The sequence below is a fragment of the Chlamydotis macqueenii genome, chromosome W (assembly GCF_036417535.1).
Source record: "Chlamydotis macqueenii isolate bChlMac1 chromosome W, bChlMac1.mat, whole genome shotgun sequence".
NCBI lineage: Eukaryota > Metazoa > Chordata > Aves > Otidiformes > Otididae > Chlamydotis > Chlamydotis macqueenii.
In genome coordinates this window covers 13,558,756-13,630,681 of record NC_141592.1, presented here as the reverse complement: position 1 = coordinate 13,630,681, position 71,926 = coordinate 13,558,756, and the positions used below count along the sequence as shown (strand labels likewise).

The 71,926-nt window shown below is 43.5% G+C and overlaps 1 protein-coding gene across 1 annotated transcript; it reads left to right on the top strand.

Moving 5' to 3' along the window:
* Nucleotides 1-25,653: 25,653 nt before the first annotated feature.
* On the top strand, nt 25,654-69,970 carry LOC147596577 (SMAD family member 2-like). The gene is made up of 10 exons (XM_086769657.1): nt 25,654-25,929; nt 52,732-52,821; nt 53,951-54,144; nt 54,650-54,784; nt 57,768-57,842; nt 59,118-59,171; nt 60,227-60,439; nt 62,892-63,029; nt 63,188-63,332; nt 68,042-69,970. The coding sequence occupies exons 1-10, from the start codon at nt 25,694-25,696 to the stop codon at nt 68,163-68,165; spliced, it is 1,404 nt and encodes a 467-aa protein (XP_086625783.1). The 5' UTR covers nt 25,654-25,693; the 3' UTR covers nt 68,166-69,970.
* Nucleotides 69,971-71,926: the final 1,956 nt, after the last annotated feature.

Genomic DNA, 71,926 nt, shown 5'->3' with positions numbered 1-71,926 from the left:
CTGGGAGAGGACAAATAACAGCTCTTAAACCAAGCGTCAGAGGCAGAGATGACTCCTTGAGTTCTCCCCAGCATTCTCTGTAAATACAATGACTTTCACAGTGTCACGCTGTCCAGAGCAAAGAGCTCCTTCTTCTGTCACCCTAGTCGAAGAAATCAGCCTGCCTCCCTGGTAATGCGGACTGCCAGGGTTGGACACTCTAACACAGACTTCCCTGTGGATTACAAAGAAAAAGCTGTTGGCTTCAAGCGTTGTTAGAAGGATAGAAATTTTTTTGCATCAATTATTCATCATGATAAACGCTAAGAGCTGAAATAAACAAGATGACAGTTTTGTAATTATAAAGTCCCAGTATATTTTTAAGGCCTAATTTTTTTTTATTATGGCAACATTTTTATTTGGTGATAGCTTCACCTGCATAACAGCAATATATATTTTATATCTCTAAATAAAACTAAGCATGAAAGGATTTTTCAGGTTCTTTGAATTCTGGCTTAATCTATCCTGTTGACCTAACCATTCTATGATTCTATGATTCTATGATATTGTCATAAATCATTAGTTTTTGAAATCACAAAGAGAATATTTAAAATCTGTAACTAAAGCTTTGCAAGACCAATAATAACATAAAGAAAACTTGTACCTCAAAGGATTCGAAACATTTCATCAACTAATACAGACAATATATACAGAGATCATAGAATCATAGAATCATAGAATGGTTAGGGTTGGAAGGGACCTTCAAAGGTCATCTAGTCCAACCCCCCTGCAAGGAGCAGGGACATCCCCAACTAGATCAGGTTGCTCAGAACCTCATCCAGCCTGGCCTTGAACGTTTCCAGGGATGGGGCATCCACCACCTCTCTGGGCAACCTGTGCCAGTGTTCTATAACTCGCATTGTAAAATTTTTTTTCCTAATTTCCAATCTAAATCCACCCCCCTCTATTTTAAAACCATTACCTCTCGTCCTATTGCAACAGGCCCTACTGAACAGCCTCTCCCCATCTTTCTTGTAGGCCCCCTTGAGGTACTGGAAGACCGCTATCAGGTCTCCCTGGAGCCTCCTCTTCTCCAGGCTGAACAGCCCCAACTCTCTCAGCCTGTCCTCATAAGAGAGGTGCTCCAGCCCTTTTATCAACTTTGTGGCCCTCCTCTGGACCTTCTCCAACTGGTCCATGTCCTTCTGATGTTGGGGGCTCCAGAACTGGACACAGTACTCCAGGTGGGGTCTCACCAGGGCAGAGTGTAGAGAGGTAGAATCACCTCCCTCGACCTGCTGGCCATGCTCCTCTTGATGCAGCCCAGGATGCGGTTGGCCTTCTGGGCCGCAAGGGCGCATTGCCTGCTCATGTTAAGCTTCTTGTCCACCAGCACTCCCAAGTCCTTCTCCTCAGGGCTGCTCTCAATCCATTCTCCACCCAGCCTGTATTTGTGCCTGGGATTGCCATGACCCAGGTGCAGGACCTTGCACTTGGCCTGGTTGAACTTCATGAGTTTGGCACGGGCCCACCTCTCCAGCCTGTCAAGGTCCCTCTGGATGGCATCCCTCCCTTCCAGCGTGTCGACGGCACCACACAACTTGGTGTCATTGGCGAACTTGCTGAGGGTGCACTCTATCCCACTGTCCATGTCGTCAACAAAGATGTTGAACAGGGCTGGGCCCAGCACGGACCCCTGAGGGACGCCACTCGTGACCGGTCTCCACTTTGACATTGAGCCGTTGACCACCACTCTCTGAGTGCGGCCATCCAGCCAACTCCTTATCCACCGAGTGGTCTGTCCATCGAACCCATGCCTCTCCAGTTTATAGAGAAGGATGTCGTGCGGGACAGTGTCCAAAGCTTTGCACAAGTCCAGGTAGATGATGTCAGTTGCTCGTTCCTCGTCCACCGATGCCGTCACCCCGTCATAGAAGGCCACCAAATTGGTCAGGCACGATCTGCCCTTGGTGAAGCCATGTTGGCTGTCACCAACCACCTCCTTGCTCTCCATGTGCCTTAGCATGGTTTCCAGGAGAATCTGCTCCATGACCTTGCCAGGCACAGAGGTGAGGCTGACCGGCCTGTAGCTACCCGGGTCTTCCTTGTTCCCCTTTTTAAAAATTGGGGTTATGTTCCCTCTCTTCCAGTCATCAGGGACCTCACCAGACCGCCACGACTTCTCAAATACAATGGCCAGTGGCTTGGCAACTTCATCCGCCAGTTCCCTCAGGACCCGCGGATGGATCTCATCAGGTCCCATGGACCTGTGCACCTTCAGGTTCCTTAGATGATCCTGAACCTGCTCTTCGAGTACAGTGGGCAGTTCTTCATCCTCCCAGTCCCTGCTTGCACCTTCTACAGCTTGGGTGGTGGGACAGGAACTCTTGTCAGTGAAGACTGAGGCAAAAAAGTCATTGAGAACCTCAGCCTTCTCCATGTCCTGGGTAACCAGGACACCAGTTCCCTTCTGGAGGGGGCCTACATTTTCCCTGGACTTTCTTTTGTCCCCTACGTACCTATAAAAGCTCTTCTTGTTGCATTTTATATCCCTGGCCAGATTCAGTTCTGCCAGGGCTTTGGCCTTCCTTACCTTATCCATGGCCACTCGCACAGCCTCTTTGTAGTCCTCCCAGGCTACCTGTCCCTGCTTCCACCCTCTATAGGCTTCCTTTTTCACTTTCAGTTGGTCCAGGAGCTCCTTGCTCATCCACGCAGGCCTCCTGGCCTTTTTGCCCGACTTGTTTTTCATCGGGATGCACTTCTGCTGAGCTTGGAGGAGGTGCTCCTTGAATATGGACCAACTTTCCTGGGCCCCTCTTCCCTCCAGGGCCGCCTCCCATGGCACTTGGCCCATCAGGTCCCTGAAGAGGCCAAAGTCTGCCTTCCTGAAGTCTAGGGCAGAGAGCTTGCCATGTAGTTTCCTCGCTGCCCCGTGGATCTTGAACTCCACCATCTCATGGTCGCTGCAGCCAAGGCTGTCCTTTAGTTTCACATCCCCCACCAGCCCCTCCCTGTTGGTGAGCACAAGGTCGAGCATGGCACCCCTCCTTGTCGGCTCCTCTATCGCCTGCAGGAGGAAGTTGTCGTCCACGCATTCCAGGAACCTCCTGGACTGCCTGTGCCCTGCCTTGTTGTCTCTCCAACAGATGTCAGGGTGGTTGAAATCCCCCATGAGGACCAGGGCCTGTGACTGTGAGAATGCTCCTATTTGCCTATAGAGCGCCTCATCCCCTCTGTCCTCCTGGCCAGGTGGCCTGTAACAGACCCCCGCCATAATGTCCCCTGTCCGTCCCCTTCCTCTAATCCTGACCCATAAGCTCTCTGTCAGCTCCTCCTCCATCCCCAGGCAGAGCTCCACACACTCCAGCTGGTTGCTGATGTAGAGAGCGACACCCCCTCCTCGTCTCTCCTGCTTGTCCTTCCTAAAAAGCCTATACCCCTCCATGCCAACGATCCATTCGTATGAGTCATCCCACTGCGTCTCCGTGATGCCAACAAGGTCGAAGCCCTGCATGTGTGCACGCATCTCCAGCTCTTCCTGTTTATTCCCCATGCTGCGTGCATTGGTATAGAGACACTTCAGCTGGGCCCCCAACAAAGCCGACTTGCTGGCTGGAGCGACAGGGGTGCTTGGCTACCAATCTTGCACTACCAATCAACTTGGCTACCAATCTTGCACAGATGGTGTAGAAAACTGGGGTAAATCTAATTGAGAGTAATCTATACAAACACATGCTTAATTAGCATAGTGCATCTTACACAGTGTAAAACAGAAACAGATTGTATTGCAATAACTGATCACAGCATAAATTGGTTTATTTTGATCCTTCCTAGGGAGGTACTGACTATTTTTTTTATTTTGCAGATTTCGCTGTAATGAATAAATTTCAGCTTGCTGGAAAAAGCAAACAGAAAAAGAAAATAAGGATGATTGATAGAAAAATTAATCATACCAAGGTTTGCATTTATGCTGAATTTTGTTCCTATGACTGATCCCGCTGCCTTCAGCTGGCTTATTCACCGCACAGATTTAAACATGTACACAAATCCTTGCTGGACCAGGGCCTACCATTAATTCAGAGACAAAGCTATTGTCCCCCAGGCCTACTCACAAATTACACTTGTTTATTTAAGTCAATAAAGATAACTTGTGTAAATCTCTTTGTAAACAAAGCTATTTCACGTTAATGATGGCTTATTTGCCACTACAGGGTGAATATCCTGAACTATTAAATTTATTGCTCTTAAATCTTGTACTAACCTGTATTCCTCACCTTCTGGCTTTTTCACAGGTAAAAAGGGAGTATTGAATTCTGATTCACATTCAACTAATAGCTGATATTTTTAAAAAATTTCAATTATTTTCTCAAGGCCTCTTCTAGCTTCTAATTTGAAAGGGTACTGTTTTTGTCTTACCAGTTTGGTGCTTTTCTTTAGAAAAATCTTTACCGGTTCTGCTGCTTTTGAATGTCCAGGAACTTGACCAGCCCACACCAAAGGAGTTACTGCATTCTCCACTTCTTGAGGGATTTCATGTGGCTCTGGAGTTGTCTGTAACATAAAAATTCTTGCCTCTCTGGCTTTTGATTCAGGAATATTTAAATGAATTTCACCGTTTTTAAAACTAATTTGTGCTTCCAATTTGCTCAATAAATTTCTCCCCAATAAGGGAACAGGACACTCTGGTATATATAAAAATTGGTGAATTCCTCATTGTTTACCCACCTTAAAAGTTAAAGGTTGAAATAAAAATTTCTTTTAGAATCTGTCCTGGTTTCAGCAGGGATGGAGTTAATTTTCTTCTCAGTAGCTGGTGTGTTTTGGATTTTGTGTGTGAAGAATGTTGATAAAAACATTCTGATGATACGAGTTGTTGTTAATGAGACCAAGGACACTGTCTGGCTTTCCAAGTCTCGTTAACGTGCAGATGCGGGAAGCTGGGCAAAAGACAGACAGAATAATTGATCCAAACTGGCCAAAGAGAGCATTCCATGCCATAAACGTCATGCTCAGTATATAAGTGGGGGTTGCCCATGGGAGGGGGCATCATTTTCAGTTATTCCTTTCCTTGTCGGGTATCCGTTTGGGCACCCTTGGCATCCTTTTCTTCTCTCTTGCTTGCTGGCATCATTCCCTCTACCTTGCTAGCTTGCTCTCCCCCTTTGCTTGCTGCTCGGTGTTGTTCCTGTGATCGCTGCTCAGGACGGGCTGCGTCGGTCATTCGGACATCGGGTGGTGAGAAATTGTACATTGTTCATTTTGTATATTTTGTAGATATTAATATCCTTATATCCTGTTAGCTTTGTAGTTTTTAGTATTTTCAGTAAACTGTTTTTATCTCAACCCACGAGTTTTCCTTTCTTCCCAATTTCTCTCCCCTGTCCCACTAGGTAGGGGCAGGGTGAATAAGAAACTGTGTGGTGATCCGGGCTAAACCACCACAGTCTTTTTGGCGCCCAACGTGGGGCTGGAAGGGGCCTCACTAGATCAGTCGTGAGATCATCGGACCTTAGTCTGAGGATCCAAGGTTCAAGCCCCGGTCAGTCCCGAAGGGTTGAGATAAGGACAGGTTTGAACACAGTGTGTTGAAAACAGATTTGTTACAAGTGTTCATTAAGCCGGTTTGGTCATCGCTGGGCACAATGTTATTTTATTTGTTCTCGCAGTTGTTTTTAGAGCTGTACTGGATAGCACCCTACTTGCCGTATTTTCTGTTTGTCGGTGTTTGTGCACGCTTTATCAATGATGTGTGTTGGATCAAAGGTATCGTTCTGCTGTGCTATGCGGCACTGATTTGTCTAGTGAGATTGCTGGTAACGGGACCATTTTCATATCTGTACTCAATGGCGGCGGGCAGTGTGCAGAGCGAGGAGGCAGAGGCAGCTCCACCCGGGTATTTCGGGAGCCATCTTGTGGGTGTTGTTTGGAACTATACCTGTTGTTTTGTTCCGGGAAGCCAGGCCGTGGGGGGAACATCTGTTTACAGCTTTCCCCACCTCACCAAGCTAATTTCAACAGCTTTTGAGAATTTTGAATACCCTTTTTATACCCCTACCACCATGTTCACGGTGACAAGTCTCTTGCAGCTATCTCAGATCTTGATATTGATGAAGTTTAAACAGTTTTTTAAAAGTATTATGGCTCCTCCAATCCCTGCAACAGACACTGTGGCTACTCAAACTGCTGCTACAAATACTGCAGCTACTTCAGCCGCTACGGCAGGTGCTGCAGCTACCCCAGCCCCTGCTATGGGCACTGCGATTGCTTCAGCCCCCACGCCAGACACTGTGGCTACTCAAACCTCGGCAAGCAGTACCAAAGAGAAACCGAAAAACCAATCATCCACACCAGTATCAGTTGCCCCTGTACATAAGAAATATACCAAAAAATCAGTTCGCATAGTGAAAGATGATGATGAACCAGGCCCATCACATGATCAGGGAGACACAGAAGGGGAGGTAGTCACCCGATCCCTATCCCTGAGTGAGCTGCGAGATATGCGAAAAGATTTCAGCCGTAATCAAGGTGAGCAACTTGTCACCTGGTTGCTCCGATGCTGGGACAGAGGGGCCAGTAGCCTGGAATTAGAAGGCAGGGAAGCCAGGCAGCTGGGATCTCTGTCTAGGGAAGCAGCCATTGACAGGGCAATTGGAAGAGAGTCAGCAGCCTGCAGCCTCTGGAGGCGACTCCTGTCAGGTGTGAGGGACAGGTATTTCTTTAAGGAAGATATTGTATGCCACCCAAGCAAGTGGACCACCATGGAGAGAGGTATCCAGTTTCTGAGAGAATTAGCTGTTCGGGAGCTGATTTATCATAACCTGGATGACCCACGGACATCCGTAGATCCAGATGAAATTGAATGTACCCGACCCATGTGGCGGAAATTTGTACAGAGTGCACCATCATCGTATGCCAACTCATTGGCAGCAATGAGTTGGAAAGATGATGAGATGCCACCAGTACGTGCAGTGGCTAACCAGCTCCGACAATATGAAGACAATCTCTCTTCCCCGATGCGGGCCTGTGTCTCAGCTATAGAAAGACTGACTGAGAAATCTGAAAGCCAGTTTGAAAAACTGTTAGAAAAACTATCTGAGGTGTGTGAGAAACTCGAAGATTCCTGCTCTCCACCTGCACGGACTAATATCTCAGCTATTAGAAGAAGACCTCATCCTCCTCCTGCTCAAGGGAGACGGTACACCCGACGAGATGACCTATGGTTTACCTTGCGTGACCAAGGAGAGGATATGAGGAAGTGGGATGGAAAGCCTACCTCGGCCCTAGAGGCACGTGTACGTGAGTTGCGAGGTAAAACAATCACAAAGGGAGGTTCTTCCAGGCAATTTGCTGCTCCAGTCTCCAGTGGGCAGTTCCCCAGACAGCGTAGAAGGGCTGATCTCACCTCTGATCCTATGGAAGGAACTTCTGATTCATATTCACAGAAAGTGAATAGAAAATATTACAAACAGGACTAGAGGGGCCCTGCCTCCAGCCAGGCGGAGGAGAGGGACAACAGAGTTTATTGGACTGTATGGATTAAATGGCCTGGCACATCAGACCCACAAAGGTATAAAGCTCTAGTAGACACTGGTGCACAGTGTACTCTAATACCATCAAGCTATAAAGGGGCACAACCCATTTGTATTTCTGGAGTGACAGGAGGATCCCAAGAGCTGACTGTATTGGAGGCTGAAGTAAGTTTGACTGGGAATGAGTGGCAAAAGCACCCCATAGTGACTGGCCCAGATGCTCCATGCATTCTTGGTATAGATTACCTCAGGAGTGGGTATTTCAAAGACCCAAAAGGGCACCGGTGGGCTTTTGGTATAGCCACCGTGGAGACAAATAAACAGCTGTCCATCTTGCCCAGACTTTCAAAGGACCCTTCCGTTGTGGGAAAGCTGAAGGTTGAAGAACAAAAGGTACCAATTGCTACTACCACGGTGCACCGGCGGCAATATCGCACCAACCGAGACTCCATAATCCCCATCCTCAAGCTGATTCGTCGACTGGAGAGCCAGGGAGTGATCAGCAAGTCCCGCTCACCCTTTAACAGTCCCATATGGCCAGTGAGAAAATCTAATGGAGAATGGAGACTAACAATGGACTATCGTGGCCTAAATGAGGTTACACCACCAATGAGTGCTGCCGTGCCAGACATGATAGAACTTCAGTATGAACTGGAGTCAAAAGCAGCCAAGTGGTATGCCACCATCGATATTGCCAATGCGTTCTTCTCCATTCCTCTGGCACCAGAATGCAGGCCACAGTTTGCTTTCACTTGGAGGGGCATCCAGTACACCTGGAATCGACTGCCCCAGGGGTGGAAACACAGCCCCACCATTTGCCATGGACTGATCCAGACTGTATTAGAAAAGGGTGGAGCTCCAGAACATCTGCAATACATTGATGACATCATTGTATGGGGCAACACAGCAGAAGAAGTTTTTGAGAAAGGGGAGAAAATAATCCAAATCCTTCTGAAAGCCAGTTTTGCAATAAAACAAAGCAAAGTCAAGGGGCCTGCACAAGAGATCCAGTTTTTAGGAGTAAAGTGGCAAGATGGACATCGTCACATTCCAATGGATGTGGTCAACAAAATAACAGCTATGGCTCCACCAGCTAACAAAAAGGAAACACAAGCCTTTTTAGGTGTTGTGGGTTTCTGGAGAATGCATATTCCAAATTACAGTATGATTGTAAGCCCTCTCTGTGAAGTGACTCGAAAGAAGAATGATTTTAAATGGGGCCCTGAACAACGACAAGCCTTTGAACAAATTAAACAGGAGATTGTTCATGCAGTAGCCCTTGGGCCAGTCCGAACAGGACAAGATGTGAAAAACATCCTCTACACCGCAGCCGGGGAGAATGGCCCTACCTGGAGTCTTTGGCAGAGAACACCAGGGGAGACTCGAGGTCGACCCCTAGGCTTTTGGAGCCAGGGATATAGAGGATCCAAGGACCGCTATACTCCAACTGAAAAAGAGATACTGGCAGCATACGAAGGAGTTCGAGCTGCTTCAGAAGTGATTGGTACTGAAGCACAGCTCCTCCTGGCACCCCGATTGCCAGTGCTGGGCTGGATGTTCAAAGGGAAGGTCCCCTCTACACATCATGCAACTGATGCCACGTGGAGTAAATGGGTTGCACTGATCACACAGCGAGCCCGAATAGGAAACCCCAATCGCCCAGGAATCTTAGAAGTAATCACAGATTGGCCAGAAGGCAAAGATTTTGGAATGCCGCCAGAGGAAGAGGTGACACGTGCTGAAGAAGCCCCACCATACAACAACCTTCCAGAAAATGAGAGGCGATATGCTTTGTTCACTGATGGATCCTGTCGTATTGTAGGAAAACATCGAAAGTGGAAAGCTGCTGTGTGGAGTCCTACACGACGAGTGGCAGAAGCCACTGAAGGCCAAGGTGAATCAAGTCAGTTTGCAGAGGTGAAAGCCATCCAGCTGGCTTTAGACATTGCTGAACGGGAAAAATGGCCAAAGCTCTATCTCTACACTGACTCATGGATGGTGGCAAATGCCCTGTGGGGGTGGTTAAAGCAATGGAAACAGAGCAACTGGCAGCGCAGAGGCAAACCCATCTGGGCTGCCGCACTGTGGCAAGATATTGCTGCCCGGTTAGAGAAGCTTGTTGTAAAAGTACGTCACGTAGATGCTCACATACCCAAGAGTCGAGCCACTGAAGAACATCAAAACAACCAGCAAGTGGATCAGGCTGCTAAGATTAAAGTTTCCCAAGTGGACTTAGACTGGCAACACAGAGGTGAACTATTTCTAGCTCGGTGGGCCCATGACACCTCAGGTCATCAAGGAAGAGACGCAACATACAAATGGGCTCGTGATCGAGGGGTGGATTTAACCATGGACACTATTGCACAGGTTATCCACGACTGTGAGACATGCGCTGCAATTAAGCAAGCCAAGCGGCTAAAGCCTCTTTGGTATGGAGGACGATGGCTGAAATACAAATATGGAGAGGCCTGGCAGATTGATTACATCACACTCCCACAAACTCGCCAAGGCAAGCGCTATGTGCTTACAATGGTAGAAGCAACCACTGGGTGGCTAGAGACATATTCTGTACCCCATGCCACCGCCCGAAACACCATCTTGGGCCTTGAGAAGCAAGTTCTCTGGCGACATGGCACTCCAGACAGAATAGAGTCAGACAATGGGACTCATTTCCGAAACAACCTCATAGATACCTGGGCCAAAGAGCATGGCATTGAGTGGGTATATCACATCCCCTATCACGCACCAGCCTCTGGAAAGATTGAACGGTACAATGGACTGCTGAAAACTACACTGAAAGCAATGGGTGGTGGAACCTTCAAAAACTGGGACAAACATTTAGCAAAAGCCACTTGGTTAGTCAACACTCGGGGATCCATCAATCGAGCTGGCCCTGCCCAATCTGAACTTTTACATACTGTAGATGGTGATAAAGTTCCTGTGGTGCATGTAAGGAATATGTTGGGGAAAACAGTCTGGGTTATTCCTCCTCTGGGCAAAGGCAAACCCATTCGTGGGATTGCTTTCGCTCAAGGACCTGGATGTACTTGGTGGGTGATGCGGGAGGATGGGGAAGTCCGATGTGTACCTCAAGGAGATTTGATTCTAGGTGAAAACAGCCAATAATTTGAACTGTATATAATCATGTCTGTAGTTCTTTTATGTTCTATCAGAGGTAGTGCAGCAAGAATCACACTCAACAGTGAAGAACAAGCTTCGATGAAACCGAGCGATGTGCAGCAGTGATGGAGTCAGAACTGGCGACCAACAACTTCCTCGAGATCAACATCTTCAACTCGCAGACCATGGACGTGATACACCAGCCACGCCAGAGGTACCAGCTACGAGTTCCAGATGCAGTATGTAACAACTTCACACTACATACCATCTCTCCTGCCCTGAGAGACTGCTATCACAGATGGGGCCCAAAGTCATGGACTAAATTAACTCAACAGACTTTGGAGGGATAGCTCATAGATTGAGATAGTGATATCTGTGTGTATATCTATAAGCATGACGTAAATGGTATGGAATAAGGGGTGGATACTGTCCTGGTTTCAGCAGGGATGGAGTTAATTTTCTTCTCAGTAGCTGGTGTGTTTTGGATTTTGTGTGTGAAGAATGTTGATAAAAACATTCTGATGATACGAGTTGTTGTTAATGAGACCAAGGACACTGTCTGGCTTTCCAAGTCTCGTTAACGTGCAGATGCGGGAAGCTGGGCAAAAGACAGACAGAATAATTGATCCAAACTGGCCAAAGAGAGTATTCCATGCCATAAACGTCATGCTCAGTATATAAGTGGGGGTTGCCCATGGGAGGGGGCATCATTTTCAGTTATTCCTTTCCTTGTCGGGTATCCGTTTGGGCACCCTTGGCATCCTTTTCTTCTCTCTTGCTTGCTGGCATCATTCCCTCTACCTTGCTAGCTTGCTCTCCCCCTTTGCTTGCTGCTCGGTGTTGTTCCTGTGATCGCTGCTCAGGACGGGCTGCGTCGGTCATTCGGACATCGGGTGGTGAGAAATTGTACATTGTTCATTTTGTATATTTTGTAGATATTAATATCCTTATATCCTGTTAGCTTTGTAGTTTTTAGTATTTTCAGTAAACTGTTTTTATCTCAACCCACGAGTTTTCCTTTCTTCCCAATTTCTCTCCCCTGTCCCACTAGGTAGGGGCAGGGTGAATAAGAAACTGTGTGGTGATCCGGGCTAAACCACCACAGAATCATACAATGGTTTGGGTTGGAAGGGACCTTAAAGATCATATCATTCCAACCCCTCTGCAAGGAGCAGGGACATCTCCAACCAGATCAGGTTACTCAGAGCCCTGTCCAACCTGGCCTTGAGTGTTTCCAGGAACGGGGCATCCACCACCTCTCTGGGCAACCTGTTCCAGTGCCTCACCACCCTCACAGTAAGAATTTATTCCTTATTTCCAGTCTAAACCCACTTTCAGTTTAAAACCATTACCCCTTGTTCTGTCGTTACAGGCCCTGCTCAAAGGTTTCTCCCCATCTTTCCTGTAGGCCCCCTTTAGGTACTAGAAGGCTGCTATCAGGTCTCCCCGGAGCCTCCTCTTCTGCAGGCTGAACAGCCCCAACTCTCTCAGCCTGTCTTCATAAGAGAGGTGCTCCAGCCCTCTGATCATCTTCGTGGCCCTCCTCTGGAACCTCTCCAACTGGTCCACATCCTTCTTGTGTTATTTGTGGTGAGCTTGGGTGTTTGCTTAGGCGCTGGAATTCGGTGATATTACATCATTACCACACCATGGGTGGTTAAAGCTGTGAAGAGTCTATTGAAGGCAGTTGCTAGAATAAAAAGCAACCACAACATGAGGTGAAAACTGCTCTTAAGAGCCATTGAATGGGAGCGGGGCAGCCCCGAGGCTGGCGCAGGCTCCAGGGTGGCCTTATCTCAGCGTCACACCCTGGGGACCCTCTGGGATCACAGCAGTCCCACAGGGCCCGTCCTAGCCTGGAGCTGTACATGACAGCAGGAGACGAAGCCTCGGGCAGTTGAAATCTGTTTCGGGATGAGATCAAGCAAACGGGGCCGGGGGAGCAGGGCTGTGCCGCCCTCAGGCCATGGCTGTGGGGGATAGCGGGGCATCGTGCCTCCGAGGGGCCACCATGGCTCCCACACTGCACTGGCCCTCTGAAGGATGTGGTTTTGCCCTCCCTTGCATTTAAACTTCGATTTAGTTGGGGCTTTATTGGCCGCTCGAGGGCAAGCGACCCGGGGGTGTCCCTGTGCCGAGCCCGCCGCCGTCCCTGAGGTAATTTCTGGCGGGAAGGAGCGCACTATTTTTTCTCAGCTCCCACACGCCGCGGAAGGTTGCGGAAGGTTGCGGTAGGTTGCGGCAGCCAGTAACGCAGCCCCCTCCCGCTACCAGTGCGGCTGCGCGCCTGCGAGTCACTCAAACCTCTGCTCCGCTTCGCCTTTCCCGATCAACCGCCCCTAGCGGGCGCGTGGAGCCAAGAGTGACAGCGGCGCGGCCAATGAGCGGCGCCACCCCGCCCCCGCCGCGCGGGGCACGCAAGCACCGCCCACTCTGCTTCATCTCCCTTCGCCTCGCGTCTTATTTTTTTTTTATTTCTCTCCCCCCTCCCTTTTTTTTTTCCGCCGCGGGTACTCGATTGGCGAATGGAGCCGCCAATCGATGGCGCGGGCCGAGCCTCCACTCCCATCGCCCAATCCGCTCTCGTCATTTCTCAAGTGACGGGCAGCCTAACTAATGAGTTGCCTCTCCGCCTAATCGCCGGGAGGCGGGACACGGCGGCAGCCAATGGGCGCGGGGAGGGCGGGAGCGCAGGGGGGAAAGGCAGCGCTGAGGGAGGTGGGAGGCCGTGCAGCTCGCTGAGGAAGAGGTTGGTCTCGGCGTGGTTTCAACGGGCGGCCCCGGGCTCTGCCGCGGGAAGGGGGGAAGCCGTGAAGCCTCCCCTCGGGAGGGGATTCGTCCGCCGGCTGTGTTCGGTCTCGGTCGGGAAGGGGCGCTTCCCCACGCCCTACTCCCTCTTTGTTGTAGTGGGACGCGGTCGGCGATGGGGCACGGGCGGGCCTGGGGGGCCGCCTGTCTCCGCCGCCGCTCACTGGGACTGCGTAAGGAGAAGTGGGGCGGGAGGTCGGTGTCATGCCTTCCCTCCCCTCTGTCGCCTGCGCGTCGGAATAGCCTTCGCCGCGGGGTGAGGGAGAGTGGGAAGGGCCGGCTTATGCTTCCTTGTGTGTGTATGGGGGGGAGGGCAAAAAAAAAATCCCGAAGCTTAGCTTCTCCCCATCCCTCTTTGCCCGGTGTTTTTGTTTGGTTTGTTTTTTTTTTTTGGTGTAGGTTTTTTTTTGTTTCGGTTTTTTTTTGTTTTGTTTTGGATTTTTTTTTTTTTTTTTTTGCTTTCTTTTATTTTCCTTCCCCCCCTATTGTAGAGATCAGGTGTGTGAAAACTTCGTGCCGGGGTGGTGGAGTAAGTTCGGAGCAAGTTGTAAAGAAGTTTTTAGGCTTTGCTTCAGCTGGTGGCCTTTTGTCTGTCCCTCTCCTAATCCAGAGCCATGGATGTGAAATACACACTGTCTATGTGAGATATGTACATATGAACTTTGAGATCAGTGGCTGTCTTCGTGGTGCTGGTTTTAATGCTGTAGCTGTCTATGCATCGTCAGATGTAAACAAACATAATCTGTTAAGTGTTTCATCTACCTTAGATAAGCACAGGGGAGAAGTTGTGTGGGGATAAATGCAAGTAGTTGGTGTTGCTGCAGAGTTCCTATTTGTAGCTGTTATGTAGGGAGTGGAGGGGAAGAGAAAAAGTGTGATGCAGTACAGTCTTTTAGTCTTCACTCTGTGAAAATAAAATAAGGGGGGGGGGGAAGGTGGGTGAGTGAAGAGCCCTCGTGATAGTCTTGGAGAGCTGTTGAATTGAACAGCTGGGATTCAGGCTGCAGCCTAGTCTCGTGTCCTTTTGGTTGTCTGTCACAATTCTTGATTTAAAAAAAAACCAAACAAACAAACCTGAATGTGTATGTTGTGCTCTTTTCAAATACTTAACAAACAAGTGTATAACATTAAGAAAAAGTTTTGCTTACTGGATTTACCAAATAAGTATTTCTGAAAATGCTGCTGGTGAATGCTACAGCCTGTGTATGTTGGATGTAGAACTTGTGTTATCGCAGTTCATGGTTATAAACGAGTTGGATTCCATCTGTAGCAAGAAGTTTATAATGTCAGCTTATTAGGAGACTGCACATAACAGGAGGTTTGTCTTTTCTTAAGTCTTCCTCTCTTAGCCTGGAGAGCTGTATTTTTCAGACTGATTCATGACATTATTTCTGTGGGGGCTGGACTGTGTAGTGAGAGACTGATTAGTCTTTGTTCTGTTCTCCAGACTTAAAAATAAAACCCAAAAACACACCACAAAAAAACTCTCCACTCTTGTTGTTAAGGTGAAAGGCTTCTCTTAGCAGAACAAGGTTGCTGTTTAGACTCTTCTATCTATGCTTTATTGCAGTGTTGGAGCTTGTGTAGTATGTGAATAGTTGTTTTTTTTTTTTTTTTTAAACGTATGTATGCGTTTGTTCTGAGGTGTAGCTTTAAAACTTCAGTGTTTACAAACTGTAGTGAATTAAAGGGGAATGAGAATGTAAGTAAAGGGGAGATGTTTGAAGTCCCTTCCCCCCCATTTGCTTAGCACTATTATAATGAAAAATAAGATAAATTACAAATGCCTTTAAAAAGAAGAAGGAGAGGATCTCATTTAAGGTGGCTTAAACTTAAAGATGACTATAAGCACATATTTAACAACATACTGGGCTGTTTAATAGAGTAACTTGATAGTTGATTGTTGTTCTGCAATTGTGTGGGTCAGACTTGGACTACATTGACAGACACAAAAGTGTCTGAAGACCCAGTGCTCTTTATGGAAGATGCTGGGCATGTGTAATAAAATAAAAATAAAGTAAGGAAAGTTGACAAATATTTCTCTAAGATTTTATTTATTTTATTTTATTTATTTTAAAAATGTTAGTCAAAACAAATGAGGTGAGAAGGGCTTAAACTGCTGTGGTTTGGAGTGCTTATTCCATGCTTTTGTGGTGCTATTAAAGCCTTTTACTTTTAAGGAGTAATACTGTGAGGTTGTTCATAATACTAGGTACATTGAAGAAGTACAGAGGTGGATTGGCCCACTGCAGTTATGGTAATTTTCCTCTCTTGTAATTCTAGGAGAGTTGCTAAAATATATCAATCTCAGTAGTAGTTTAATCAAAGGTCAGTAAAATTAACATTTTCTTCTTTTTTCTCATGTCTCCAGTTGCATGCAATTTTAGTGTCTAGGAATACATGTGTTAGTACAGCTAATATAGCTTTTCATTATTACATTTGTCTGTAATTTGTATGTTCCAGACATTCAGGAAAGGAAAATATCACTTGAAGATTTTAGTCTGTGTTCTGGGTTTATTTAGTGAGGGGAGCCTAAGGTGGTAGCTTCTGTAGGAAACTGCTAGAAGTCACTCCCCTTTGTTCAGTGGACTCGGCCGGGCCTAGGGCGGACCTGCTGCTGCCCAAGGCTGAGCCAATTGGTAGCAGAATGTTCTGTGATAACGCCTCTGCGATAATGTATTTAAGAAGAGGAAAACGGGGGGGGGGGGGGGGGGGGGGAGAGAAGATGTGAAGTAGCTGAGCAGGGGCAGAGAGGGGGAGGTGTGAGCCTTGTGGGCCTTGCAGGCCTTGCCCTCTGGCCTCCCACTGGGCCCAACTCTGCCCAGCCTGGCTACAAGAAGTGGAAGAGGAGATGTGAATGAGATGTGAAGAGAACCTGAGAGGTGTCTGCCTGCCTGTTGTGAAGAATTTTTCTAGTGAGAGGAATGGCTGCAGATGCCAAGGTCAGTGGAGGAGGGGGAGGAGTAATGCGGCTCCTGGCCAAGATTCCCCTGCAGCCTGTGGTTACTACCGTGGTGGAGCAGGCTGTGCCCCTGCAGCCCATGGAGGTCCACAGAGGGGCAGGTGGATGCCTGAAGGAGGCTGTGGCCCGTGGAGGGCCTGCTGGGGCAGCTGTTCTGGAGGGACTGCACCCCATGGAAGAGATGACCCACGCCGGAGCAGTTTCACGAAGGACTTTGGCCCTTGGGAGGGACCCCACGCTGGAGCAGGGGAGGAATGTGAGGAGTTCTTCCCCTGATGAGGAAGCAGGGGCATGAAACAATGCGTGATGAACTGACCATAACCCCCATTCCCTTTTTCCCCCCTGTGCCGCTTGGGAGGGGCAAGGTAGTAGAGATAATGTTAAGCCTGGGAAGAGGGTGGGGGGAGGTTATCTTGTTCCCTGTCTCATTCTCCTGCTTTGATTTTTAGTAGTAAAGGAATAGTTTTCCCCAAGTCGAGTCTGTTTTGCCCGTGACAGTAACTTTAAGGATTTTCTCCCCGTCCTTATCTCAAACCTTGAGCTGTTTTTCCTTATATCATCTCTCCCTATTCTCTCGGAGGGTGGGGGGAGCAAGAGAGAGACTGTGTAGTCTGGTCCCGATCAGGGCTGAACTATGACAGTCTGCTAGCATGCTGCCTGTGAGGTTTTCTTCATCTTTTATGCTTAGCTGTGATCCCAGCAATAGCTTAATATTTAGTACTTGTTCCAGAGAACCACAGTAGAGTGGAATAATAGCAGATGTGACTCAAACTGACTTTAGGAGTTGCCAACTATAGAAACATGTGCATCAGGAGGCAGAGATACTATGGGGGCAGAGATAAAACAAATACCACCAAAGCTAGGCAATTTGTAAATTTTTCCAGTATTAATCTGTTGGGAGTAACAGCACATGCTCCCTGTGTTCCAGCAATCTGAAAAAAAAAAAAACCTCGTACCTTTCTGGGCCACAGAGTGAATACTCCTTGAGTATTCAAAGCTGCAGTTTTAAGGTACGATCCGGAGAACGTGGAAAGGGATAAAATAGTGGAAGTTTTTTTGCTCTGTATTTCACTGCTACCTTGGTACTAATAGCTCAACTATATTTGAGCTCAGAAAGGGGTCTTGAAAACCTCACTGCGATTACTTGGAGTCCCAATAAGTTGATATGTTATAGTGGGAATCATACACAGGAAGGTAAAAGAACTGATTTGGGCTGTGACGTTGGACTTCGGTAAAAGAGTGAACAAAGGGGAGGCAGTACAAAGAATAAGTGATGGCAAAGCATATGTAAGGTCCTTAAAAGCAAAGGCTGTAAATGAATAATCAGGTTTTGGAGATGATTGACTGTAGAGTACAATGAAATCACAGGAACTGTATCGCAAGGAAGAAGGGATGTTATATATTTGGCATGTATTTAATCTGTGGCCATTTAGCAATGTGGAAATATTTCTTGCAGTGTTGGCGAAGATTGCTTTCTGGGTGTGTTTGGGGAAAAAGCATTTTATATTTTTTTTTTCTTGTGGATGAAGAAAGCATACAATGAAAAAGACTAGAGGACTGTTTAGCAAGAAGCTGGTGTCAACAGCAACAGTGTAAAAGAGAATTCTTTAGGAGTGGAGATAAAAACTCTTTATCACTATATCAATTTGAAGGCAGAAGTTACAGGTGATGAACTGAAATGGAATTGCTGGTCAAAAAAGAGCTGCGGCAATGACTCCTAAATGCATTCGTATAAACATGGTATCTGAGACTGAGGTAGAGACAGAACCCAACACAAATGCAGGACTCCTCACTTTTATTTGAGCTCCTGCCAGATATTCAGCAGCAGACATGTGCTGTCCACCTTTGATCTCCAAATTCCTCATGAGGTGTAGATTTCTCTCTGTACTTTTAATTTCAATTGTAATGTTGAGACCTTTAGGGTAATATGACCAAGAAGATAACCATAGACTGATAGGATTTTTCTGTGGTAAAGGGAATAGGTAGGAATGTAGCCTTTAATTTCCTGCTGTAACAATTCAAGATGCTGAAGAGTTATGAGGAGAACAGGCTACATAAAACAGCCAGGTTTGTGTGCTTTCCTTGAGTAGCATATCCTTTTGCCACCTTTGGAGACAGAGCACTAAGCTAGATGCACCACTCTTCTGACCCAGTAGGGTATTTCTTATTTTTTGCTTTTTTTTTTATTACATAATTTGCGTTTATCCAGATTGCTCAGAGTTCGACCAAACCATGCCTTGCACTTTGCAGTACCTCCTCTAGGCTTGGAGCAGAGTACCACTTGTCAGTAAATTAAACTGGCTGAAATACTCTCCTATGAGTACTCATCACAATTGACTGAATGAAGTCTTGTCCTACTTGTGTCACGTTCTTTCTGCTCAGCCCTTAAAAGATATGGGGCCACTACTGGAATAACTTAGTGAAATTCTTATTGATACTCCTGGCAAGTCCCTGACATGGCAAAACAATGGCTAGAAAGAAGTTAATTAAGCCTCCCAGACTCTTAGTCTGCAACTGTGGTGCATGTTGTTTGTTTTTTTTTTTTTCCTTATTTTCTTAAATAGCTGCTAAACTGCAATAGTAATTGTAATACAGGGCTTTTAAAGCATGTGCCTTTGTCTTTTGTTGGGGTGTGTGTTTTGTGGTTTTTTTTTTTTTAAAAGCTAATTTTCACAGGGGTAGCAGATCTACCTGTGTTTCTGCAGAACTGTATGAGCAAACATCTGTAAGGGAACTGGTTAAAACTAAGCATGATATCTGAAAAGTTCTGGTTAGGTCTGAGCTGACAGTCTTTTGGAAATAGGAATACTCTGGTTTTGTTTAGTGAGGGGGGGGCCTAAGGTGGTAGCTTCTGTAGGAAACTGCTGGGCCTAGGGTCGACCTGCTGCTGGCCAAGGCTGAGCCAATTGGTAGCAGAATGTTCTGTGATAATGCCTCAGTGATAACATATATATAAAAAGGAGAAAAGGAAAGTAGAGAACATGTGAATCAGCTGAGCAGGAACAGAGAGGGGGAGGCAGGAGCCTTGTGGGCCTTGCAGTCCTCACCCTCTGGCCTCCTGCCAGGCAGCTGACTGGGCCCAACTTGGCCCAGCCCATCCGCAAGAAGCGGAGAGGAGATGAGATGTGAAAAGATCTTGAGAGGCATCTGCCAGCCTGTTGTGAAGAACTTTTCTAGTGAGAGGAATGGCTGCAAATGCCAAGGTCAGTGAAGGAGGAGGGGGAGGAGTAATGCGGCTCCTGGCCAAGATTCCCCTGCAGCCTGTGGTGACGACCATGGTGGAGCAGGTTGTCCCCCTGCAGCCCATGGAGGTCCATGGAGGGGCAGAGATCCACCTGCAGCCCGTGGAGGACCCCATATTGGGGGAGGTGGATGCCTGAAGGAGGCTGTGGCCTGTGGAGGGCCTGCTGGGACAGCTGTTCTGGAGAGACTGCACCCCGTGGAAGAGATGACCCACGCCGGAGCAGTTTCTCGAAGGACTGTGTCCCATGGGTGGGACCCCACAACAGAGCAGGGGAGGAATGTGAGGAGTTCTTCCCCCGACCATGAAGCAGTGGCATGAAACAATGTGTGATGAACTGACTGCAACCCCCATTCCCTCTTCCCCCCTGTGCTGCTCAGGAGAGGAAGGTAGTAGAGCCTGGGAAGAGGGAGGGGTGGGGGGAGGTTATCTTGTTCCCTGTCTCATTCTACTGCTACTTGGAAGAAACTAGGTGTTGGGATTTGTTGTAAGCCATTATACTGTATTTGCTTTCCATTGCTGTTTTGTTTTCTTCTGTTATTGCTGTTAAATTTATCTTTTTGTTCCATCTCAACCCATGTGTTTTTGCTGGGGTTTTCTTGTTTGTTTGGGGTTTTTTGTTTACCAATTCTCCCTTTTGTCCCACTGGAGGGTGGAGGGAGTGAGAGACTGTGTAGTCTGGTCCTGATTGGGCCTGAACTATGACAGGGAAAATTTTTTTTTCTGCATCTTGATTATGTCAAAATAGTATGAGAGTTCAAATATAAAGAAAAACTGAAATGTATGGGATTTCTAAATTCTTTCCAGCTGCAAGACTTAAATCACTCCATGTGCATTTGAAGCAGAAGGGCCAATCTTAGTTGAGAAAAGCACCAGAGTATGGAAAATGATATATAGATCAGGGCAGTATTCTCTCCCTTAAGACATAACATAATCTCATCATAAGGGATATTGCAAAGCTGAAAAATTATATAAAAGTATTGAGAATGGTTAGAGGGCCTGGAAGAAGAGCAAATTGACATTGGTGGGAAATGAGATCCTACTGAAGTGCGTATTTTAGAAGGCTGACAATCAAAGGAGTATTCTGGAGCATTGAATGGTGTCAAACTTGAAACTAAAGAACAGGGAATATGTGTGTTATGTGTCAGTGAGCTCCATAAACTGGAGAAGAATTGATGTGTGGATAAGCAATGATACTGGTACTTGGTTGCCTACATCTGTCGGTGTCAAATTTAGTATTCAGATATTACACCATCAATTGCTAGTGTTTAAAATATAATCTTTACAGAAAAAGAGGTTGTCTTCTTTGGTTTGGCCTTTCAGAATTTCTTGTGTATGCCTCTGAAGCGTCTAATGTTTGTCCTGCTCAAAAGTTCAAGTCTTTTATAAAGCTCTTGGTGATGGCTGTTCTGTTTCAGAAATCTGTAACTCAGCTGACATGAGTTTGAATACTTAGAGTACTGTGGGTGAGCTGGTGCAACTTCTCTTTCCAGTTAAGAACTAACTTGGCAAAAAAAAAACCAACAACCCAAACAATTAGATGAGGCTTTACTTGGGTTATCTTTGTGGAGAGGTATTAGCACTGGTGCTGAGGTGGTGGTGGTGCCACAGGAAAGGAAGGAAGGAGACCTGAGCTTTCTACAGCAGGAAGCTGTTGTATTGGTTTGGCTCCCTATGAAACCATATGCTGAGTGTCCTAGTGTTGTAGTTCAGCCCTGACCGGGACCAGACTACACAGTCTCTCTCTTACTTCCCCCACCCTCCAAGAGAATAGGGAGAGATAATATAAGGAAAAAAAGCTCAAGGTTTGAGATCAGGACAGGGAGAAATCCTTAAAGTTACCGTTACGGGCAAAACAGACTCGACTTGGGGAAAACTATTCATTTATTACTACAAACAGCAGGAGAATGAGACAGGGAATGAGAACCTCCCCTCACCCCTCCCTCTTCCCAGGCTTAACATTATCTCTACTACCTTCTTTCCCCCCCCAGCTGCTTCTTCGTTTGGGAAAGAACTCTTCGCATTCCTCCCCTGCTCTTTCGTGGGGTCCCTCCCATGGGCCACAGTCCTTTGTGAAACTGCTCCGGTGTGAGTAACTTCTTCCATGGAGTGCAGTCCCTCCAGAACAGCTGCCCCAGTGGGCCCTCCATGGGCCACAGCCTCCTTCAGGCCTCCACCTGCTCTGGTGTGGGGTCCTCCACAGGCTGCAGGTGGATCTCTGCTCCTCCATGGACCTCCATGGGCTGCAGGGGGACAACCTGCTCCACCATGGTCGTCACCACAGGCTGCAGGGGAATCTTGGCCAGGAGCTGCATTACTCCTCCCCCTCCTTCTGAACTGACCTTGGCGTCTGCAGCCGTTCCTCACAACAGGCTGGCAGATGTCTCTCAGGATCTTTTTCACATCTTATTCACTTCTCATCTCCTCTCCACTTCCTGCAGCCAGGCTGGGCTCAGTTGGGCCCAGTCAGCTGCCTGGGGGGAGGCCAGAGGGTGAGGCCTGCAAGGCCCATAAGGCTCCTGCCTCCTCCTCTCTACCTCTACTCAGCTGCTTCACATCTTCTTTTTTTTTTTTTTTTCCTCTCTTCTGTTTTCCCCTTCTTAAATACGTTATCACAGAGGCGTTATCAGGGAACATTCTGCTACCAATTGGCTCGGCCTTGGCCAGCAGCAGGTCCGCCCTAGGCCCGGCCGAGTCCACTGAACAAAGGGGAGTGACTTCTAGCAGTTTCCTACAGAAGCTACCACCTTAGCTCCCCCCCTTACCCAACAAAACCAGAACACCTAGTCAGTGTTTAATTTTGAAAATGTTGAATATTAAGTTTATTGTTCTTGTTTGCTGCAGCCAGGGCTCCAGTACAATGCTTTTGCAGGCTGCAAAACTTGCAATCTGAAATATTGGGGACAGTTCTGTTAAAATTTAATCTTATTGAAAGACTGGAGGTTCTTTTCATATTAGTCTTGTGTGAAAACAAATGCTTTGACTTTTTACCAAGGCCTCTACTGACAGGACAAGGGACAATGGCTTTAAACTGAAAGAGTAGATTGGATGTAAGGAAGAAATATTTTGACGAGGTTAGTGAGGCACTTGAACAGGGTGCCCAGAGAAGTTGTGGATGTCCCGTCATTGGAAGTGCTGAAAGTCAGGTTGGACAGGGCTTTGAGCAGCCTGATCTGAGTGAAAGATGTCCCTGCCCACGGCAGGGGGTTGGACTAAATGACTTCTAAAGGTCCCTTCCAACCTATTCTATGATTCTGTTATTTAGGATAGATTATCTTGAATCACTTGTATAGTTTCCATTGTTAATATTGAGTCCCTGTTAATTGGAACCTCTGGCTCCTTGACCCCAGAAAACTACAGTTCTTGCTTCAGTCACATTTTTAGGTGCTCTCAGGCTGGTTTATAGGAGTCTAATTTAGTTGAAACTGAAGTGTTATTACTACTGAATGTTCTGTTTTCTAGAAGGTGAAAACTTGTGATTTAAAGTTACCTGTAGAATATAATCTAGTGCTTGACTGGTCCTCACTGAAACCACAAAGACATGACAAGGCATAAAGTAGCATGAATACTGTATTGTGAAGTATCCCAAATCAACCATGGTGTTTTGCAGATGGGAAATATCAATCAGATGAAGTTGTTCTATTTTGGATAGAAGTGAGGCATGTACCTGTACAGGATGGAGAGGCATGTAAGCTGCCTTGAAAGGTCCAATCAAGTAGCCTGAAGGTAGTGTTAGCTCTTAAATAAAATGTATTTTCAGCTCACTGAACTAATTTATACAGCTTAGAAATAAGGTAACTATCTGGAGTTCAAATACCCATTTGCTGCCTAGAAATAAGATTGGTTTTGACTTAATGGTCCTATGAATACAAGTAGGACATTAATGTCCTTAAGCAATTTCTACCTGAAATAATACTATTGATCTGGGGCTTATGTTGTAGTACCTAAAACTAGCCTAATTGAAGCTGGAAAAACAAGGTGTGTTTTCTAAATGGCTATTGTTAATCTTAAATCATTTGGAGTGCAAATTGCAGTGAATGCTTGTTGTAGTTCAGCCCCAATTGGGACCAGACTATGCAGTCTCTCTCTCACTCCCCCCACCCTCCAAGAGAATAGGGAGAGATAATATAAGGAAAAAAGGCTCAAGGTTTGAAACAAGGACAAGGAGAAATCCTTAAAGTTACCATTATGGGCAAAAGAGACTCAACTTGGGGAAAACTATTCATTTATTATTAAAATCAAAGCAGGATAATGAGATGGAGAACAAGATAACCTCCCCCCACCCCTCCCTCTTCCCAAGCTTAACATTATCTCTACTACCTTCCCCTCCCGAGCGGCACGGGGGGGAAGAGGGAATGGGGGTCACGGTCAGTTCATCACACACTGTTTTATGCTGCTGTGTCATCATCAGGGGAAGAACTCCTCACATTCCTCCCCTGCTCCGTTGTGGGGGTCCCTCACACAGGCCACAGTCCTTTGTGAAACTGCTCTGGCGTGGGTCATCTCTTCCACGGGGTGCAGTCCCTCCAGAACAGCTGCCCCTGTGGGCCCTCCACAGGCCACAGCCTCCTTCAGGCATCCGCCTTCCCTGGTGTGGGGTCCTCCGTGTGCTGCAGGTGGATCTCTGCCCCTCCATGGACCTCCATGGGCTGCAGGGGGACAGCCTGCTCCACCATGGTCATCACCACAGGCTGCAGGGCAATCTTGGCCAGGAGCCGCGTTACTCCTCCCCCTCCTTCTGAACTGACCTTGGTGTCTGCAGCCGTTCCTCACAACAGGCTGGCAGATGCCTCTCAGGATCCTTTTTACATCTTATTCACTTCTCATCTCCTCTCCACTTCTTGCAGCCGGGCCGGGCCGAGTTGGGCCCAGTCGGCTGCCCGGCGGGAGGCCAGAGGGTGAGGCCTGCAAGGCCCATGAGGCTCGCGCCTCCCCCTCTCTGCCCCCCGCTCAGCTGCTTCACATCTTCTCCTCCTCTTTTTCCTGTTTTCCCCTACTTAAATACGTTATCGCAGAGGCGTTATCACAGAACATTCTGCTACCAATTGGCTCAGCCTTGGCCAGCAGTGGGTCTGCCCTAGGCCTGGCCAAGTCCACTAAACAAAGGGAGCAACTTCTAGCAGTTTCCTACAGAAGCTACCGCCTTGGGCCCCCCCTCACTTAACAAAACCAGAACAATGCTAAACATAGTCCAAGTTTCAGCATCCCTTCTAATCTTTCGTTTTATAAAAACACCCTGATCAGGCTGTTGATACAAAATGAAAGGCTATCAAAATTGAGCAGTCAAACTGTCTTTTCAGGTGCCTGCAAGCTAAGATTTTAAATATCCTTTAATGACTTTTGAAAGACTTGATTTTAAGTACTGTCAGTTGAGAAGACTTATTATCTGTAGGCCATTCAACTCTAGATTGAAAGATGGGAATAAGCTTATTACCAAACTTATGAGTGAAGTTCAAATTGGTGTCCCCAGTGAGGCAAAAATTAGTGGTTCTTTTAAAACATGACAGACAGCCATTTCGTAAGTCTTCTCTCATTTTGTTTGTCTGGAAGACTTCTATCAAGCTGTAATGACTAAATGACTTTCCAAATGCAGCTTTGCTTGCTAAATTAATTTGGAGGTGGGCAGAATGTGCATATATGTATGCAATTTGTCAGTCACTTGTGGAAAAAAATTAATGACTAAAACCAGCCAGCCTAGGTGCAAAGCTAGACTCAAGTCAACTTCTATATTTTCTGAAGCTGACTTGAGGAAAAATTAAATGTTTGATGCAACAGTAACCGTAATCTGCGGTAACTGTTGAAGAGTCTGCAGCAAAGTTGCTTTTGAACTTTGAAGTACCTAACTATAATGCCAACTACTTCTGAACTATGATATGACTTGTTTTGGGATGCAGTGTCCTATAGCATTTGATAATGCAAGGTCCTAAGCAAGGTATTTGTTTTATGTGAAACCTCAGTGCTAATGTCTGTTTTGGTTTGTGTTTTTAGGGATCAGACGGGAATCTGAATCTCTAACTTATTGCTTGCTGAGTGTTCTGTCTGGTGAAAGTCATGTCATCCATATTGCCATTCACTCCACCGGTTGTGAAGAGACTTCTGGGGTGGAAAAAATCTGCTGGTGGCTCTGGAGGGGCTGGTGGTGGTGAGCAGAATGGTCAGGAGGAAAAGTGGTGTGAAAAAGCAGTGAAAAGCTTGGTTAAGAAGCTAAAGAAGACAGGACAGCTGGATGAGCTTGAGAAGGCAATTACCACTCAGAATTGCAATACAAAATGTGTGACAATACCAAGGTAAGTGCTGTTGTGTTTGAAGTTGTTACACCCACTTAAGAAATGACTAAATGAATGTTTAGGCTATCCTGTGAACAAATGACTAAAATCAGTTGCATGCTTTGATTCTTTAAAAATTCTTTAAAACTTATTTTGGTTTTATATAGTACTTGCTTACAACTGAATTACATGCTTTGTAAAGTCACAATTTCTAATAATGTTACATTTCAGTTTTCATTACTAGGTAGGTTCCAATTTGTATGTATTATGGTGGTGCCTAGCACAGCTCTGAGTTTGTAGCACTGCCCTATGCTTTTATTTAATAACTCTCCCTGTAATTGGAGGGGCGTGCTTGAACCTACACTTCAACTTAAAAAAGACTAGTTTTTCCCTGGTCAATACTTCAGTCATCTAATTATTGTATCCAGTAGTTTCATTTAAGTTGTAGAAGCTGCATCCATTCTTCCTTTTGAAGGAAAATTTTATCTTTGGAGGCAGGTTGTCTGAAGACAACCTGGGCCCTTGCGGCCTAGAAGGCCAACCGCATCCTGGGCTGCATCAAGAGGAGCGTGGCCAGCAGGTCGAGGGAGGTGATTCTGCCCCTCTACTCTGCCCTGGTGAGACCCCACCTGGAGTACTGTGTCTAGTTCTGGAGCCCCCAGCACAAGAAGGACATGGACCAGTTGGAGAAGGTCCAGAGGAGGGCCACAAAGATGATAAAAGGGCTGGAGCACCCCTCTTATGAGGACAGGCTGAGAGAGTTGGGGCTGTTCAGCCTGGAGAAGAGGAGGCTCCAGGGAGACCTGATAGCGGTCTTCCAGTACCTCAAGGGGGCCTACAAGAAAGATGGGGAGAAGCTGTTCAGTAGGGCCTGTTGTGATAGAACAAGGGGTAATGGGTTTAAATTAGAAGGAGGTAGGTTTAGATTAGATATTAGAAGAAAAATTTTTTACAATGAGAGTTGTAGAGCACTGGAACAGGTTGCCCAGAGAGGTGGTGGATGCCCCATCCCTGGAATCATTCAAGGCCAGGCTGGATGAGGCTCTGAGCAACCTGATCTAGTCAGGGATGTCCCTGCTTCTTGCAGGGGGGTTGGACTAGATGACCTTTGAAGGTCCCTTCCAACTCTAACTATTCTATGATTCTAAGTTTATTTACTGTAATTATTATTTGTTATTGGTTAATGAAAGTGCTTTTTATTTGATTACTTGGAGTACTTCTAGAACTGCTCTTCTGCTCTTGATATGTATATACATTTAGGTGAATGACTTGCATTCTACCCCTTTGACTTTCTCAACTTAATTCATAGCACCTGCTGTGTGAGAGGTGAGGGTTGTGTTTAAGTATAATGCAGTCTGCTCTTGATTTGTGTTGTACAGAATTCCCATTAAGGTGTATGTGTAAGCTCATTATGTGTGACATGAGTATCAAATCACTTCACAGGTATGTTTTTCTATGGAAAAAGTTAGAGATCTGGTGGCACAGGAATATTTTGGGCACTTAGCTCCTTGACACTTAAAATAACTTCTAAGAAAAAAGAACTGCATCTGGTTTATGAGCTTAACTTTTTTTGTATTAGCAGACTCATCCCAGCTGCTCTTAAACTTTTTATTAATCATAGCGCAAACTGATTTGACTGGTATCAGTAACGATTTCCATATATCAAATGTGTTATAGCTGTTACCCGATAATTTTAGCATTCTTTTAAATTTGACACAGCTTCTGGGAAACTTGTGAGTATGCTCTGAATGAACGAATGACTGCTTTTAATTCTGTTCTTTTCTATTCACATTTTATTTCTAATGCTGCCCTCTGCTTGTATTTTCTGCCCTAGAGCAGTCTCAATTCTCTGGGTTTTTTTTCTGCTTTCTTCCTTTTGCCAGCTGGAAAACAATTGGGAAAAAAAAAAATTAAGTTGTGTTGTCTTAGCATATATAAGTAGACTAAGATTGGAGCCTGTAAGAATATATATTTCTTGACTTGATGTGAGGTGAGTCTATGTATTTAGATCTTTACCATGGCAAAGACAAAATGCTTGATTGGAAGGTATTTCAAATGACAGAAGCTAAATATGCCATACATGGATACACATTTTATATCAAGTGAATCCAACTTCTAGAGCTTTAAAACTTCCTAGAGCTCTACTGCAGGGGTACTGGGGCAGTAAATATTGCTACTTCAGAAGAACGGTTGTCTAAATTTAAATTTTGAAGATGATGTTAGATAAAAACAGTATGCAAATTTATCATTGTTTTCCTAGTCTATTTGTCTGTAATCAAGTATCTTTTCCTGCTTGCATGACCTCTTGTGTTAAAGTAGACATACTAAATAAATTTATAAAACAGTATATAAAGCTCTGTTATACTTTGTGTAGCCTCCATGTTGTGACCAGTAGTTCATGCTGGACTTCTATGTACTGTTCTTGTCTATCCTCCTGTCAGCTGTTAAAAGGACTGGACCTAGGCTTTGCTTTTCTTCACTACCTTAGGAGTTAAGCTGGTAGTTAGAGAGCTCCTCAAGTGGTGTTGGCTATTATACAAGGCTTAATTTGAAACTAAGAAATGGCTTTGGTATTAAGGGGTGAGATGATATCAGGGTTACCAGCAGCACTATACAGAACTCTTCTTTTATAGTTGGCTTTTGGACTGTTGGTATTTCACTTAAACACAGTAGTCTGGGTTCCCAAGAAAGAACAAATATCAACTTGTTACTGTAATGACTTGAGATTCTTGTTCTTGCTTTTAGTAAGTATTACAGTTTTATTGGGGGGGGGGGGTGGCTAAGGTGGTAGCTTCTGTAGGAAACTGCTAGAAGTCACTCCCCTTTGTTCAGGGGACTCGGCTGGGCCTAGGGTGGACCCACTGCTGGCCAAGGCTGAGCCAATTGCTAGCAGAATGTTCTGTGATAACACCTCTGCGATAATGTATTTAAGAAGGGGGAAAACAGGAAAAAGAGAGACTATGTGAAGATGCTGAGTGGGGGTGGGGGGGGGGGAGGTGTGAGCCTTGTGGGCCTCACCCTCTGGCCTCCCACCAGGTGGCTGACTGAGCCTGACTTGGCCCAGCCCAGCTGCAAGAAGTGGAGAGAGGAGATGTGAAGAGAACCTGAGAGGTGTCTGCCTGCCTGTTGTGAAGAATATCTTGTGAGAGGAATGGCTGCAGATGCCAGGGTCAGTGAAGAAGGAGGGGGAGGAGTAATGCTGCTCCTGGCCAAGATTCCCCTGCAGCCTGTGGTGATGACCATGGTGAGGCAGGTTGTCCTCATGGAGGAGCAGAGATCCACCTGCATCCTGTGGAGGACCCCATGCTGGGGCAGGTGGATGCCTGAAGGAGGCTGTGGCCCATGGAGGGCCTGCTGGAGCAGCTGTTCTGGAGGGACTGCACCCCGTGGAAGAGATGACCCATGCTGGAGCAGTTTCACGAAGGACTGTGGCCCATGGGAGGGACCCCACAACAGAGCAGGGGAGGAATGTGAGGAGTTCTTCCCCTGAGGAGGAAGGAGCAGCGTAAAGCGATGTGTGATGAACTGACCATAACCCCCATTCCCTTTTTCCTCCATGTGCTGCTTGTAGTGGGGGAAGGTGGTAGAGATGATGTTAAGCCTGGTGTTGTAGTTTTAGCCCTGACTGGAACCAGACTATGCTGTCTCTCTCTCACTCCTCTCACCATCCAAGGGAATAGGGGGAGATCATATAAGAAAAACGGTTTGAGGTAAGGACAGGGAGAAATCCTTAACGTTACCATTATGGGAAAACAGACTCGACTTGGGGAAAACTATTCATTTATTGCTAAAAACAAAGCAGGATAATGAGACAGGGAACAAGATAACCTCCCTCCACCCCTCCCTCTTCCCAGGCTTAACATTATCTCTACCCCCCCCCCGCAAGTGGCACAGGAGGGAAGAGGGAATGGGGGTTATGGTCAGTTCATCACACGTTGTTTTACATTGCTGCTTCATTGTTTGGGGAAGAACTCCTTACGTTCCTCCCGTGCTCTGTTGTGGGGTCCCACCCATATGCCACAGTCCTTCGTGAAACTGCTCCAGCATGGGTCATCTCTTCCACGGGGTGCAGTCCCTCCAGAACAGCTGCCCCAGCGGGCCCTCCATGGGCCACAGCCTCCTTCAGGCATCCACCTGCCCCAGCATGGGGTCCTACATTAGTTTCAGGTGGATCTCTGTGCCTCTGTGGCATGCAGGGGGACAACCTGCTCCACCATGGTCATCACCACAGGCTGCAGGGGAATCTTGGCCAGGAGCAGCATTACTCCTCCTTCTTCACTGACCTTGGCATCTGCAGCTGTTCCTCTCACAAGAAAAAATCCTTCACAACAGGCAGGCAGATGCCTCTCAGGTTCTCTTCACATCTCATCTCCTTTCCACTTCTTGCAGCTGGGCTGGGCCAAGTCAGGCCCAGACTGCCACCTGATGGGAGGCCAGAGGGTGAGGCCTGCAAGGCCCACAAGACTCATGCCTCCCCCTTTGCCCCTACTCACTCCTTCACATCTTCTCTTCTCTCTCTTTCCTGTTTTTCCCCTTTCTTAAATGTTATCGCAGAGGCGTTATCATGGGTCATTCTGCTACCAATTGGCTTGGCCTTGGCCAGCAGTGGGTCTGCCCTAGGCCTGGCCAAGTCCACTGAACAAGGGGGAACAACTTTTAGCAGCTTCTTACAGAAGCTACTACCTTAGGCCCCTCACTGAATAAAACCAGAACACCTGGGAAGAGGGAGGGGTGGGGGTTTATCTTGTTCCCTGTCTCATTCTCCTGCTAGTTTTAGAAATTAATAATTTTCCCTAAGTTGAGGCTGTTTTGCCTGTAATGGTAACTTTAAGGATCTCTCCCTCTCCTTATCTCAAACCTTGAGCTGTTTTTCTTATATCATCTCCCTCTATTTTCTTGGAGGGTGGGGAGAGTGGGAGAGAGACTGCATAGTCTGGTCCTGATTGGGGCTGAACTACAACAGTGAGTCAATCAAACTGCTGCTTGAGACCCCCTTTAATGAATGTCTCAAATCTCTGTAGATCAGCAGGGATAAATAATAAAATGCTGAATGTGAAACTTTTTCTTCTTAGTCAGGAGGAAGTTTCAGGTGCTAAGCTGCTGAGATGCATTTCTGATTTGACACCTGGGCTAACTTTCAAAACTTTCTTCGATGTGGGGAGGTATTTTGTGTTTGGTTTTGTGTGGGGTTTCTTTTAACTAGGTTTGGATTTAATTACTAATACTGTTTAACTCAGTGTAGATATTGATAAGCTTCTGTTTGCCACTGTTGCTTTATTCCCTCAACAGAAGCTTCAGTTGTGGTTTCACAAGTTTCTGGTCCCCTTGGAGATTTCCAGAGTTTGGTATAGTACTTCATGCTTTTCATCACTGAAACCTAAAACAGCTAAACACCTACAAGCTTTTCTCAGAACTGAGAGCAACTGGGACAAAAATTGGATTTAATTTCCTCTTCAGAAATCTGCATATACTTACTGTATGTCATTGATAATCCTATTGTAAATAGGTTTGTTCTGTTTTTGCACTGTTTGTCAAGGTGACTGCATACTAAGGGTGGCTGATACTGTGTGTACTATGCAGAAGCTGCTCATGTGATGATTAACACAACTTCTTACATAGACTAATAGAGGTTCTGAGAAAGCAGAAGCAAACAGATGGAGTGGGTGTTTGCATCGTGCAGCAGGGGTGCTTAGCTTCAGAGTCAGTAATCTAGAGCAGAGGCTAAATAAGTACAGAGGTCCTCTTGACACTAGCCCTCTAAGTAATTTGTAGCTATCTTGCTGAATCCTCCCAGCAAGCCAGTGGGATTCTAATCACATAATCCCTATGTATCATGAAACTAAATGTTGACATGTGAGTTCACTTTTCTAAAATATGTAATGAATTCAGTAGAACTTAAGATCCCATCTTCATGCTGTCCCTTGCAGTTTTGACACAAATGGAGCACAAGCAGCAGTCAGTGAAGAAACAGAGCATGAGCATCCACTTATATAAATTGTCTTCTAATGGAGCAGTTTCTTCTTTATTAGCATGGATTGTTCTGTTGAAATAAATAGTTTGCAACTAGTGATAGCTAAAATCCCAGCCTTTAACAAACCAAACCATGCAGTGTAGTGAATAGTCAGCAGGCATATTCGTAGTCTGTCTTCATTATTTAAAAAGTCATTTCAGTGGTGACAGTATTGAGTATTGGAATCCAAAGTAGGGAAACACAAATAATTAGTTTCAGTGTCCTAGTATTTTGGTGTGATCAGCTGTGTGGCTTTTTTTGTCTTAAAAAGAGTGTAGATATGCTTCATGCTTTCTTCTTGCTTCTTTTAAATAAGACTGACCAAAATGTGGTTGCTTTTGTCAAATGTCTGATAATGTACAACTAGTAATAAAGCTTAGTTGGAGTAGGTTTGGGATAATGTTGTCCTGGACTGTTGTAGCTCCTGTATTATTAAAATTTGAAGTAGCTGAGGGAAGGGAAGCACTGAGTTTAGACTCTTCTGTGAGTTCCTCTAGAGCATACATATCTGAAAACTGATGCAGAACTGACTGTGTACTTTCTGAGCTGTAACTGGGTACAGCTGTATCACACATTGAATTTTGCTAATGTGACAATGATATTAAGGCCTTATCTTGTATGAAGGATGAGTAGTAATGGAGATGACCTGGCTATATGGAGTACTCACCAGGTACAACTGGTAGTCTTCATATGTTGCATGTCATAACCCATTCACTCTGCCCCGGAAGATTCCATCTTGCACTGTGCTCTTGCTTACCTGCTGTTGAATCTGCAGACTGCTGCTGTATCTCATCTCCTTGCTAGCAGTTTCCTTGTTCTATTGCTGACACGATTTGCACAACACAATGGTGAACTGAAGCATACGAGATCACCTATACCTCGAGTGCACTTTTTTTTTCTTCTGGTATATGCGGGAGGATAAAGAGATGGATGTCTCCCATCAGCCTTTCAGCATATTTAGCTTTTGTTCATTTTAGCTTTATATAGTTAATATAGCTTTCATGTGTGCCCTAACAAAGGCTATTTGCAGTTAGGAGGAACCTAAAAGATGCATCTATAACACTATACCTCTATCTCTTTACAGATGTTTGTGTACTCATCTCAGTACTGTAGAAGAATTTTGTACAACATCAAACAACTTCTTGATCAATAACAAACTTTCTTCTTAAGGAAATTTTTTTTCTTGATGTTAGTAAGTTATATTACAGTTATTACATAAACTTGCTTTTGATAACTTTGTAGAACAGTACTTGACACTTGAATCTTGGCTTTAATGGGAGGTCCTGAGTTTCTGTAGAGGAGGCAAATTTTATCACTGTAGTTAGAGGAAACTATAGCGCAAAAGTTAAGTGATGTTGGATGTTGATGAAAAGTGATTTGGCAAAGAACTGGCTGAAGTAAGGTTTTAAGACGAAGATCCTTTAAATCTGAATTCAGAGATGATTTGCTGGGGTACTAGTACCATGCAGGTGCTTTAGAGTCTTAGGTCAAATGCAGCAGTTGCTTCTAGTGTGGAGAGAAGGCTAGTATTCCTGTTAAATTCTTGCTTTCCAGCCTGCTGTGCCCTTAGTTTTAGAAGGTATTATCTAAAGTCTTTTCCTGCTTAACAGTTCAATATGTATGTAGAAAATGTAGTCTTATCTGTGCCCTTTGCCCTCTTTGCTTAACACGAGCATAGCATCCCTGTGCTATGTTTCCTGGTTTTCAGAAGCTGATTTCTGCTTTGTTTTCGGTAGCCTCCCAATTCTGACTTGAGAAAGATTGATAATGTGAGGGGCTCAAATCCTGCTGCTGTTTTTTGATTTGTGGAATTTACAGTTAAAAATTAGAGTTCTGAAGCACCTGGTTTCTGCTTCAAATATGAGAAATTCTGCATTTGTTTAACCATCTAGAGGCAAAGAAACAACCCTGTGATGGGTTCCATGGTTTTGGGAGTATGGAAGACGGTGAGGGAGTGTTGGGAATTTGAAGCAGACAACTGTAAGTTAAGTGGTTGGCATTGAAATTAGGAGCTACTTACTGACTCATTTCACTAATGCTGGTGTTTCTTTGAGCTTGTTAGGATGAAATAGTAGTACTTTAAAGCTGTGCCTGGTGCTTATATTTCACTTCAGCCAATAGTGAAGGTTGACTTTTTAAAACTGTCAGAGAACCAATCACACCCTGATTCTCCTGGGGAAATAGTGTGCTGGTGGTATGTTTTTAAGTATTACATCCAGAATATCTATTTAATATTTTTTTCCTTTACAAAGTAAAAATGTAGTAACATACACGTGTCATAGTTCAGCCCCAATCGGGACCAGACTACGCAATCTCTCTCTCACTCCCCCCCCCTCCAAGGGGGAGATGATATAAGAAAAACGACTCAAGGTTTGAAACAAGGACAGGGAGAAATCCTTAAAGTTACTGTTACGGGCAAAACAGACTCGACTTGGGGAAAACTATTCATTTATTACTACAAACAGCAGGAGAATGAGACAGAGAACAAGATAACCTCCCCCCACCCCTCCCTCTTCCCAGGCTTAACATTATCTCTACTACCTTCCCCCCCCCCGGGAGCGGCACAGGGGGGAAGAGGGAATGGGGGTTGCGGTCAGTTCATCACACGTTGTTTCATGCCGCTGCTTCGTGGTCAAGGGAAGAACTCCTCACATTCCTCCCCTGCTCCAGCGTGGGGTCCCACCCCTACGCCACAGTCCTTTGTGAAACTGCTCTGGCGTGGGTCATCTCTTCCATGGGGTGCAGTCTCTCCAAAACAGCTGTCCCAGTGGGCCCTCCACAGGCCACAGCTGCCCTCAGACATCCACCTCCCCTGATGGGGGGTCCTTCACGGGCTCCAAGTGGCTCTCTGCTCCTCTGTGGACCTCCATGGGCTGCAGGGGGACAACCTGCTCCACCATGGTCATCACCACAGGCTGCAGAGGAATCTTGGCCAGGAGCCGCATTACTCCTCCCCCTCCTTCTGAACTGACCTTGGCATCTGCAGCTGTTTCTCTTACAAGACAAGTTCTTCACAACAGGCAGGCAGATGTCTCTCAGGATCTTTTTTACATCTTATTCACTTCTCATCTCCTCTCCACTTCTTGCAGCTGGGCTGGGCCGAGTTGAGCCCAGTTGGCCTGCTGCCAAGAGGCCAGAGGGTGAGGCCTGCAAGGCCTATGAGGCCTGCACCTCTGCCTCTGCTCAGCTTCTTCACATCTTCTCTTTTTTTTTTTTTTTTTTTTCTCCTTCTTAAATACGTTATCGCAGAGGCGTTATCATGGAACATTCTGCTACCAATTGGCTCGGCTTTGGCCAGCAGTGGGTTCGCCCTAGGCCCGGCCGAGTCCACTGAACAAAGGGGAGCGACTTCTAGCAGTTTCCTACAGAAGCTGCCACCTTAGCGCGCCCCCCCCTTCACTAAACAAAACCACACCAATACAGTCTCCTTCTGAAGGCTGTAATGGTTTTCTTGTGAAGCATGTGACTTCTGAGCCTAAAAGGCTGCTCTTGATGTTAAAGTGACTAGTGCTATTGACACTTGATCTCTTTTCTTCTATGTGCTTACAGTGTCCAGGGAAACAAATCCAGCACATCTTAATTTTATTTTATTTTTGATGTATTCTACAAGGACTCAGATAATTAAAATTGCAGAATCCAGTGAAAATTTGTCAAACATGTGAAGGCAAGACCATTTGACATGGTCAAAATTCTGTAAAGAAACTATTAATTTCTTTGTTATGCTAGTGTTATTCCTTTGATTGCTTGTCCTGCAGCCCTTCCTTTATTCCTTGCAGCGAGTGAGCACTATGGATAAGCAGATGAGGCATGACTTATGGCACATGTTGAAATTTTTTTCTGAAGTTTGAGTCTATTAGTTAATATGAAGTTCCATACATGGAACTTATTAGTGCTGATCAAAATAACAAAGGAGTTTAACAGCAGAAGTAAACCAGGCAAAGAAAAGACCAGTTTAAAGATGGGATAAGTGGCTTGGAACTATTTGAGAGCAAACAAATACTTTAAAGTATTTATGGCAATTCGATGCCTTTTTCTTGACATAACTGAGTAAAAACTAATTTCTAATTTCAAGGGTACAGTTTTTCTTGAATATTTCTGGTGCTACTAGTTAACATGTTTTTTTAATTCGTTTGGAATATTTGTCAGGAAAGTGATCACAGCTGCATGTAGTAACCTAGTTCTGAGGATATTTTTGATCAGCAGTAGAATGGAGTTGTCAAGCTAATGTGGCTTCTATAATAGATTTGTTTTCAAGCTTTAAGATCTTTCTCCAAAATAGATTACTTTAGAAAATAGCAATACAGAAATTCCTTTGTTCCTTCTCAAGTTAAAGCCACAGGAGATGGGTGATTTCAACAGTTACACTGTGGGGGGGAAGGTTCCCCTTGAAACTGTTTTAGGAGAGTTCCCAACATCTGCTGCTAAGCTATGAGCAAGTTGGCTAAGAGGACAACAGCAGGCAACTGGGTTGGCACGGCAGATCCTAAAGCAACATTGCTATCCAGACAGAGGTAAAGTCCATTTTTCCAGAAACAGAACTTGACACTGCCTGTTAGTTTGTAGCAGAGCTGGGATAACTCACTATTCAAATTGAGGATCGACATTGCTTAATCATAGCTCGCAAGTTGAGAACTGCTATGTATAAAGAACGTCCTCAAACAATATACTGTATTTCAGTCTGGATGCAGCCACCTAGATGTAAATTGGCTCTATAAATGTTTAAAGACTATAGTTGGACATCTTAAGCTTTCTAAAATAAGTATAGATATCTAAAACAGTACACCAGAATACACTAAAGTACCATTTCTATTGCTGAGATTACAGGAAGAGCATGCTTGTAAATTGTTTGTTGATAAGATGACTCCTTTTTCTCATGACAGGATTACTGAGGATGAAATAGAGCCCTCTCTGCTTTTCTCTTGTTGGAATTGCAATAAAAATAACACTTTAGAACAAAGCCAGAGATCTTTCCTGTAAGTATGACAAGAGATAGCAGAGATTTTTGGGGAGTGTTGGTCAAAGTTAGCTTCAAAAATCCTCTGATCCTCATTGTGATAGCTGGTGCTGTGAAGACTTTGGATGCCTTTACTGAAAAGGTGTAGCAGGGGAATCAATTTGCCCGTGCTCTTCTCAATCCCATAATTATGGTGGGACTTGAATGTTGTCTTTATGTTGTCTGTAAAAGACTGAAGGAAGTTCTTGGTGCTTTCCAAGTGTGTCACACCCAGCTCTGGCCTCTGCAGGGCAATAATGACAGAATGATGATGTGCTTTGCACTGGCTTCCTGTTGTGACATCTCTTCATCTCAGAGTTGGACCTGGTGTATGTACTCCTCTGGCAGCTTGCTGTGTAGCTTCCTGACTTCCTCTTTGCAAATAGTGTTGTGCAGTCTGAATTTCAAGCCTAGAAAACAGCCAGGCAGATGCTTGCCAGGTGAGTAGTCCACCTGCACTGCATGAACATAAAATATGAAAAGATGATCCTGCAAGAGACACTAAGAAGTGTTTTCTAATCTGTGAGTTTCTTTCAGTAATCTTATGACAGCTTTCAACTGGTCCATGTAGTACTGTATTGTGCAGTCTGGGTTAGTGTGCAGAGAGAGAGAGAGAATAACTGCTCTGAGAGATTACACTTATTTCCTTGGAGCCTTTCTTGGAACTGGAGTTGGCGGAAGCTGGCACCTGGTTTTCCAAGACCATCTTGTGCCCAAAGATAAATGGGCACAAGCTCTTATTAGTTTCTAAATGTTCAGGATGGTGTGGTTATGGTCAAAAGGATGGTGGCCCTAATTACATATGTGTAAAATAAAGTGTTCAAACTCTAGGTTGCAGAACACCTTTAGATGCTGCATGGGTGTAAAATGGGAAATAAAAATTAATGTCAAATTTGGCTTCAAGTATCCATAAAACTTTAATCTCTAAACTTGAAGTAAGCAATCAGTAGGACAATGTTGGTGACACTACCTGCATGTGAAGACTACTCTTGCATGTTCTCTTGAACTATAAAACAATTTTTAAAAATCAGTTTGTTTTTTTACAAAGCTAGACTTTAAAAATGAGAACTGAAGATCTGCTGGTGGTGGTTCACAAACTTCTCAATTTTTTTTAAACTGGTAAAAGAAAAATAAGATGGTTCAGACCAACTAAAAAACTAGTTAGGTGGAAGTATCAACTTGTCTGGCATTAATATTACTGAATTTTTTTTTTTTAAATGCTCACTCAGGGAAGGAGCTGTGTAACTAGACAACTTCTGTTGTGCTTGTCTTCAGGAACTGACTTTAAATAAATACCTTTTTGAGACTTGATGGTGAAAAGAATACTTACAGCATTTTTTACTAAAAAAAAAATATTTTGGGAACTGGTCAATTGTCATGGTTTTGTTTAGTGAGGGGGGGGCCTAAGGTGGTAGCTTCTGTAGGAAACTGCTAGAAGTTGCTCCCCTTTGTTCAGTGGACTCGGCCGGGCCTAGGGCAGACCCGCTGCTGGCCAAGGCCGAGCCAAGTGGTAGCAGAATGTCCTGTGATAATGCCTCTGTGATAATGTATTTAAGAAGGGGAAAACAGAAGAAAGAAAAAAAAAAAAAAAGATGTGAAGAAGCTGAGCGGGAGCAGAGGCGCAGAGGGGGAGGCGCAGGCCTCATGGGCCTTGCAGGACTCACCCTCTGGCCTCTTGCCAGCAGGCCAACTGGGCCCAACTCGGCCCAGCCCGCCTGCAAGAAGTGGAGAGGAGATGAGAAGTGAATAAGATGTAAAAAAATATCCTGAGAGACACCTACCAGCCTGTTGTGAGGAACGGCTGCAGACGCCAAGGTCAGTTCAGAAGGAGGGGGAGGAGTAATGCGGCTCCTGGCCAAGATTCCCCTGCAGCCTGTGGTGACGACCATGGTGGAGCAGGTTGTCCCCCTGCAGCCCATGGAGGTCTGTGGAGGAGCAGAGATCCACTTGGAGCCCTTGAAGGACCCCACATTGGGGGAGGTGGATGCCTGAAGGCAGCTGTGGCCTGTGGAGGGCCCGCTGGGACAGCTGTTTTGGAGAGACTGCACCCCATGGAAGAGATGACCCACGCCGGAGCAGTTCCACAAAGGACTGTGGCGTAGGGGTGGGACCCCATGCTGGAGCAGGGGAGGAATGTGAGGAGTTCTTCCCCTGACCATGAAGCAGCGGCGTGAAACAACGTGTGATGAACTGACTGCAACCCCCATTTCCTCTTCCCCCCCGTGCCGCTCGGGAGGGGAAGGTAGTAGAGATAATGTTAAGCCCGGGAAGAGGGAGGGGTGGGGGGAGGTTATCTTGTTCCCTGTCTCATTCTCCTGCTAATTTTAGAAATAAATGAATAGTTTTCTCCAAGTCGAGTCTGTTTTGCCCGTGACGGTAACTTTAGGGATCTCTCCCTGTCCTTGTTTCAAGCCTTGAGCTGTTTTTCCTTATATTTTCTCTCCCTGTTCTCTTGGAGGGTGGGGGGGGTGAGAGAGAGACTGAGTAGTAGTCTGGTCCTGATCAGGGCTGAACTACAACATCAATGCTGTTCTGTGGTCCTATGTTTGCTTTCTCCTGTTTGATTCATAGCATCGGTGTATTTGATATAGAGTAGGATGCATGATTAATATGAACATAAGAGAGTGCTTTTTTTTTTTTTAACTAATAGCATCTTTTTCCTCTACCAACACTCCTGCTTGAATGGCCACTTAACAGTAAGACTTTATTCCTAATATCAGGATACAGAAGAATATCTGTGCATCAGTAGGACACTGCCCAGACACTGCATATTACAGTAGTTGGGGCCCTGCTCTGGTGTGTAGGTAAGTCATTCTTTAGAAGATGTATTTGAAAACTTAAGTTTTCAAGCCTTCTAGCATGGTGTTAATTGAAATTAAGAGTAGTGATTGTGTTCAAGTGTAATTGAGTGAGGCTTTATTAAAAGTATTCTAATATAACTGTGAATGTGGTTTGCACAGCTGTGGTTGATGTTGAAGACTGAATTGCTGTAACTGAGGTTGTACTTTTAGTGTAGACATAGTTCCTGTTACAGCATCCTGTAATATTGATGTCATCCTGAAAAAGGAAGTTTTAGAGTATTAAAGAAACTTGGAGCTGCCGGTCTTAAGCTTGTGCAATTCAGGAAACCATGTGACTTGCCCACACAACTTGTTAGAGTTAATATGCCAAGCAGAGAGTATTGGCATGGCATTTGAGGTAGGTCAACATGTAAAAAAAAAAAAACAAACCCATAAATGTGCAAGATACTTAGCCAATAGCAACACGCTGCATAGTTCAAAGGAGCTTGCCTCTTGAGTTGGAAGAAAACTTTATTTTGGGAACTATGTTGTATACTAACTGGAGTACTGAATAAAGGCTTGGGGTATGTAGATATGATTTGTGTTTTTTTTTTTTTTTTTTGGTCTTGACTCTGTTTTTTTTTTTTCTTCCCAGGTAACTTTACAAGTTTTAAATTTGTGATAATGCCACCTCTTCATCTCTGGTATACGCCGAATTATTTGGTTCGGGAGTGTAAGTTTAAGGCACTGTTCCCAGTGGGGTATCAGTGATATGGGAAGCAAATTTAGGGGTGAAAAGTTGTTGGAATTTGTGGAAGTTCTTTAGCTTCAAGTTACTGTTGCTCCTCAGTAGGACTGCCTTAATGGTAAGAAGGGGGAAGAGTCAGAATAAAAAAAAGTTGCTTGACTTTTATATGCCATTAATTATTCGTTAGGTTAACAACTGACGCAAGTCGCATCGTAAAAAATTTTTTCCTAATTTCTAATCTAACTCTACCCCCCCTCTATTTTAAAACCATTAACCCTCGTACTATTGCAACAGGCCCTACTAAACAGCCTTTCCCCATCTTTCTTGTAGGCCCCCTTGAGGTACTGGAAGACCGCTATCAGGTCTCCCCGGAGCCTCCTCTTCTCCAGGCTGAACAGCCCCAACTCTCTCAGCCTGTCCTCATAGGAAAGGTGCTCCAGCCCTCTGATCATCTTTGTGGCCCTCCTCTGGACCCTCTCCAACTGGTCCATGTCCTTCTTGTGTTGGGGGCTCCAGAGCTGGACACAGTACTCCAGGTGGGGTCTCACCAGGGCAGAGTAGAGGGGCAGAATCACCTCCCTCGACCTGCTGGCCATGCTTCTCTTGATGCAGCCCAGGATGCGGTTGGCCTTCTGGGCTGCAAGGGCACATTGCCTGCTCATGTTGAGCTTCTTGTCCACCAGCACTCCCAAGTCCTTCTCCTCAGGGCTGCTCTCAATCCATTCTCCGCCCAGCCTATATTTGTGCCTGGGATTGCCATGACCCATGGGGGGATGTGAAAACTAAAGGACAGCCTTGGCTGCAGCGACCATGACATGGTGGAGTTCAAGATCCACGGGGCAGCAAGGAAACTACACGGCAAGCTCTCTGCCCTAGACTTCAGGAAGGCAGACTTTGGCCTCTTCAGGGACCTGATGGGCCAAGTGCCATGGGAGGCGGCCCTGGAGGGGAGAGGGGCCTAGGAAAGTTGGTCTATATTCAAGGAGCACCTCCTCCAAGCTCAGCGGAAGTGCATCCTGATGAAAAACAAGTCGGGCAAAAAGGCCAGGAGGCCTGCGTGGATGAGCAAGGAGCTCCTGGACCAACTGAAAGTAAAGAAGGAAACTTAAAAAGGGTGGAAATGGAGACAGGTAGCCTGGGAGGACTACAAAGAGGCTGTGCGAGTGGCCATGGATAAGGTAAGGAAGGCCAAAGCCCTGGCAGAACTGAATCTGGCCAGGGATATAAAATGCAACAAGAAGAGCTTTTATAGGTATGTAGGGGACAAAAGAAAGTCCAGGGAAAATGTAGGCCCCCTCCGGAAGGGAACTGGTGTCCTGGTTACCCAGGACATGGAGAAGGCTGAGGTTCTCAATGACTTTTTTGCCTTAGTCTTCACTGACAAGAGTTCCTGTCCCACCGCCCAAGCTGTAGAAGGTGCAAGCAGGGACTGCGAGAATGAAGAACTGCCCATTGTAATCGAGGAGGAGGTTCGGGATCATCTGAGGAACCTGAAGGTGCACAAGTCCATGGGACCTGATGAGATCCATCCGCGGGTCCTGAGGGAACTGGCGGATGAAGTTGCCAAGCCACTGGCTATCATATTTGAGAAGTTGTGGCGGTCTGGTGAGGTCCCCGATGACTGGAAGAGGGGGAACATAACCCCAATTTTTAAAAAGGGGAACAAGGAAGACCCGGGTAACTACAGGCCGGTCAGCCTCACCTCTGTGCCTGGCAAGGTCATGGAGCAGATTCTCCTGGAAACCATGCTAAGGCACATGGAGAGCAAGGAGGTGGTTGGTGACAGCCAACATGGCTTCACCAAGGGCAGATGGTGCCTGACCAATTTGGTGGCCTTCTATGATGGGGTGACAGCATCGGTGGACGAGGGACGAGCAACTGACATCATCTACCTGGACTTGTGCAAAGCTTTTGACACTGTCCCGCACGACATCCTTCTCTCTAAACTGGAGAGGCATGGGTTTGATGGACAGACCACTCGGTGGATAAGGAGTTGGCTGGATGGCCGCACTCAGAGAGTGGTGGTCAACGGCTCAATGTCAAAGTGGAGACCGGTCACGAGTGGCGTCCCTCAGGGGTCCGTGCTGGGCCCGGCCCTGTTCAACATCTTTGTCGGCAACATGGACAGTGGGGTAGAGTGCACCCTCAGCAAGTTCACTGACGACACCAAGTTGTGTGGTGCCGTCGACACGCTGGAAGGGAGGGATGCCATCCAGAGGGACCTTGACAGGCTGGAGAGGTGGGCCCGTGCCAACCTCATGAAGTTCAACCAGGCCAAGTGCAAGGTCCTGCACCTGGGTCATGGCAATCCCAGGCACAAATACAGGCTGGGTGGAGAATGGATTGAGAGCAGCCCTGAGGAGAAGGACTTGGGAGTGCTGGTGGACAAGAAGCTCAACATGAGCAGGCAATGTGCCCTTGCGGCCCAGAAGGCCAACCGCATCCTGGGCTGCATCAAGAGGAGCGTGGCCAGCAGGTCGAGGGAGGTGATTCTCCCCCTCTACTCTGCCCTGGTGAGACCCCACCTGGAGTACTGTGTCCAGTTCTGGAGCCCCCAACACAAGAAGGACATGGACCAGTTGGAGAAGGTCCAGAGGAGGGCCACAAAGATGATCAGAGGGCTGGAGCACCTCTCTTATGAGGACAGGCTGAGAGAGTTGGGGCTGTTCAGCCTGGAGAAGAGGAGGCTCTGGGGAGACCTTATAGCAGTCTTCTAGTACCTAAAGGGGGGGCGACAGGGAGAGACTCTTCAATAGGGCCTGTAGTGACAGGACAAGGGGTAATGGTTTCAAAATAGAGGGAGATAGATTCAGATTAGATACTAGGAAGAATTTTTTTTACAATGCGAGTTGTAGAACACTGGAACAGGTTGCCGGAAAGGTGGTGGATGCCCCATTCCTGGAAACGTTCAAGGCTAGGTTGGATGGGGCTCTGAGCAACCTGATCTAGTCGGGGATGTCCCTGCTCCTTGCAGGGGGGTTGGACTAGATGATCTTTGAAGGTCCCTTCCAACCGTAACTGTTCTATTTTTCTATAATAGGGAGAAATGCTGATTGCTAGTATATAGAAAAAACTATCAAGTCAGAATATAGAAGCAGCTACACATATTTTCATTTGAAACCCAGAATTAAGCAAATCATGATCAGGCAGATTTGGTAGGAAGTGTTGTCTGTGCTGAGTTCAATACTACATGTAAGCCACTGAACTTCTAAAATTGCTGACTCTGGTTCATCTATACTACATTTATGTCTTTTCCTGTTACTGTTGTCTTCAAGACCCTCTCTGAACTAGTTCCGAAGGTTTGGTGTATCTTCTTCCTAGTTTTATGGGTTCTTGAACCACAGTTGCATCAGGAAGAAGGTAACCGGTGTGAGATGAAGGATTATCTTATTTCGTCCATCAGTTGGTCCTTTTCTCAAAGTTAATATCAGAGTGTAATGGACAATGTTTTCATAGGAGTGCAACTTCCCTCTAGCTACAATAGTGATGAACCAGAGCCTAAGTCAATATAATGGCATTCCTGCCTTAGTTTCCTGCTCAGTATGTTGCTGTTTAAAGTTTTGGATCCTACATCTTACATAGCAAGATTGGGCTTGGTGGGGGAGGGGGGGGGAACCTCTAAAAGTTAGTATGCAAGGTGTACTTCTTTAATCTGTAGCCTATAACCTGTTTCTTCAGGCAAATTTTGCAGACATAATCATGAGCAATGTTAAAGCAATAGCATTTGCCCATTTGTAATAAGAAAATAGGATTCCATAAATCTAGTGACCATTTCTTACTGCTGTAACTCCATTTTGGATAGCTTGGTGTAGCTCTTGAAGTTGATTCTGCACCTCTTCTCTGCCCTCTTGACAAACTGTCAGTCAAGGTAGTAAGTTCTGTAAATGTTAGGCTGGTATAAAGGTGCTTGTGTGCCTGTGCGAAGTAACCTCTCTAGTTCAAGTGAAAACTTGATCATCTCTTCTGTTGTTGCATTTCTCTTGTTTTAGTCTGTGAGTGAAAACAAATGTCTCTCACATCAGTAGGGAAGAATTTGCATGAGAATTCTAGAATTTGAAAACTTTCTTTCTTGTCTCCCATTTTAAATGAGATAAATAGGGTACTGTCACAGTTTAACAAAACCATTTTTCATTTTGGTCACAGCTCCAGTACTACAAATGCCTCGGAAAACATAGGGACAGACAAATTAGATTCAGTGGAAGAAAGGCTCTTATGAGATACAGGAGGAAGATGAAGGGAGATGGCCGCCGTTAGGCGAAGACTTGCAAACTTATAGTGGCTGTAGATTCTGAAAGATATGAAAGATTCAGGAAAAATGTTAGGGGTTCAGTGTAATACTTCACAAATAAGCAAGTTAAATGTCCAAGACCATTCTGTAATGACTCCTGTATAATACGGGCTTTGAGTAGCATGATGCAATTTGCGTTTCAGGTTTTATTTGTTGTCTTTCTAGTGCTACCACTCCAAGTAATTAGGAGGCTGTCAGCTGAACTGTGTGCTTTTTAACTCCTTTAGAGCTGTTCTACTTCTTTGTAGGACTTTGAAGAAGAAAATGGGCCTGTAGTTATATATGAATTGTAACAATATTTAACACCTTCTATATAGAGTTTCTGGTACTTTGTATGTTAATATCTTTGAAGTGGGTCTGCTTACTTTTGTCTGGTGGTGTACTTGTTGCAAACACTTCATTTAGTACAAAAAGTACCTAGAGCATGCAACACTGCTAATACTGTAAGTGGTGTTGCTGGTAGGATAGTTTTTGTTCATTCTGTCTCTCAGTAAAAACTGGTAATAAATTCATAGTAGTGACAAACTGTAATAAGTAGACACCAGCCTAAGCACATATGTGGCAATTTTGGTGCATGTAGGGTACTGTTTAAAACTCTGCTGGCTTTGGGTTCTTTCAAGTATAGCCTCAGATAAAACAGCATCTCTATAAAACTGAGTGTTATTAACAAGACCTACCACCTTTATCCCTGGTTGTATCTTCTATTTTGTAAATGCATTTGGGGAAAGTACAGGGATGTCTTGGAGTGTGTGCAGTGCCATGCATAGGCACCTGATGTGCGGAAAGCAGACTCCACAATCTGTAAGATTGTAAAGTAGGTATGTTTATTCAGCGCCGGGCAGCACGGGGGGGTAGTCCCACCAAAACCGTGCGCGCCTGACGCGGAAACTCACTTTGAATTTATACAACCAGGTGTTACACATACATGAAGTTTCAAAAAAACACGCCTATACATATGCATGAGCTATCCCCGCTTCGTATTAAAATTAGTCCCAATGAGTCATTGGGTATTAAAATGAGTTCCAAGGAGTCATTTGGTCAGTTTTAGCTGGTTCTTGAAGGAGGCCCCTTAGTTCTTATCAGGAACTGTCCGTGTGAGGAGGTGCAGGACTTCTCGCTTCAGATAAAGAGTTCAAAGCACAAAGCAAGGCCCCTCGGTTCTTATCAGGAACTGTCTTGTGAGGAATGCAAGACTTCCCCCCCCCTTGGATAGTTTTTATAATAGCTAGTTAGTAAAGCATAAAGCATTATATGTATTAGCATGCACAGCAATAATCAATAAATGCCATATCTACTAAAGTTTCTTTAACCCCTTCTCTCACACCAGCTTGTTTGATGCTGTGGTCATGACTTTTTGGGTGGTACTTGCACATACTTGCTTGGATCTGCAAATCAGTACATCTGACTTTTAACTGTGCTGAGAAACTGAACTTAATTAAGCAGCCTAGGTTGAGTACCATCCTGTGGTGGCTTTATTAGTTGGCATCTGGACATCAGTGAGGGAATTGTGGATTGTTCCATGTAGCTGCATCTCCAACTACTGTAGTTTCTAACTCGGAATTACTGCAACTGCAAGCTAGGATGCTGTCGTGGTTTTGCTAGTGAGGGGGGTGCCTAAGGTGGTAGCTTCTGTAGGAAACTGCTAGAAGTCGCTCCCCTTTGTTCAGTGGACTCAGCCGGGCCTAGGGCGGACCCACTGCTGGCCAAGGCCGAGCCGATTGGTAGCAGAATGTCTCGTGATAACGCCTCTGCGATAACGTATTTAAGAAGGGGAAAACAGGAAAAAAAAGAGAGAAGAGAAGATGTGAAGGAGCTGAGCGGGAGCAGAGGCGCAGAGGGGGAGGCGCAGGCCTCATGGGCCTTGCAGGCCTCACCCTCTGGCCTCTCGCCAGGCAGCCGATTGGGCCCGACTCGGTCCAGCCCGGCTGCAAGAAGTGGAAAGGAGATGAGAAGTGAATAAGATGTAAAAAAAGATCCTGAGAGACATCTACCAGCCTGTTGTGAGGAACGGCTGCAGACGCCAAGGTCAGTTCAGAAGGAGGGGGAGGAGTAATGCAGCTCCTGGCCAAGATTCCCCTGCAGCCTGTGGTGACGACCATGGTGGAGCAGGTTGTCCCCCTGCAGCCCATGGAGGTCCACGGAGGGGCAGAGATCCACTTGGAGCCCGTGAAGGACCCCACAACGGGGGAGGTGGATGCCTGAAGGCAGCTGTGGCCCGTGGAGGGCCCGCTGGGACAGCTGTTCTGGAGGGACTGCACCCGTGGAAGAGATGACCCACGCCGGAGCAGTTTCATGAAGGACTGTGGCCCGTGGGAGGGACCCCACGCTGGAGCAGGGGAGGAATGTGAGGAGTTCTTCCCCCGACCATGAAGCAGCGGCGTAGAACAACATATGATGAACTGACTGCAACCCCCATTCCCTCTTCCCCCCTGTGCCGCTCAGGGAGGGGAAGGTAGTAGAGATAATGTTAAGCTTGGGAAGAGGGAGGGGTGGATGGAGGTTATCTTGTTCTCTGTCTCATTCTCCTGCTCTTTGTAGTAGTAAATGAATAGTTTTCCCCAAGTTGAGTCTGTTTTGCCCGTGACAGTAACTTTAAGGATTTCTCCCTGTCCTTATCTCAAACCTTGAGCTGTTTTTCCTTATATTTTCTCTCCCTGTTCTCTCGGAGGGTGGGGGGAGTGAGAGAGAGACTGCGTAGTCTGGTCCGATCGGGGCTGAACTACGACAGATGCAAATGGCTTTTTGTGTTCTCTAAGATTGTATTGTCACAGATCAACATTAATATGCTAGTTGGCAGTGGTCATCTTATCCTTTTCAGCCTTATCCTGTTCCTTTTTCACCTGGATGAGTCAGCATCCTTTGCCGCCTAATCATATTGCGAATACAAGAACCTATTTTTGGGCAATGTGTTGCAGTTGATATGTCCATCTGTATTTTTGGGTTCTTGAATGTGACTATAGCATGTTACCTTTGACTGTTTCATCCCATGCAGCTTTTATAGCTGGTTGTTACAGATTTTGATATAGACTTTGATTCCTCCAATAGGAATATAACACATCAAAGCAAGCAATCATATTGCTTGCTTATGTGTGTAGCACAAACCACGCTTGTCCATGTTCATTCTTCATGGTCAATGATCAATAATTCATCTGTATTTGAACTTGGACTTGATAGTCCAGTTCTGTAGTAGACTTACAGATACTGTTATTCCACTAAGCTTGCACTGTTGATGCTGATTGGGAACATCATTTGTGATATGTAGACTAGGCAATACAGATACTTTTTGGTTATCTTTGATATTTAGGGGTTTTCAGGTGCCCACATTTTTGTGTGTGTATTTTCTGTCTTACTAAAGAAAGACAGTTTTGTCACTTTGTCTCAAAATTATGAAGTATTGCTACAGCTCTCTGCTGTTTAGGTAGTTTCTTGCCTAGGGTAGGGTTTTTTGAAACTCATATTTTCCTGTTAAAGGAAATTATGAAATGGAAGAAGTGAAGGTATACTGTGTGCTGTTGCACACTGATAGCCACATTAAAGATTCTTCTTGCCAGAATTGTACAATATCATCTGAGATTCTGCTCCTTATAAGCAGATGAGAAGTCAGGTTGAGATGCCAGCTCTTGCAACCCTTTCCAATTAGGGAAAGGCTCTGATGGAAGTAGCTTTGATTCCACCCAGTAATAACTTGTCTGACCCTTTCTTCACTGCATCAGGCCTCTGGTAAATCCCGAGATAAGCATTGCAGGACTGAGTTGTCTCAGGTTTAGTGTGTAGCAGCTTAACTAGATGTCTACTAGACTTTGACTTTTTCCTAATAAATCCCTAGGTCTCAAAGAGTAGTTGTTACTCCTTGCAAGTATCCTTTGAGCATTTCTGCTTTCTCTAGGAAATAGTCGTCTTTTGTTAGAACTTCAAAACACCTGGGAAACCCAGCCAATTTGATGCTTTATATTCCTGAAATCCCTTATAATAAATCCACTTATTTTGTGGGGTCTGCAAAAGCAGCGATCTAGTATTCAAGCAAGCTTGCTTTGGGAGTGCTAGAGGCCACAGAACATGATAATTTATTAATCTTAGATTGTGTTGAAAAGATAAAAATACTAGCTTTTGTATAGTTGGCCTCACTTCTGTCAACAGACAAATTGTTTTGAGAACAGCAATGAAAATGCTCCTTGGAATGGAAGTGTCTGCTCTGGTAGAAGGAAGTATATTAGCTTTAAGCTTGTATTTTGGAGTATATTTAAGTGCTGTCTACACAGGAAAGATTTAAGTACAGCTTGGATGCAGGAGTCAAATTATGTTTTGGAATCAATGATGACTTACAAGTGCTGCAGTATACAGTGAGTTCAAAACCAAAAACTCCTACCTGTTTGGTAAAACATGAAGCCTGAAGTGTGCTTCTAGGCTCTGGTTTGAGGGCAGTCTGATTTCTAAAGGTGAAATAATGATATGTCTTGGCTGCCTCCCTCCTAATAAATTAAACATGCCTGGGAATGTTCCCAGGCACCATGGCCAACTGGCTCAGGACTGCCTTGCCAATACTCTTAAACTCTTAGCTACCAGGGCAGGGTAGCCAACTCTGAACTGCCCAGTGTGAGTGGTCCTGATGGTGTGCTGACTCACAAACCTGGAAATTGTGTGAGAGAACCATAATTGGCATGGACCAGTGCTGGGGAATGTCCTAACTGCTTTCTAGCATACGTGATCATGTTCCAGGGCCTGGGAATGTTTCAAGACAAAACTTATGAGTACAGATGTTAGTCCTTGAGTCTTCTAAATTCTTTATGGACTAAGGCATAGAAAGGACTCTTTACGTCACAAGGGGTTTAGGATGCTTCAGAAAGGTAGGTTTAGGAGAGAATGCCTCCTATTTATTTTGGGGCAGTAATTCTGTGCTACTAAAAAGTCTGTATCTCCTGTCTCCATTTTAGATGGTTTTAGTGGTGGTTTAAACATATTTCAGAATGCAGTCACCTTCTTTCCAGCCACCACCTTTCTGGGTTGAGTAGGTGTGTTTGCCCTCTGTCAGGCTATTGCTTGTGTATGGATGAACATACTGTGACCTTTTATGGAAGTGCTGTGTATGAAATGTGCTTTTTATGGTTGTGAGGAATTTCATTCTGATTTGGTGTGCGTGCTTATGAATATTAAGAGCCCTAGTCTACTGTCTGGGTGATGTGGTGGGGGGATGGTCTTGCATCTTTTAGGCAGTGGATCTTTTATGTGAGCAGGAGAGTGGGGAGACCACTTTATTTCCTCAGATGTTCCTTCCAGTGAACAGTAAAAGCTGTGTTGAGCTGACTTTATTGATCATCCAGGGTGATTTCCTGCAGGCTATTTAGTGTTTGATTGTGGATTGTTGGAGTTGGAGCATAGTCTTAGTGTCAATAAGCCGGTAAACATATATCCTGGAAGACAGCATATCATGTCAGCTGCTGAATATTGGAGCAGTTTTGCTCTAACTGATCACTTTTTCTGTATTTCCTGGCCTACCCTCCCTCGATGGTGTCCTGAGTTTCATTGCAAGTTACGAGTTTCATTGCAAGTTATGACTCTGTTACACAGTCACTTCAGGATACTCTTTTGTCTTTCTGTAGATTATGGAATATGCTGTCAAATTTGATAGTTTGAATACTTAGAGAAGAAGTTAGCAATATAAAACACTGTTCCTGTTCATGCTTTGTCAAGGACTGTGGAAACTTTGCTTTTGTATGTGCTGTCTTAAAAGTTTTGTGAAGCATATGTGTGTGGCATGTCATGCTTACGCCAGTGATGCACCCTACAATTTTGGGAACATGTAATCTGTGTGACAGCGTAAGCTTTGGGGCACTCCTTTGCATAAAGGATCCATTGCTCAAAGGTAGTAAGCTGTTAGAGCTGACTGTCAATTAATATGCAGCAGACTTTGTGTCTGCTGATTGTTCTAATTTAATGTGCATGTTAATCTGTCTTGGCAGCAGTAGTGGTGCATATTTAAGGACACAATACAGTGCAGGCATGGTTCCTGGTGTCTCACAGACTGCCTGTGTGTCTTCAGGGCAACTATTTCAATCCTTATGCAGCTTCTGGAAGCCCACCATCCTGGAGGCATCTTAGGAATATGAAAAAGAGAGATTGTAGACTCTACTGATGCAGTGATGGTCAGTATCCCTCTTCTGCTCACTCTGTTTCTGGAGAGCCGTGATGCTGCCTGTGTCTGAGATGGATATAGCTTGTTCAGGACAGTTGGCTCTTCTGGAGAGTTGGATGTATGTCCGAATTGGCCTTAGCATGTGGTTCTCTGCTGCTCTGTACTAGACAAAAAGTCATCTAGTACAAGATTTTACTTGTGTCCATAATCAGTAAAATGTCAGAGGCCATGTTTTAATCAACATTTTTATTTGTGGTAAATGCAGGCTGCTGACAAAAATTACAGTCTGGCTCCTCCTTTGTAGTGCTTGTGTAGCTCCACAGTGAATAGAAGAACTGATCTGGCTGAAAAGTAAATAAAAACATTTTTTTCGGTCACATATTTTCTGGTCAGATAGCCAGTTCATTGATTTGGGTTGCTGCTCAATTGCATGGACAATTCAGCCTCCCTGGGATGGCATTAGAAATGAGGTGTGTGGGACAAGGCAAGGAGGGGATGAGAACCATTCATTCCTTTCATCAGTAGCCCACACTTAAGTTTTATTAAAGTCACCATGGAACTGAGGTGGTTGTCAGCCCTGAAAATGTTAAGTACAGTGCTGTGTTGTCTGCTCTCTTGTTTCATAATACTAATTTTCCCTGTGTAAGGAAATAAAAATACCTACCTCACTTCTTTTCCCATCAGTCCATTCAATACAAGCTTGTGAGTGTATCAGCTAAGTTTAGCAGCTTAAATTTAAATAGCAAAGCCTGTATTTAAAACCAGGAGTCTAAGGAACTTTGATTCTTTCTGGTGCAACTTTTCAGAGGCTATTAACTTTAAAGGTAATGTAGCAGCCAGTCAAATTTCAGACGTTGTCATTAGGGAGTGGAGTTGTAAGTTGCTTGTCAGCCAAATTCTCTTAGTTTCTGAGGTGCAAAGTCTAGTTGTGTTACTTATGTAAAATAAAATCTCAGTCTTCAATGGTCACAGAGCAAGTCTTGAGCTCTCAGCTCTAGAGTTGAGCTTGATTTATGCTTCTGAAAGTCTGCTGTGCGTATACAAGCCCACACTGTTTTCATGCTTTACTTAAATCTGCTGTGTGCCTCCTTTTTCTTTACTGTTGTGATCGTCATTGAACCAGTTTGAAGAATTAGTTGTCTCCTTTCCTCCTGCTTGATTTAGCAATTAAAGTTTTGTTATTCTATAGTTAAGTCTTAAAATACTATACTGTAAAACTGTGTTAAGCATTCTGTGTTTTGTATACAGTGGAAAAGAATATTTAGTTCTTTAATCAAGGAGAGTATAGAAAACAATGAGAAGTATAATCTACAATGTGCTTTTCTTCAGAGTTCGAATCTTCCTGTTTTGGGAAAAGCAACAAATTAGTGTGTGCGTAGAGAATGAGGTTAATGCCTAAGTGGTGGTACCTGAAAGTTAGATTGTCATGTTCAGTTTCAGATACACATGGCCTTTGTTTGAAGCCCTAGGGAAGCTTATGTTTAAAAACAAACAAACAACAACAACAAAACAAAACAAAACTAAACCACCCAACCCAGAAACTACCCTTTAAAATTGAATTTTGTTAAGAGCTAGACTGAGGAAGTTTTGCCTGTTTTAAGGAACATTACAACTGTATTGACTACTTAAAACCAGAGAACTTGTTCACCTTTTAAAAACATTATCATTTACCTTGAATCATGTGTTCCATTTTGATAACCTCCTTCATATAGAAAATATAGCATGGAATGTCAGTTTAAATGCAAGTAACAATGCTCTATCTTCTATGTGAAAGGAAGTATGTACATTTTTCCATGTTTGACATCATGGTGTTTTGAATAACCATGTTCCATATTCATATCAATTTTTTGTTTTTGTCTTCAATTTATGCACAGCACTTGCTCTGAAATTTGGGGACAGAGTACACCAAACACGATAGATCAGTGGGATACAACAGGCCTTTACAGCTTCTCTGAACAAACCAGGTGAATATTCTGCCCTCTCTCGCATCATAGAAATCTTGTGGGAGGGATTGGCTTTGGAGGGTCTGTAATGGGATGCTTTAGCTGTAAAATAGACTAAAATTCTTCCTAGGCCTCTCATGGTGTACAGCATTTTAAAATATTTGCTTGCCAGTGTAGAAATCAGTGTTCTCAGCTGATGTTTTGACCAATGAAACTAATTCTGGAATATTCCTTTTTCAAGCCAGTGCAATTGAAAGAATGGGAAGACTTGTTAAATGCAAGCTCTAATGTGGTTTGGTATTTATATTAACAAAGTTGAGATACTTAATTATTTAGACCTAATCTTACAAAGTGTTTAAACTGCTTTGTATGCCACAAGCTTTCAGTTAAATCTTGCTAATTGACTCAGATATGAGCTACTAAAGAATTGTTTGTAAATTCTTCAGTAGTTAATGGTGGGCCTTTATTTTTTCATGTCACATTACCGGATTTGTGTATTGAGGTTTGTCTCCCATCCCATAACAATCATAAACATCTGCATTTGTGTAAGCATATGCAGTCTGTCTTAAAACTAGCAAAACATTTTCAGCTGGTAGCAAGGCAGATGAAGTCAAGAAGGTAAACTGTACAGCCCTTACAAGATGTGTATTCATGCTTTTTGCATTACAGTTATACTGCCACATGGATCACTTGAGCAGCTGACTGCTTATAGGCTTATTTGCAGTCCTGTGGGAATTCTTATGCTTAAAGCCGTAAAGCATCCATGCCACAGCAAAGCCTTGAGGTTTAGCGGTGGAAGGGACTATTAAGTGTGTGATTTTATTTATTTATTTTTAACAACTGTCTTATGCATTTAAAAGTATATGAAGCAATTCTAAGTACTTAGTTGGGGGTAAAATGACTTTTGGTGAACTCTAATTTCACTGGCAATAACTTGAGCAGCTCAAAAATAAGTTAAGACACTGCTTGATACCCTATTTTTTATCACATTTTTAAGTCTTTTGACAAAAGTATAAATGTCACTAACAGTGTCAGTCGACTGAATTCTGAGCATAAATAAACTACCCATCCCATGTATGTACACTGTTGCTTGAGTGATTAAGAGACATAATGCAGTCTGTAAATACTTCTCAACATCTCTCCCATATAGATCTCTCGATGGCCGTCTACAGGTATCTCATCGTAAAGGATTACCGCATGTTATTTACTGTCGTTTGTGGCGCTGGCCAGATCTCCACAGTCACCATGAACTTAAAGCACTTGAAAACTGTGAATATGCTTTTAATCTTAAGAAGGATGAAGTATGTGTAAACCCTTACCACTACCAGAGAGTGGAGACACCAGGTAGGAAGACTGCTTCTGACTTTCTATAGCAGCATCTGTACGTACTTGTTCAGCATAATGTTTTAAAAGAAAAAAATAGAAAAATATGATGCTTTCTGTTGCCAGAAGTACAAGATTCTTGGAGACAACTTCTGAGAATACCTTCCCCTGGAAGTTTTTAATATAAACTTAATGAAAAAACTTTATAAATGTGTTGAATACCCCTGATAAACACTTCCAATACTGCTGGCAGTTTCCAGCTGGCTAAGTATGATTTGGACTGAAAAGGAGAATAGAGATGACTTACCTTTGCTAATGTGGAATAGCCTTACCTCAAGAGGCACCTCGGGAATCTGTTTCTTCCAGTAACTAGAAATACAATTGCTGTATTAACAGTACTGAGAGTCAGAAAAATTTCAAAAAATCTGGAGAAACTGTTAGATGTTTTAGATTTTTTTTTTTTCTTTTAGCTCACAGAATTGTGTATTTTGAGTCTTACTAATGCTTTGAAGTTTGCTTTTTCCAGTCTTGCCTCCCGTATTAGTGCCACGGCACACTGAGATTCTAACGGAGCTTCCGCCTCTCGATGACTATACTCATTCCATTCCTGAAAACACTAACTTTCCAGCTGGAATTGAACCACAGAGCAATTACATACCAGGTATTTTCTTAACTCCCACTGTAAACAGTACACTTAACGGTGTGCCACTGGAACAAAGATGGTAACTTCATCTTCCTAAGTGAGCAAATTAACTGAAAGATGCACCAGTAAACTTAATCTAGTTGATTTTGTGTATTAATTCTGCAAACACTGTTTGCAGAACACGATTCTGTGTGAAACCATGTTGCTGTGGTTTCACAATAGCTTGCTTGGTTTCAGTAGCTTATTTAAGATTCAAAATGCGAATGAGCACAAAGTAGACCTTCACCTTATGCTTTAAGCCTGTTTTACAAACACATAGCAGTTGCCAAATGCTGTTCATTGGAATCTGAGGAGCAAACTGCTTCTCAATCTCACCATGTGTAGTATGTGGAGAACTCTTAAGTTGCAACACAGTGACTTAGTGTTTGGATCTGTAGTTCACAAATGATCAAGGTCTGCTTTGTGTATTTGTTACTATTGTGTGCATACAGTTTTTTGTCTTTTTAGTATGAAAGAACAACCTGACAATATTGAAGTCTTAAAGAATTCCTCCTCCCTCTCTTTGCCTCTTCCCCACCTCAAAACAGATACCAAGACTAATCTACTGGTGCAGCCGAAAGCCTGTACCTTTATTGAAACATAAAACCAGTGACCTTTGTTTCCTGCCCCAACTTCCTGTTTCCTGTCTCTTCAGGAAGTTGCCTGGAGTGTAGAACCAAGCAAAGCTGAAGTTTTCTCATAAATGTTTAATACAACCATGTTACGAACAAGCTAAAACTTCAGGTCTGGAGTCTCTGAAAGAATAAAATAGCTGCCTCGAAGCTCAAATATGTGCAATGTAGAAATTGTATCTACATGTCTTAAACAGGATATTGCTTATGTTATCTTTAAATGTATCTAAAAATTGTAATGGCATAAAAAAATTTCAGTTAATTTAATCTTATCTGTTTAATTTGTGCCTAGGGACAGCAGTTCTTTAAAGAGCAATTTAAGGTGCTAGAAGCTGGTGTTGCTTTCTTAACTCAGTCTGAAGACTTCTGATAGCACTTGCAAACAACTTACTGGAAAGCCATAATTTGAAAATCCAGTGCTATGGAAATGAGCTAAGGCAACTAGGTAGTTATTTGCAGGAAGCCTGTTTAAGGTGATTACAGGTGTTCACATGATCTTCAAATGTTTATGCAGCTAGCCATGCCTTGGTTCCTTCTCTTTGTCACTGACGCCCTCCTGTTGTATTCATATCATGGCATCTTACTTTATTTGCCCTTGCTAACTTAATCCGAATACTAAGCTAGGTTCTGATAAGTCTCATGTGTCTTGACAGCCTGTTTCAGAGAAGAGTTTTCTAGCAACTGTGCTAGTTTTGCCCCACAATACTGTCTCAGTAATTGGTCTACAGAGAGGCTGGTTTTACCTACGACTGGGAAGATGGCAATTGTGAAGGTGCAGGATAGCCTTTGGGGCTGTACCTTCACTTTCAGGTTATGGATGCGCTGATCTGCGTTGTCCAAACTTCTGACAGCATTCAAACTCTGCTAAGAATTTTTAATGCTGCCTTTGAGCATTTATTTCCAGCTGTGGTGATGCTCAATCTCTGACCCTAAAGCAGTATTAATAGTATTAGGTGGAGGAAATTTCTGTTCAGACAGAGACTAGATATGGAAAATAATTTGTGCCAAAGAGCCTAGATTAGCAACTAGGAACAGGAGGATGTGGGTTGGATTGGAAATGGTTGACCTTTTACCATGACTATGGGCTTAACTGTAATGAATGATTTGGAGATGGGTGGAGTCCACTTTATCATGTTCAAAACAAGTATGATTTTTGTTATCATACTTCTTGCTAGTAAAGATTTCCCTTAATCTTCCTTTTAAATTCTCACTTGAATTTTGTCACATTTATATTTAGCACACTAGTTTTATAGAATGAACCAAAAGATAGAATTATTTTGGTTCATTTTTTTAATCAATGGACTTTAATCTTTTTTTCCTCTCGCTGACTTCCTTCTAATCTTACTATATTGCTGCAAATCTCAGACATGTTTGATATAATTTGTTTTTAATTCTTAAGCAAAAAGCTTTATGTTTAAATTTCTGCTGTTTGGTAATAGTGTAATTAAATGTTTTTAATGCCTCAAACAATTCTAAGACAATTGTAGAGATAGTTAGCTTCAAACATTTTCACTAAAGAAATGCAGACTTTGCCTTCGATATATAGGAAAAGACATTTGCCCAGTTCAAAGAAAATTTCCTGAAAGGCAGTTGGTTAACTCATCTGGATTACAAAGTACACTTTGAATGGAGAAAAGGAACAGCCATACTCTCCTGGGTTCTGAATATATTTCTGTGGAATAAGACATAGTATCAGAATGCTTCATACTTGTTACTGAGTTTACTTTGATCTGTCAAACTCCATCTTGAAAGAAAGCCAGTTAGAAGAATAGGTGATTGTTTTAGTAGAGTTTGAAGTAATAGTAATGCTAATAGAGCTTGTGCAGTGTAGCTAGTTAAATAATACAGTTATTAATGAGAGAAATAAACTGTTGGGTATTGAAGAAAAATGGATTTGGGGACTGAACTAAAAAATAACCTTTAAATCTAGCAACTTCTATAAGGTGTGGGAGTGTATTTGATCTGATGGTTATACTACATAAAGACAGCTCACTTCTTTTTCCTTAAGTCACCAGATGGCTTTTTGTTTGTAATTCTACTAAATGTGGAAGCTGTTGTAACAATTTTGCAGTTGTGAACTTATTGTAGTGAAAGTATCTTGTCTTAAATTGAACAAACAAGGATTATCTCTTAATTATATAACATATTTGAGCAATTGACTGGCATACAAGAGATGATACATTTTACATAAACAATAAGGCAGGTAATGGGTTTGAAGCCCTACTGGAAGGAAAAAGGGACAGCAAAATGAAATTCTAATTCAGTGTTCAGACTTGATCACTAAACCAATAGGTGGATTTTATTTTATTTTTATTTTTTTTTCTCTTCAGAAACACCACCTCCAGGATATATCAGTGAAGATGGAGAAACAAGTGACCAGCAGTTGAACCAAAGCATGGATACAGGTAAAACTTATTTTTTCACTACTTTGAAGACTTGGGATTTCTACTTTTGATCCCTCTGCATAGTGGCATGAATTCAGCTCAAATGATGGTGATAGTAGCCCTCTGTACAATCTGGTGTTTTCTGTTTAAAATACTACTGTCAATCTTTTGTGAACAAAACTTATTGCAAGGGGAATGCTTTTAAAACATTCTGTGCCACGTTAAGCACATTTCATTTGTTTTGTAACAAAAGCATACAGGTCTAAGTCTTCATCAGAAAGCCTTAGAATAGATTTTAATAGCTAACTGGTTTCAACCTACTCCTAACTTCACCTTTTGGAAACAGGTTCATTGAAGCAAAATGTCTGTTGGCCTAAAGAAGTTACAGAAATGTTGCATTTTGAGAAGCTGTCTCTTAACTCTGACAGCCTTATCACTTCCATATTTCAAATGATTCTTGTATGGAGAGTAGTAGAAACATTAAGCATTTGTGCCTTTGTATGAAAGGGTTTCTAGATAATCTGGTTGGCCTTAGACTTGGACAAAGCACAGTTAATGTGCTGGGTAAGAACCTCCTGCTATGTGCTGGCAGACTTGAGTGTGTGTTTGGTTAGCTAATGTTAGCAACCTTTTTCAGTTAATTAAAATCAACTGCACTAGTTTCTGTAAGAACTGCAATATTTTCCCACTATGTGACAATAGGTACCTTAATTGAAAAAGCCTGATGTCAGCAGTCACTGTAGGAATGTTTCTGTGCAAAGCCTCTCTGTATTTTGCCTACTAGTGCACAAATTGTGTTGGAGAGCTCATGTTCTGAGTTTTTTTTTTTTTTTTCTTTCCTCCTTCCAGGAGGGAAGGATTTACTTAAATGAGGAAATCTATCTTGTTCTTTTCTAGACAATAAACGCTCTCCTTTTGAGAGTAGAGAGGTAATATATTGTCTCGTGCACTTTTTCTTAACTTTTTTACTGAATTTGGGAAGAAGTCACACTACCTTCTTACTGGAAAGGTGCATAAATAGTTATGGTCACAGAGTGTGCATGAAGTGAGAGCTCTGAGTACAACACTTCTGTTAATTCTTTATGAGGAGGAGTAGGTTTCCCAGGAGTCTGGAAAATTAAATTTAATCTTAATTCAGAATAAGCATGTGATGTGCTGGAAAACTGGTTATAGGATTTCTGAGGTTTCTTATTCCAAAGAATTTTAAGGTAAAACTATATCTAGATAATGATTATACGTACCCATCTGAAATAATGAGAATCACTTACTCTGAAACAATCTGTATTACTTCAACAGGATCTCCAGCAGAGCTGTCTCCTAGTACTCTCTCCCCAGTTAATCATAGCTTGGGTAAGCTGGAAAAACTTTTAATTGTTTCTCTATGTGTAATGACTCTTCTTTTTGTATATAATTACATTAAAAATTAAAATATACTTTAAAAAAGAGCTGTGTTAGGAGGAGACTATCGGGTTGGCTTCCTGATGATAAACATAATAGGGTTGGCTTAATAACTTTACTACTACTCTATTTCTGTAACTGAGCTTCTAGCAAAGAGAAGGAATAGTATGGTTGTGTGTGCAGGAATAGCATTTATAAAATAAATAGCTTAAAGGACATTAGCCTATCCATAGTGCTGGCCGGACTTGCTATCTCTCTTGTATGACTGTTCTGCTGCTCTTCTCATGTACTGTTTCACCTGTGACAACACAATTGTTGCTCCCACATTAGTTGCATGCCTGCTTTGATCAGATGTCACTACTGTGTGTCTGTGTAAATGCCTCAGGAAGATCAGATTCCCTTGGGTTTGTTTAAGGAGTGATGACAGGATGTGACAGGAAAATGCTGTTCAGAATGCTGAGTTAGTAATTAGGGTAGGTAAAAAGGGGAAGCCGCACAGGGAAGATACTGAGCTCTAGTAGGGGAGAGTAAGAGGTGCTTAGAGCTGCCTTTAGATAAAGAGACAGTATAAGATATAGTGTAATACAAGGGAACATCCATTCATATTAATATTTTTCTGTGTGATTCAGTGATAGTTTAATCTTTTCTTTAATGTTGACAAAATGTTTGCAAGTCATAGAAGGGTAACAGAAATGTCTCCACATCTGGCACTCAAATCAACATTAGCTTAATCATTTTACTGAGCAAAATGCAAGTACTGAACTACATGAGCTATGGTCAGATTAGATCACCCTGTCTTCCCCTCCTCCTTCCCTTGTATGGAATATTGAATTCCATTCTATTTACTCTGGGGTAGTAACGACAGCAAGCAAAATATAATTTGAGTAGTTTGAGGAGACTATTGCTGTTGTTTCTGGAAGAGATGAATAGCAGGGCAGATATATTTTCAGCCTCAAATTCTGTGTTAAGCTTGTTGGTTTTTTTGTTTTTCTTTTTAATTTTTTTAGACTTGCAACCAGTTACTTACTCGGAGCCTGCATTTTGGTGTTCAATAGCATATTATGAATTGAATCAAAGAGTGGGAGAAACCTTCCATGCATCACAGCCTTCTCTGACTGTAGATGGCTTTACAGATCCATCAAATTCAGAACGATTTTGTCTAGGTCTGCTTTCCAATGTAAACAGAAATGCTACAGTGGAAATGACAAGGCGACACATAGGTAAAAATCTCTGATCTTTTAACTGTTTAATTTCATTTTAGCCATTAAATTATCTGGAATGATCCAAGTAGAATCATAGATTCTATGATTCTAAGTAGGATGGGCAGATCTGTGTATTGGGATCCTGTCCTGGTTTCGGCAGACTGTGGTGGTTTAGCCCGAATCACCACACAGTTTCTCACTCACCCTCCCCCTACCCAGTGGGACGGGGGAGAGAAATTGGGAAGAAAGGAAAACTCGTGGGTTGAGATAAAAACAGTTTACTAAAATAGCAAAGGAAAACTACAAAGATAACAGAATATAAGGATGTTAATATATACAAAATATACAAAATGGACAGTGTACGATTTCTCACCACCTGATGTCCAAATGACCGACACAGCCTGAGCAGCAAGCAAAGAGGGGGAGAGCGAGCCAGCAAGGTAGAGGGAATGATGCCAGCAAGCAAGAGAGAAGAAAAGGATGCCAAGGGTGCATGCCAGAATGGAATGGATGCCCCCTCCCAAGGGCAGCCCCCACTTATATACTGAGCATGACATTTATGGCATGGAATACTCTTTGGTCAGTTTGGGTCAATTATTCTGTCTGTCTTTCTCCCAGCTTCCTGCATCTGCACATTAGCGAGACTTGGAAAGCCAGACAGTGTCCTTGGTCTCATTAACAACAACTCGTATCATCAGAGTGTTTTTATCAACATTCTTCACACACGAAATCCAAAACACACCGGCTACTGAGAGGAAAATTAACTCCATCCCTGCTGAAACCAGGACAGATCCTTTCACCCTTGTGCAGCCAACCATTGAACTTCTCTCTCAAGGCTTGCCAAGGAGAGCTTGGTCTCTCTTGTTCAGGAGAGAAGTAGAAAGACACAGAGGTCGCTGCTTCTGAAATCAGGGAGAAATGTAGCAGCTTCTGCTACCACAACTAGTTGCAATTGGGAGGAGACATAGAAATGGCTGGAGCTGAAAGGAGCTGCCTTTCCTCAATCAGTAGTCACTAAGTCTGTGGCAGCAGCAGTTGCACAGCTGTCAGACTGAGGGCAGCACAGGAGGAAGCCACTCAACTGTATGAGATTTCTGTTGCTGACATTGCTGTTCTCTGCCTTCTGGAAAAAGGATACTTTACTGCATTGTCTGAGGGGCACGTTTTTGGCTTTTCAGGCTCCTCGTTGCACCACTTGGCCATGGGTAGCATTTATATTCAGAGTTGTTTATAATTTGTAATTAAAACTTAAATTTCAAATATTAACATATTGCTTAGTTTATTCTAATATATAAAATGCAGAATAGGCATTGGTAGTACTACTTGAGTTGTTTTCTGAAATGGGAAAAGCTGCTGTTTTGACATGATCAAGATTTTCTTTGTAATAGTTAATGAAGAATATTGTTTTCCACAGTGCAACATCTTGACTTGAAAGTTCTTCATTAAACTACTTTATTTTCTTTTTTTTCTGGATTCTTTTATTTAGCAACATTCACAATATTTTCTTTGTTTTACTTTCAGTAAAAAAAGTCCAACCCCTTTAGTAGAACTTTGACTACTTCTATACCAAATACAAATACTTGTCTGATAGAATTTTAGATGTGCAGAAACCCAGGTTATGCCTGTGCTGACTGATCAAAATGGTCAATGATGAGGAAAAGCAAAAATGTAAGGAGATCTCACTTTTTTTAAAGCAGCTCACATTGTGATTGAAAAATAACTTTAAAGAGAAAGGGGAAGAGAAACAATGACCTTTTAAGGATGACCTGTTAATTACAAATAGTTTTCTTGGGGAGATCAATTGTACCTTCTCTTACTTGTGCTAGAAATAACCCATGCAGATTTTTTTTTTTCCCCCTCAGAGATAACAGGATGACAATTTGAAAGTGAATGATAGGATTTCTTATGGGTATTTTTTTGTAATAGGACTCAGTGAAGTCCTGTTGTTTTTGTCAAAGTAGTACAGAGAAGGGATAGGCAGTGGGTTGTGAAAGTGTGGGCACATGTAAGCAGAGAGTGTTAGTGGTACACTTGTGTTCTCCTTTTTTGCCAGTGGCCTGTGCTACTTCACATATAACACTTAATATTGGCATAAGTTTTAATTCTGTTGAATCTAATAATTTTATTTCAGTTTTGATATTTCTTTAAGTGAAAAGTTATTTGGTAATGAACGCTGCTTCCTAACTTGGATTTGGTTACAAGCCACTACATGACTAGAAAATTCTATCTCACTCTTGACCAAAAATTATTCTACTTCTTCAAATATTGTGTGTTTGTGGGAGAAAAATCCAAGTTAATTGTGTTCTGCTCTTGCTACAGCTGTCAACCCTGCACTGTGGTCCTGTAGATAATAGATTTCTGTTTCTGTTGTAAAGAAAAACCTTGGCCTTCTCTGAAACAAAATATTTCCTTGTTTGTTGATCTGCTTTGAGTCATATTGTAACTTGAGTTCCTTTGGATTTTGCTGCAGGAAGAGGAGTACGTCTCTATTACATTGGTGGAGAAGTTTTTGCTGAGTGCCTAAGTGATAGTGCGATTTTTGTTCAGAGCCCCAACTGTAATCAAAGATATGGCTGGCATCCTGCTACTGTCTGCAAAATTCCACCAGGTTAGTAGCCTACTAAAGATCTTGAACAAAAATATCCAGTGAATGTATTCACTGAATAACATTTGCTTTCCTTTTGATAGTTTCTTCGTAGTTTCGGGCTTCTGTGTAGCAAACAAAAGTATTCATTGTTTGTACCCTTTTGACTTTTTTATTTGTAGGATGCAATCTAAAAATCTTTAATAACCAAGAATTTGCTGCTCTTCTGGCTCAATCTGTGAATCAGGGTTTTGAAGCAGTTTATCAACTTACTAGAATGTGTACCATAAGAATGAGTTTTGTTAAAGGATGGGGAGCTGAATACAGGTAAGAAAAAGCTTTGCTTTTAAATTTAGTTAAATATTTTTCTTCTTTCACTAATACACTGTTTCTGTCTAGCTTGAAAGCCATATGTACAGACTTCTTACTGCTACTGCAGATATGCTGTCTGCAAGTCGAACCCATATTTTCCTTTTTCTCCCCATCAGCTATGGAGCTCCTAAGTAATAAAGACCAGTAAACTGATTTTAGTATTGCATTGAAGTGAGCTGTTGAGCAAGGAATGTTGTCAAAGTTCCATTTCCTCACTTGGTCCTTGCTTGCTTATTGTGGTGAAATCACTGACAACATCTAGAAGTTTCACAGTTTGTGCTATGAGATTATTCGCTGTTTTAGACATACATACAGTCATTTTGGTCTCTGTCCTGTTCTATATGGAGTATAATGAGTTTGTTAGGTCGTAGTGTGGGATGCAGTTAATAGTACCCAATGGAAAGAATTGGAGTCACTTGGAGTGCATTTTGCAGAAAGAAGTGGCTGGAGAACACGCGCTTAAGGGATGACAAATATTTTGGAACTTGCAGTGGAAAAAACTTTGCAGGAGTAAGTTGACTGTGTTTATATAGTAAAACAGCTAAAAAAGTTTTTTGAGTGGAATAAATAGTCTTTTATCTGCTTTTGAATAATTCCAATTGTATTCTCTATTAGCACAAACCAAGAGCTACAGTTGAGGACAGTGCCTGTTTTTAATGTAGTATGAGAATTTGGGAAGAAAAGGAATTAAAGATTTCATTATTTTGGAGGGCTAGAGATGTGGTTTTAAACAAATCCCTTAAACCTCTAGGAATTGTCCACTGAAAGAATGAAGTCTGACATATCAATACCCTGTTGCAATACACATCTTTTTTTTAATTATTATTTTATTTTTATTTTTTTTTTAAACCCATATAATTTCTGAGTTGAATAATGGCCTGTAAGTTCCACTGTGAATCCTGGGGTTTTGATTCTTTTATCTGCTATTGAAATATGTATATATGTAAATAGCAACGTCAGTATGCGGAGAAAGCTTCTCAGCTAAATGAAACCAACTTTGAAAACCTAATTGGATGATAAATTCTGAGTAATGGAATAAATTGGTACCTCTTTATTAGCAAGAGGTACACAAGAATGAATCTGGCTCAAGTTAAAAGAACTGTTGGATTTGGCTCAAAAGGAGTATGTATACACTTATGTATAATTAAATACAACATTCAAATCGGAACAGAAGAAAGGCTTAGATGGCATGGAGACAACTTGAAGTGAATGGAGTGTTAAGTGCTGGCTTAAAACAGTGGGGAGGCTTTTGGTAAAGTTATTTCTAAGGAGGGAGAAGGTTGGTTGGTAGTAGTCTATAACCCCTTCAGAGATCATAGGATGGAAAAAGCTCCAGTGGAAACACTGCCAGATCAGCACAGAAACTGATTACTGACAACGCTGAACTAGTTTCTTTGCATCTCTGTTTAAGAAGGTACTATAAATTATTGATGCACAAAACTTGTAGGCTATTTTGCAGTTGTGATTAAAGCAAGAAGAGATTGCTCCTGCAAATGCAACTTTGAATTTAAATGAGTTTCAATTTAGTCTGAACTGTCAAAATAGACCAGGAAGCACTGAAATCCATCATTCCTGTTAAAACTTCTGTGCTTCATTACTATGTTCTATGATAAATGTTTTTGACAGCCTTTGTCAAAGCCAAAGCATTACTTAATTTAGGCATATAGCATTATGTGCATAAGGTGTAGATATGGTAAGGTGGTAGACTTAATAAGCTTGGTAGGCAAATAGATTATAGCTTTTTGTTCAATACACGTTGGCTTGAATTGAGGATGGTGATAGAAGTTCAAATCAGCAGTCTGACACACACACACTGTCGTAGTTCAGCCCTGATCAGGACCAGACTACGCAGTCTGTCTCTCGCTCCCCCCACCCTCCAAGAGAATAGGAGGAGATGATATAAGGAAAAACAGCTCAAGGTTTGAGATAAGGACGGGGAGAAATCCTTAAAGTTACTGTCACGGGCAAAACAGACTCGACTTGGGGAAAACTATTCATTTATTTCTAAAATTAGCAGGAGAATGAGACAGGGAACAAGATAACCTCCCCCCACCCCTCCCTCTTCCCGGGCTTAACATTATCTCTACTACCTTCCCCTCCCGAGCGGCACGGGGGGGGGGGGGAAAGGGAATGGGGGTCGCGGTCAGTTCATCACGCGTTGTTTTACGCCGCTGTATCATCATCAGGGGAAGAACTCCTCCCATTCCTCCTCTGCTCCAGCGTGGGGTCCCTCCCACGGGCCACAGTCCTTCGTGAAACTGCTCCGGCGTGGGTGATCTCTTCCACGGGGTGCAGTCCCTCCAGAACAGCTGCCCCAGCGGGCCCTCCACGGGCCACAGCCTCCTTCAGGCCTCCACCTGCTCCAGCGTGGGGTCCTCCACGGGCTGCAGGTGGATCTCTGCCCCTCCGTGGACCTCCATGGGCTGCAGGGGGACAACCCGCTCCACCATGGTCTTCACCACGAGTTGCAGAGGAATCTTGGCCAGGAGCCATATTACTCCTCCCCCTCCTTCTTCACTGACCTTGGCATCTGCAGCCGTTCCTCACAACAGGCTGGCAGACGCCTCTCAGGATCCTTTTTACATCTTATTCACTTCTCATCTCCTCTCCACTTCTTGCAGCCAGGCCGGGCCGAGTTGGGCCCAGTTGGCTGCCCAGCGGGAGGCCAGAGGGTGAGGCCTGCAAGGCCCATGAGGCTCGCGCCTCCCCCTCTCTGCCCCCCGCTCAGCTGCTTCACATCTTCTCCTCCTTTTTTTTCCTGTTTTCCCCTACTTAAATACATTATCGCAGAGGCGTTATCACGGGACATTCTGCTACCAATTGGCTTGGCCTTGGCCAGCAGCGGGTCTGCCCTAGGCCCGGCCGAGTCCACTGAACAAAGGGGAGCGACTTCTAGCAGTTTCCTACAGAAGCTACCACCTTAGGCCCCCCCTCACTAACAAAACCAGAACAGCAACATATATGCACGCGCGCACATATACACACGCACGCACACATGCACGCATGCCCAGACACACATGCACGCATGCCCAGACACGTGTGCACACACATATACGCACAGGCACACATGCACACACGCGCAGACATGTATATACACACACATGCACACACGCATATACGCGTGTGCACACATGCGCACATAGACACATAAATATACGCACAGACACATGTGCATGCACGTGCAGACACATACATACACACATACACGCAGGCACATATATACATGCACATATACACACACAGACACGTGCACGCACGTGCAGACACATGCGCACAGACACACACATACGCACAGACACACGTGCATGCACACGCAGACACATACACACACACGCGTATATGGGAGAGTGAATTAAGCTTTTATGATTGCCAACCCTTCAGCTTTACTGAGGCTTTCTATATAGAGTTTAAGGGCTTCTGTTGCAGAAAATTATAGGCAAGCTTATATAGAAGACAAGAGAAACACAATTTTTACTGAAATTGTTTGTGTGAGGATGTTACAGTACAAAACACATGTAGAAGTGTAAGATTACAGGAAATCAGAGATAAAACTTGTTCCTTTTGAGATAGCATCAGTTAGCACAGTATACACAGTGTTTTGACACAGTATTTCTGACAACATCTAGCAGTTTCCCTATACGCTTATCTTGCCAATAGATAACTGGATAGACTGGAGAGTCTTCAGTTTTGAATTTATTTTTTTTAGCAGTAAGACTCCTGGTGTGGCACTTGAAGGGAGAGCTGCAGTTCTTATTCTATTCTCCAGAGCAGAATATTATTGATAGTATTATGGACAAGCATGTAATTATTGATGTGTCTTATAGATGTGGGCTGTTTTGGTGGTTTTTGTTGGGTGGTGTTTTTTCCCTTCAAAGACTTTCTGAAAAAAGTTTTGCAACCATTACCATAACTGTTACTGATTTTTATCTTTCTGTGTAGTAGATATGGATGGAAACATATTTGATTGTATGATTGTGATGGTTTAGCCTGAGTTGCCACACAATTTCTCACTCACCCTCCCTCTCCCCAGCGGGAATGGGGGAGAGAATTGGGAAGAAAGGAAAACTTGTGTGTTGAGATGAAGACAGTTTATTAAAACAGCAAAGGAAAACTACAATAATAACAGAATATAAGGATATTAAAAATATACAAAGTGAACAATATGTGTTTTCTCACCATTCAATGTCCCAATGACCGATACAGCCCCTCCCGAGCAGCGATCATGGAAACAAAACCAAGCAGCAAGCAAAGGAGTAAGAGGAGGCCAGCAAGGTAGAGGGAACGATGCCAGCAAAACGAGAGAGAGAGATGGATGCCAGGAAGGCAGATACCCACCCTGGCCTGCCCCCACTTATATACTGAGCATGACGTTTATGGCCTGGAATGCTCTCTTTGGCCAGTTTGGGTCAATTATTCTGTCTGTCTTTCTCCCAGCTTCCTGCATCTGCACATTAGCGAGACTTGGAAAGCAGGACAGTGTCCTTGGTCTCATTCACAACAACTCTTATCATCAGGGTGTTTTATCAACATTCTTCACACACGAAATCCAAAACACACCAGCTACTGAGAAGAAAATTAACTCCATCCCTGCTGAAATCAGGACAATGATGGAGAACTTTGTCAGCCAAAGCTGCTTTCTGACTTTGCTATTCTTTATTTTCTAGGCGACAAACAGTAACAAGCACTCCTTGCTGGATTGAACTTCATCTGAATGGACCTCTACAATGGTTGGACAAAGTATTGACTCAAATGGGCTCCCCTTCAGTACGCTGCTCCAGCATGTCGTAAAAGTCCTTCCTCTGTTACCAGTGGGCTAAATATAGAGTCCAGTCAACAGACTTATTATAATAACTTGTCTGTCATAGTATTTGTGTGTGGTCTCCCATGAACTGTTTACTATCCAAAAAGGTTTCAAAAGAAAAAAAAAAAAAAAACCAGAAAAAAAAAAGAAAAAAACAGCACTTGAGATCTCATCAATTAAAGCACCTTGTGGATTCTGTTTCCCTATACTCTGATACTAGATGAAAACTTAGTGTATAGAAATGTCTTCTTCAGAAAGAAGGGACAGTTCTAAAGACTCTTTATGGTGTCTTTATTAGATATATAATTGAGTGTCCTAATGGCTTATCAATAACATGAAGCTAAGTATATGTACAGATAATGTATCATAATCTCAAAATCAGTATTGTGCTGTTCTACATTTTGGTTCCTATAAGTAGTCGTTTGTCTTTTTTGATTGGGGCAAATCTCTCATAAAAATTTCAAGACTCTACTCCTTTATTCTTTTATATTTTTTATATAAGCAGGTTTTAGAGTTGTTCTAAACATAAAAAGCAGACTTTCCTTGTAGAAAAACTTAACTTTTTGCTGCCTTCTTAAAGAAAAAGAAAATCCCTCCATTGGAAGGGAAATAAATGTCTTGATATTCACCTGCAGAATCTTAAGACACCTTATATATGCTTAATGGGGCCTGAAGTGAATTCATATTATAAATTCAGAGTATCCATCACACTAGGAGTCTACTTTTCCCTACCCATCTGAGTTGATGCATCTGTTGCTAGCAATATTACTGGCACTGATGTAATTTGGGACTTTTTTGTACCTTGAATCATTGAAATCAGTGTCTTCTCATGGAATGAGAATTTACCGTAGCATTGGATACTGGATTAAGTACACAAGGTTATTGGCTTACCCCTTACATCTGTATTTTTTCATTAAACATGTCACTAAAAATAACATTTTTTAATTTTTGGAGCCAAATACCTTGAAAAATCATTTCCCAGGGTAAACTAGACTCTTTTGTATAGGTTTTAAATAGATGCAGCTTCTTAACATATTTCAGTAATAGAACTTAAATTTCTGATCTGAGTGGCTTTGTATAGCTTGCTTACATACCAGATCATATGCATTCATTATGTCATAATGGGCCTTGTTATTAAAAGTAGTTGCTTCTGCAAAACCTCTAGGGTAGTGGTTGCTGAGGTTTGACCAGCAAAGGAGGACTTCTAGGTTCTTCATGACAGTGCATGTTATTGTGAACCCTTGGACACTACAGCTGCACCATATTAAAAATATTCTGAAATATATTCTATAAATAAGTCTGGGTTGGGGAAGGATTGGGAAACTGTATAGAAGGGTTATTCTGACTTGAAAAATATACATCTTACTAACAATCTTGTGATCTAGCTGTCTGTCATTCTTTTGTTATTGTGGCAGTAGCAGGATTGCCTTTGTTTTTCCCATTTTCATCCATTACACTAGCACTGTACTTTGTAAGTACAGCTAGTGATAACTTAACTTTGAGAACAAAAATGTGGCCAGTGTTACAACTTCTAATCAGTTGACTGAATTGATGATAGTGATGGGATATTTTTATGCCATAATGATTAGGACATAGAAGCAATACCGAAAATCAAGCCTTGAAAGAGTGGGCAAGACACCTTTAAAAAAATTGGCAAAGCAGTTACCAGTTTGTACTAGTTTTACCAGTAGATTAATGTATTGGTAGAACTTGTGAACCTAAGAAATAAGCTTCATGCGTGTTGCATTTGCCTAATATGTGAATACACTAATAAAAGTTTTAATTCTCATGATGGCTGTTCTTTTTATTAATTGCTGTATGTATTTTCTGTTAAAGGCTAGGAATTACTCTAGCTCACTCAAATAAATGGCACAAGTGTCCTGCATGTTGTGGCTGGAACAGTATAGTTTAGATATTATAGTTTAAAATAGCTTCTCATGCAGCTATTGTGGAGGTTCTGGATCTGTGTGCTTAATGATAGACTTCTATTCCAGATAGAGTTTATTAAAGCAATTGCTTTTCTCTTCCACAATCAAATTGCATCCCACTAGCTTAGATATCTACTTTCACCTGTGGAACAGCTGGATAAGAGCTATTTGTCTGGGTGAAAGACTCCATTGCTTTTATGAGCAGGTTGCAACTTGAATCAGTTGGGTGACCTAATTCTGTAGTCTCCTTACTGTGGATTTCTGTATGTGTTCTTTCAGTTACAGTGATATTACTTGCTTTGCCTTGAACATTGTCATAACCTTGACTGTACCCTTTTTTTGGTACATGCTTCTAAGTAGTGTACATGGACATTGCAGGCCATTATCTGTGGACCTGTGGTGCTGCCTGTGTGCAAAGCGATCTCAGTCTATGTAGAAGTCACTTTTTTGACTTCTGTTAGTACCACTAAGATATTCTCTCCTGTTTCAGCCACAGCTTAGTGGAACAAGGGAACTTATCTGACTTTGAAATGTTTGCTTGCCTGTATTTCATTTAAATGTCTTTAGCAGTTCTTGAGTAACTTTAACCTACTCCTGTTTCTTAATCCAGTGCCTTTCTGACTTATCCCACTGCTGTTCTGCTCTTCCTCAAAATCTGACCAGTGCCTGCTCGAGCATCTTTATGCAGAGTGCCTGTGGTACATGAGTAATGTGACCTCATCCCTCTTCTCTTCCGCCAGTCAAAGTACTGATATCCAAAGTACAAATCAAAAGGGAATTATTTTTTTTATGAGGCTGTTTTGTTAAATAAAATACCAAGCAGGGAGTACTCAACTTGGAGATACTTTAAGTATGGGTAGCCAGCCTGCTTATCTGTATCATGATGCTGGAAAAACTCAGTATGTAACTGTTGCCTTAAGTTTGGACTGGGATTCCATGTGCCTGGGTTCTTATCTCTCTTTTGTCACTAGCCCTATCCAAGCTTGATTTTCATAGTACTACTAAAGCCAAGTAATCACAAATCAGGTAGTTGATGTAAACACTCAAGCCTAAAAATTAATTTTGAGTTGCCTTTTAGCAGCTTAGATGCACTGAGCTGACCTTTCAGAACCCTTCCCCCTCCAAAGAAAAACCCAGTTTCATTTAGAAGTTGTTCCAGGGCTGAGGCCTCAAGAACAATGTCAAATGCCTGGACTCCTGCACTTTTTAAATTGTGAGAACTGATAGTAGAGCATCATCTCTATGTATTTCCCCCTTCCTTTTGTGCCTGTTTCCTATCAAGGTGGTAAGCTCTCTGCAACAGGAATTCTCTGCTGTTAACTTGAGCATCTTTGATGGAGTCGTTTGACTTCCAGGTGCTGTTGTACAAATCTAGAACATGGTGAGAGCTGTGATGTTTTTTTTTGTTCTTATTTAGGATGTACTTGATCAGAACTTAACCTCCTTGAGACTGATTGCAGGCAAACGGCATAAATAGTTTAACTTCAGACCCCCTGTGTAATCAACAGAGAGAGGTAAAGTCTGAATTTGGGGCTCTGGATTGCTCTGTGGTAGAGAGCCTAGGCTGTTGGCTGAGGTGCCTGATACAGGTGTATAATGTAAGTATGAGTATCTGCCTTAAAGTTATTGGGTGCTATCAAAGCAGTCAGCTTAAATGTTTAGGAATAATAGCTTTAAACTAATTTACACAGTAAAAACTAGAAATCACAACTACTGTACTTCACTAAGCTTTTTAACTTTTTTATATGTCCAACTTTTCATGTTTAAGTGGGAGAGTGATGTTTGGGGGTTTGATAATCCATCTGCAGCTCTAAATTGTT

Bases quoted from the DNA above. Each gene is read 5' to 3' on its own strand.
- LOC147596577 (XM_086769657.1), top strand. From the start codon at position 25,694: ATGTCATCCATATTGCCATTCACTCCACCGGTTGTGAAGAGACTTCTG. The intron at 54,145-54,649 runs GTAGGAAGACTG...TGCTTTTTCCAG, and splicing joins CCAGAGAGTGGAGACACCAG to TCTTGCCTCCCGTATTAGTG. The intron at 60,440-62,891 runs GTAAAAATCTCT...ATTTTGCTGCAG, and splicing joins AATGACAAGGCGACACATAG to GAAGAGGAGTACGTCTCTAT.